The sequence below is a fragment of the Linepithema humile genome, chromosome 4 (assembly GCF_040581485.1).
Source record: "Linepithema humile isolate Giens D197 chromosome 4, Lhum_UNIL_v1.0, whole genome shotgun sequence".
NCBI lineage: Eukaryota > Metazoa > Arthropoda > Insecta > Hymenoptera > Formicidae > Linepithema > Linepithema humile.
In genome coordinates, this window is record NC_090131.1 from 12,674,377 (window position 1) to 12,746,465 (window position 72,089).

The 72,089-nt window shown below is 38.6% G+C and overlaps 3 protein-coding genes across 6 annotated transcripts; all 3 read right to left on the reverse strand.

Annotated features, from left to right (window-relative positions):
- Positions 1–26,343: 26,343 nt before the first annotated feature.
- Positions 26,344–30,992, reverse strand: LOC136999706 (uncharacterized). The gene is made up of 2 exons (XM_067354262.1): positions 27,726–30,992; positions 26,344–26,805 (listed from the first exon to the last, which is right to left on the reverse strand). Exons 1-2 carry the CDS (start codon positions 27,896–27,898, stop codon positions 26,346–26,348), a joined length of 633 nt encoding a protein of 210 aa, XP_067210363.1. The 5' UTR covers positions 27,899–30,992; the 3' UTR covers positions 26,344–26,345.
- Positions 30,993–37,330: 6,338 nt separating this feature from the next.
- On the reverse strand, positions 37,331–50,135 carry LOC136999703 (probable E3 ubiquitin-protein ligase DDB_G0283893). 4 transcript variants are annotated; one of them, XM_067354260.1, is made up of 8 exons: positions 49,984–50,135; positions 40,138–40,551; positions 39,648–39,742; positions 38,899–38,940; positions 38,669–38,813; positions 38,422–38,584; positions 38,139–38,342; positions 37,331–38,041 (listed from the first exon to the last, which is right to left on the reverse strand). In XM_067354260.1, the coding sequence occupies exons 2-7, from the start codon at positions 40,543–40,545 to the stop codon at positions 38,140–38,142; spliced, it is 1,056 nt and encodes a 351-aa protein (XP_067210361.1). In that variant the 5' UTR covers positions 40,546–40,551; positions 49,984–50,135; the 3' UTR covers positions 37,331–38,041; position 38,139. The 4 variants fall into 4 exon arrangements, with proteins under 4 accessions (XP_067210361.1, XP_067210360.1, XP_067210359.1 ...); XM_067354259.1 differs by having other exon boundaries at positions 49,980–50,135; XM_067354258.1 differs by lacking the exon at positions 49,984–50,135 and having other exon boundaries at positions 40,138–40,781.
- Positions 47,435–49,941, reverse strand: LOC136999702 (uncharacterized). Its single transcript, XM_067354256.1, has 2 exons — positions 47,845–49,941; positions 47,435–47,490 (listed from the first exon to the last, which is right to left on the reverse strand). Exons 1-2 carry the CDS (start codon positions 49,179–49,181, stop codon positions 47,481–47,483), a joined length of 1,347 nt encoding a protein of 448 aa, XP_067210357.1. The 5' UTR covers positions 49,182–49,941; the 3' UTR covers positions 47,435–47,480.
- Positions 50,136–72,089: the final 21,954 nt, after the last annotated feature.

A 72,089-nucleotide genomic window follows, 5' to 3' on the forward strand; every position in this document is an offset into this window, starting at 1 on the left:
GAGAAGGAAACACGGGAAATGGGAACGGCCCCTCGAAATCGGGCGTACCGCAGGGGTCCGACCAGACCTTACGCCCGTCGACCTCACAGAAAAATGCGTAAAAAGTGACCCTTCGGAAATTCGGCCCGTAACTGTAAATCTTAACAAACAGAGTCGCGTACCTACTGTCCAAATAAAAATTAACGAAATGATTTTGCCCATAACTTTTATGCTAGACACAGGTTCCGGTCCTAACATAATTAAGGAAAATTTTGTGCCTCAAAATTTAAATATTAATTATAATAACGTTTTACAGTTAAATGGTATAAATAATTACCCCGTTTATACACTCGGAGAAATCGCTCTTACTCTTTTCGGCGAGTCAGTAAAATTCCACATAGTAGCCGATGACTTTCCGATTACGCAATCAGGAATATTAGGAAACGATTTCTTTAAACAAACAGCTTCAACTATCGATTACGCACACGAACGACTAAACGTTTTTGGAAACTGCGTGACATTTTCTTCTCCAGAAACTATCGTAGCATCACCCAGATCAGAATCCTTGTTTTACGTGAGAATAAAAAATCCAGAAATAAAAGTAGGTTATTTACCAAAAATCAAATTAGCGCACGGAATATATTTGGGAGATACTATCGTGGAAAACGTGTCGGGAAAAGCTTATTTGAATGTCATAAGCACTTTGGACGAAGAAGTTGAAATTCGAGTGCCTACCCTTCGACTCAGGCCCCTGAGTGAACTGCTCGACGACCATAAAATTGATCTTAACCAGGATAGTTTAAGGAAAACGCAAGAGACGACGATACAACCTGAAAGCGACGAAACTCTTAAGATGCAAAATGAATTTAACAACGATGAACTCGACGATAGAGACATTAATAACGTTAACATTATTAATAATAATGAAAAATTCGAAGATGGTAGTAAAAATAAAACTAAGATCAAAGTAAACAAAAATGATGACGTGTCAAATAATAAAATTAAAAGGGAAATTAAAAATAAAGATAAAATTGAAGATAAAGATAAAATTAAAAATAACGTTGAAAATAAGAATGATCCTGAAAGTAGAGAGGGAAGTTGTCAAGTCCCTCCAAAATTATTGAACAATTCTAAAAACGGGGAGGAAAGCCGTCAAACCTCGTTAAAAGAAATGAGTGACTCTACATCCTTTGAAGGGAAAAGTTTCTGTACTTTTCCGAATCATCAAATCATTCCCGGAGGGGGAAGTTACCAAACCTCTCCAGACCCCGTCGGTTGCGAGGAGGGAAGTTACCAAACCTCGCTACGCAATTCGACACAATCTTCTTTTAAAAATATAAAAGGGAGAAGTTTTCTATCCTCCCTAAAAAATATAAAATTTCCAAAGGTTGGATCACTCTCGAAAATTAATGGAAAAGAAAATCAGGATACATATGTACGGTGGCATGGCACCGTTAGGGGGAGATTTTTATCTCCCCTCCATGCACGGGCGGCCAGGCTCGTTAGCCCAGTGGGGCGGCTGGCCAGGGGGGTGCTCCCCCCGTGGTTGAGGCCTGTCTTGGCCGGGGCTGCTGCTCCGGCGGGACGGGTCTCTGGTGGGGTCACTTCGGTGGCCCTGTCTAAAGGGAAGGGATGTGGGTGCCGGTTCCCTCTGTGTCTCGGGCGGATGTCCTTTTTAGGACATGCCGTCTGGCATGGAGGGAAAGCGGAGTCCCACAAGGGAAGAGCCCTCCCTCTTTGGCCAAACGACGCGTGGACGTGGTCCTCGCGTACGCGGCCGTGAAGGAGGGTGCGGGCCGGCGATGTCCTGGAACTCCACCGGGCTCGTCGGGCCGTGGCCGTTCCCCGAGCCGCTCGGACGTTTCCGAGGCAGGGTCGGAGACGGCGGTGAAGCCGAGTCGGTCTCTAGGGGCGTAGCCCGAGGAGTCCAACTCGGAACGCACCAAGCCCGGTGCGGCGGTGGATGGAAACCACATAAAAAAAACCCGGGTAGGCTGGGCTCGTTAGCCGTGGAGTAGGCAACCGGCCTAAGGGTGGAGGGCCCTGAGAAAACCCTCTCGAGGAAGACAACCTCGTTAAAAAATTACATTCTATGGTAACGAAATGTTTCGCAAGGGATTTTTGTTACGGTCCCAGGGTGATCGGACACCCAGGGATTCGGCGGGGGGGGCTATCGTCCCAGGTGCCCCCTCGTCGACGGCGTCCGCAGTAGCGGCGCCGGAATCCGGCGATGGGCTTCCGGTGGAGTTGACTCCGAGCTCCACCGGTGAACGTGCTATCGGTGAGGTAGCGCAGGGGCTGGCTGACTCTTCGGAGTCAACCTTCCAGTGCTTCCGCAAGGAAGACTGGCTAGGTGTCGCCCGCGCCGCGGACGAGTTCATGAGGCTGATGCCTCGATGTCCTCCAACTTTGGAGGTCGATGGGGACGAGGAAGTGAGCTGGCAGCTCAGCTTCGTCCCCAAGTACTGGGGGGTTGCCCTCCAGTACCTGATGGAGGCGCTAGAGAAGGGGGGTCCCTTCCCGGGCGAGCTGATTAACAGCCTCGAGAAATCTCTCGAGACTGAGCGAGCCCGGGCTAGGGAGCCCCTCTTCGCAAAAATGGTGGGCAAGTACCAACTGTCCAACCTTCTTGAGGAGAAGGTCCGGGGAGGAGCCAACCGCAAACCTGCGGAGCCCTCCTCTCCGGCACCAGACGCCCCCTCGACCTCGTCGACGGCTGCCGCCGACGAGCCAATCGAGATCGAAGAGGAGGAAGAGGTAGGGGAGGCAGCAGCCCCCCCCGCACCAAATCCAGGAGAGTTCCCGCTGGAGCGCAGTCGAGGCAGGCCCCGTCTCGATGGACAGGGCCCTTACAAGCCTCCGTCCATCTCCATTGAGGAGATGGCGCAGCGCCAAGAGGATGGCATCCCCCAGCCTTGGGAGAGACTGGGGGATGTCAGGAAGAAGAGAGAGAGGTCCCCGAGGGCCTCAAGAAAAATCTACGTCCTCACTGATAGTGAGGACGATGACAATGAGGCGCCCCTGCGGCTGCCCCGCCCACCGAGATTCACGGCGCCGCAGCGGCAAGATGTCGACTTGTTCCTGCGGGACATTCTCGACAGGTCTCCGATGGCAGCGGCCTCGGAGGCCGCCGCGCTGGCGGACGAGATCGAGGCGATCCGCTCCAAGTCCACCTCTATCAGGGGGGACTGGAGCGGTCGCCTCAAGAAAGACAGCTATCTCCTCAAGGAGATAGTTCTGGCTTTTGGCCAACGGTTGGCGGACTCTGGGGGCGGGGAACTATCCCGCCTCCAGAGAGAGTTGGAGACTCTCCGGGAGGAGGTAATAGTCCTCCGGAGAGAGAAGGAGGAGATGCGGCGGGAGATGAGAACATCTAGGTGGTCTCCCTCTCCCCCCAGCGTACACCCCCCCGTCCCGGACCCCTCTGGCACTCAGCCAGAGGCAACTGGGGCGGAGGTGGACAGGGTGCATTTGGCACTCCCCCCCCAGTCAGGCGACTGGGGGATGGAAATAGAGGAACCTTCGGGCGGGGGGGACTTGTCGCCCCCTCGTCCCCCCAGGGCCCCCTCTCCTCCTCCTCCTCTTCCTCCGGGGATTACCCCGGCAATGAGGGAGATGCTGGAGGGAGTCGCCACCATATTTAAAGATGGCATGGCGAGAATGTCGGCGGTCCTCTCGTCACTAAACGAGAGAGTCGCCGACCTCGAGGCGGCGCGCGCGCCGTCGAAGCAGCGCCCCTCCCAACCCCCTCCTCAACCGCGGCCCCCGACTTCGGGCGCCGTCTCGAGGAGTGCGAAAAGGAGGGAGTCACGCAAAAGGCGGGCCGCCAGATTGGCGGACCCACCTCTGGGGACCCCGGCTGACGGGGGACCGGACTCGGGGGCGGGGGTGTCAGTTCCCCCCGTCTCGGCCTTGGCTCCCTCATACGCCGAAGCGACGAGGAGCAAGAGGGGGGGCAAGTCCAAGCCAGCCCCTCCACCGCCGACTGATGGGAAGGCCAAGGCCCCCACAGAGGCGGTGAAGAAAAGGGAGGCCCTGCAGAGGGCCAAGAGGCGGCTGCCCAAGACGGCGGCCGTTATGATCTCGGTTCCTCCGACGGCCTCCCTTTCGGAGGTAATGAGTAAAGCCAAGTCCTCCATTAAACTGGAGGACTTGGACATCAAGGGTGTCCGCGCGCGGACGACACTCGCGGGGAATTTCCTCATCGCCATCCCTGGCGTGGGTGCAGAGGCCAAGGCCGACGCCCTCGCCGGGGAGATGAGGAAACATGTCGGGGACGAGGCGAAGATATCTCGTCCCTGTACTTATTCCGAACTTCGCCTCCGCAGTGTCGAGATGTTCGCCACGGCGGAGGACATCGCAGCCGCCATTGCCACGCATGGCGGCTGCCAGAAGGAAGATGTGCGGGTAGGCCCACTGCGCCCCCCGCGAGGAGGTAATAGGGTGGTCTGGGTGAGGTGCCCCTCCAGGGCCGCGATGAAGATCGCGGCGCTACAGGGGCTACAAATAATCTGGGCCACCGCTAAGGCTGACCTGCTCCCAGTCAGACCAACCCGGTGTTACCGGTGCCTGGCTAGGGGGCACACGCAGCAGCAATGCCCGTCCAAAGTGGACAGGACACGCTGCTGCTTCAACTGCGGTGGGGAGGGCCACGGTGCGGGCACCTGCAAAGCCCCGCCGAGGTGCCCCGTATGCGCCGACCGCGGTAAAGAGTCCGGGCACCGGGCGGGGGCACAAGAGTGCCCTCGAGTACCCCCGGTCGCCTCGACGGCCAAAGGGGCCGCGGGCTCCTCGGCGCCATTCCGGGCCCCGGCAAGCCGGGCCCCCCGGACGGCCCGGGAGTCCTCGGCAAGAATCCGAGGGGTGCCCCGACCAAGTAGGCCGGGGTCGCCTGCGGAAACGGCCTCGGTGATGTCGGATCTCTCGACACACACCGAGGCCGGGGAGAAGCGCCCTCGACCGGCGGAGGGGTCGGACTCCGATCAGGCCCAACAACTGCCGGCCAAAAAGAGAGCCGGAAGGAGCGAGACTGGGGCGGGCCGCAAGCCAGGGCCCAGGTCCCGCACCACGTCCCGTAGTCGGGACAGATCCCCCCTGACGCTGTCTCAGCGTCGGGAAGAGGAGGATCTCTCCGACTAGGGGGCCCAGGGCCCCTGAGAAAGATAAGAAGGGAGAGGAGGAGGAGGACTCTCCCCCTCCAAGATTAGACGAGAGACCTGTAGAAGATCTCTTTTAGGAGATGTTCCCTCGAGGGACTCGCCTGGTGGTCGGGGTGAAGTATACCGATGGTTTTCCGCCCCGGCCATCACAAGGCTGGTAAGCCTTTTGTCAGGGGGGTGGGTTTTAGTTGGTAGGCACCGGTTTCCAAAGCTAAATAGCAAAGAAACCGGTGAATCCAACACTACCCCGGCGCCGGGACAGTCAGACTGCCCCATTGCACGCGCTGGGGTGTCTTTCGAAGATTTCCCACCCCCTGGGGGGCCTTTAAAGACCCCCCCAATCAAAAAAAAAAAAAAAAAGGATACATATGTAACAATTGAAGAGCTACTGGATAAAATCCAACATTTTAATAAAAAAATGACGATTAATGACAGTATTAAGAGTAAAAATAAACCATCTTCGAAAATTTTGGCGTTATCAAAAATTAAGACTCAGGAAATGATAGATAAATTTATGCGAAAGAGGAAATCTAAACATAAACATGAAAATGTGAAAAAATTAGTAAAAGATTGCATGGAGAAGTTAACTCCGCGTGAAAATCTAAGTCAAGACGCTGTTAACACTCCAGTCCGTAGCAAGTGTCTAGTAGTAGCAGAAAAATCTGGAAAGGATCGTCTTACAGAAATCGTCGACCTACTACGTTTGGAACACTTAAACGCACGAGAAAAAGAAGGCATAATAAGGCTTATTACACAGAGTCAAGACCGATTTCACATACCTGGAGAAAATTTAACTGCCACTCAAATATTACAACATCAAATTTCAACAACGGATGATCGACCGATAAACACGAGGCAATATAGATTTCCGCAATCTCATAAGGAAGAGATAAATAAACAAGTAGAAGAACTGCTGACAGGAGGTATAGTTAAACCTTCGCAATCACCGTATAATACACCCATATGGATAGTACCCAAAAAGGAAGACTCGAAAGGAAATAAACGCTGGAGAATGGTTTTAGATTTTCGAGCTTTAAACGATAAAACAATCGGAGATGCTTATCCATTACCGAATATTGTCGATATTCTTGATCAATTAGGAGGAGCGTAATACTTCTCCGTATGTGATTTAGCTTCCGGATTTCATCAAATAAAAATGGATCCTGCAGATGGCCATAAAACTGCTTTCACCACTCCTTTTGGACATTATGAATTCGATAGAATGCCTTTTGGATTAAAAAATGCACCTGCTACTTTTCAACGTTTAATGGATCTAGTATTATCAGGACTACAAGGCCAGGAATTATTTGTTTATATGGACGACATCGTTATTTACGCCGCCTCATTGGAAGAACACGAAAGGAAATACAATTTATTAATTGAAAGGCTTCGAAAGGCCAATTTAAAATTACAACCGGACAAATGTGAATTCTTAAAAACAGAAGTAACTTATCTAGGGCATATAATTAGTAAAAATGGAGTTAAACCTGATCCTAAGAAGTTAGAAGCAGTAAAATTATTTCCTAGGCCCAAAACACCAAAAAACATTAAACAATTTTTAGGACTCGCTGGATATTATAGACGATTTATACCGAATTTTTCAAAACTGGCAAAACCATTAACTAATTTGTTAAAAAACGATACACGATTTGAATGGACGATTACTCAAGAAGAATCTTTCGAAATATTGAAACAATTATTATGTAAAGAGCCCGTATTGCAATATCCTGATTTTTCAAAACCATTTATTTTAACAACGGATGCTTCTGGGATAGCAGTAGGAGGAATATTATCGCAAGGAGAAATAAATAAGGATCGTCCAGTGGCCTATGCATCTCGTACTTTAACAGATAACGAACTGAAATACGATACATATGAAAAGGAAGCATTAGCAATAGTTTATTGCGTTAAACATTTTCGACCATACTTATACGGACGAAAATTCACACTGGTAACCGATCACAAGCCTTTAATGTGGTTTAAGAATGCTCAAGATGCGAACATGAGAATATTACGATGGAGACTAAAATTAGCGGAATACGATTATGAAGTGGAATATAAAGCAGGTAAAATGAATATAAACGCAGATGCATTATCACGAAATCCTATAAACCTTGAAGAAGTCGATTGTAAACCAGTTAGAAAGGGCAGACAGAAACAAAAAATCTCTAAAGATGCTAAAACAACCTTAAAAACGCAAAGAGAATTTGACGAAGAAGAAGATAATTATAAATTGTATCTCTCCGATTCTTCAGAGGAAGATGATAATTACGAACTACGCCTCTCTGACACTGAAGAAAATGATAATTACAAATCGCATCTTTCTGATAGCGAGGAAGAAAATTACGAATTACATTTTTCCGACACCGAAGAAAACGAAAATGCAATTAAAAATAATACAGACTCGATACCATTTACCCAAGAAGAATTAGATGAACCAAATCAACAAATAATAGAGAGAGCATTAATTCACAGTCCACCTACACATGACAAAATACTAACAAGAAGTCGGACAGCACGACGTCGAATTACCGATCAAGATGATTTAATAAAAGAGCAAATAGACGATAACATTATATTGTTAGACGATAGAAATGATCCGCCTGATAAAGAAAACAGTGATGAAGACGAGGAACAAGAAAATATAGACAATAACCAAGAGATCAATATCAAAAATTATAGTAAACCCACTATTAATAATCAGCAAATAATAAAAAATAATATAATTGAATCTCGCGATCTATTATTCTTACGTAAAGACAACATAGCATATTTTGTTGATACAAACGGTAAACCTTTAGATTCCGGTTCGCAAAAGTTATTCGAACGAAACAAACTTCCAAATTTAAATAATCTTATGTTAAATCAACCTAAAACCATTAAAGTAAAAAATTATTATCATATAATATTGCCGATAAGCGAAGAACAACGAGAAGGCCCAACATTAACTTTATCTCGAATCATAACCGCTTTAAATAACTTAAAAGAAACTGTTGAAAATTTAAAAATTGAAACACTTAGTATTGCTAAAACGGATTTTATTAACAATGTACCGTGGAACAATGTCAAAAATCAGCTACAATTAATATTCCTTGACGCACCAATTAAATTAATTATTTGCAATGGATTAGTTAAATATCCACCTAGAGATCTACGACCAATAATAATAGGAGAAACGCACTGTTTACCCACTGGGGGACATCGCGGAGTAACTAAAACGTATAATAGAATCAAACATAATTATTACTGGGAAAATTTAAAAATAGATGTACAGCGTTTTATCCAACAATGTTTACATTGCCAATTAAAGAAACTAGTTCGCGTAAAAACCAAACAACCTATGATAATTACCGATACACCCGGATCATCTTTCGATAAGGTCGCCATGGATATCGTAGGACCTTTGCCTAAAACCGAACGTGGCAATGAATATATCTTAACTCTACAAGACCAACTCACTAAATTTAGCATGGGAATACCGTTATCCGACCAAACTGCCGAAACGGTAGCCGAAGCTTTCGTCGATCGATTTATTTGTGTATTCGGTTCTCCGAAAGCAATTTTAACAGACCAGGGTAGAAATTTTATCAGTGACTTAATGAAAAAGGTAGCTAAAATATTTAAAATTCGTAAATTCCGTACAACCGCATTCCATCCTCAATCAAACGGCTCATTAGAAAGATCACATCACGCATTAGGAGAATATTTAAAGCAATATGCAAGAGAACAAAAACAGTGGGATAGATGGATAAGTCTCGCGATGTATAATTATAACACTAGTGTACATGAAGCAACTAAACACACGCCTTACGAATTAATCTTCGGTAAAATAGCACGAATTCCGTCAAATGAACCTTTAGCATCTGGCGATAAATTAGCAACTTACAACGAATATCTTGTAAATTTAGTTAGTCAACTCCACGCAATTCAGAAAAATGCCCGAGAAAACGTTGTCGAAGCAAAAATTAAATCGAAAAGACACTATGATAAAAAGATAAACCCACAAACATTCAAACTTGGTGATCAAGTCTTTTTATTAAAAGGCCCTAAACCTGGCAAATTTGGAGATCAATACACAGGACCCCATGAGGTCTTAGAAATATTGAATAGAAATAACGTAAGAATTAAAATAAAAAAGAACAGTCGCGTTGTACACCCTAATCGCCTACGAATCTCACACATCAAACCAACTCCTAATAATTAAGTAATTTTATTATTATTAATTAAAATAAGTAACTATAAAAAAAATATATATAAATATATTTTACACAAAAAAAAAAAAAATTTTTTTTTATAAATAAATAAATGATAAATTGATTAGCAAATAAGGAAATAAGTAATAACAACAAGCTTGACAATTAAAGGTGCGCTATATTAATATACCTTAGACGTGCTAAATTTCAGATGAATCTCCGAGGATTTTTAATAATCGCCGTGCTAAATTTTTGGTTACGCGGCACTAAAGGCATAATAGGATATGACTGCGGATCTGCATCGACGAACATTACGACTCTATCATTACTGGGGATAGAGGAATGTGATATACCACAGCCAGAAGTAGCAGCTCAGAAGATTTATATACAATTGCTACAAATTAACGAATTTACCTCCGCGAGAGTTATACAATGCAAAATAGAAATAGACAGATTAATCAGGAGATGCGGAATGTTCTCTCACTCCATGGACGTGTACAACGGAAAGCACGCGTATATAGAAGAAGTATCAAAAGACGCCTGCCAACGAATGCACATGTATGGTACTTACGAAATCGGAAACACTCGAATAACAGGATTGAAATCCAATCAAACTGCAACACGACCGGTAACACTGGCCGGACACGTGAACAATGATGGCACCTGTTCCGGAACAACATATAGCGATCCATTCGGCACATGGGAAAAAGCCGTGGTACTCGCAACCATAAAAATTACACTACAGGATTATATAGCTGACGTGAAGATAAACACGAACCGAGTCCAATTGAGGTCTGGAGTGACCTGTGCGTTGAGCGCAACACATTGCACCGACATCGAGGGTGGGGACACCTACTGTGCATCCATGCCCACGGATACCTGCAGGTTCGGCACTTATGGAGTATTATATGAAGGATATGCACACAGAATAATAGACGTCGTCAACAAACAACAGCAAATTGTTTATTCCATGACTACAGAAGACACAGTTTTTGCATTGGCAAGCAGAGACTCCTATTCTACTTGTGGATACACTCTTTTCCACACGGAACATCCAAAATTAGTAATTTTCGAAACTTCACCAGGCGTAGCAATTTTTAAAAAAGAATCACGCATAGCTAATTTGGACATTTTCACCTATATGAATTCTAAATTTGTATATGTAGAGAAACATGTGCGGACTCAATTTAGTGAACTATATAAGAATATTTTACTGCAACAATGTCAGCTCGAACAGAAAATATTACACAATTCATTAGCCATAGCCACTCAATCACCGGATGTTTTCGCTTATCACTTTATGAAGGGACCAGGATACATGGCCTTACTGGCTGGCGAAGTAATACACATAGTAAAATGTGTGCCTGTCGAAGTAAGAGTAGCACACACCGAAGAATGCTATGATCAATTGCCTGTGACGCGAGAAAACAGAACACAATTTTTAACACCGCAAACCCATATACTATTACGACAAGGAACGCAGATTACGTGCAATTTGTTCGCACCACCTATGTATCTTCTGGGAGATGCATGGTATAGACTCACTCCTAAACCAATACATACAGTACCGCCGATGACCATGAAACCGATGACAACACCTAGCTGGAAATATATTAGCCCCGGATCACTTGCTATACCAGCGGCATATATACTGAAGGAGATTTAAGCGATCTCAGGGATCATATTATGTTTCCTGCTGAGAGACCAGCAATGTTAAACACCTTGGCCAGAGGAATGATGGGCCACTCTACGATTATGCACGATGGAGGATCTTTTGCAAACTTCCTAGATGAAGCATCAGTTGAAAAAATAGCTATGTCAGCATGGCAGAAATTTTGGGATCGATTCCTAATTTTCGGCAATATAAGCGCTGGATTTTTAGGAATTTACTTGGCAGTAAGAGCAGTAAAATTAATATTGGATACCATTGTGCATGGCTATGCTCTACACACAGTATACGGATGGTCCATATACCTGCTTGGAGCCATTTGGGACTCGTTAACTCAGCTCCTATTACACTTAAAACTGAAAAAACCACGCAATGGAAATAGAGAAACTATGCAACCGTCCGCAGAACGAAACCCGATAGAAGACTCTTCACAGAGGGGAACCTACCCCCTATTACCTGCAAAGGATGCATCCACTTATACATTCGCACTAAAGGACTGACCGCTTGATTTCTCTTCCCCGAAAAAAAAAAGGGAAAAAAAAGGGGAAAAAAAAAAGAGGGGAACGGAAAGAAGGAAAAGAAGAAAAAAAAAAACATAAACAACAGCTTTCCTACCAACCTTACATAAGCGCCAACTCTGACAATTCTTATTTTTCTTATTTACGCATTTTATTGTTTTATCTCATTTTAATCTGTTTTGCTCCTTCTTATGGGGTCTCGCGGTTGCGACCCGAAATTCGCACCTAACCCCAACACCACCTTTTTGTTTATAGAAACATGGAGATCGAACACCTCGATACTCAAACACTGAGCCGCTCGCCGTTTGCTGTTAAAATAATCAGGGTGTTTTCGCCCACGCTGATTTGGATTCACCTGGAAAATAGTAAAGAATCTTTCCAAAAAATGATGGAAGACTTCAACCAGCGGATGAACAAACGCCGATTTTTCCATTCGAATACAAAACTAGGCGACATTGTTGCCCTCGAAACGAATGGAGGATGGCAACGCGGCATCGTTACAAAAATGAACGGAGATGGGACAGCGCAGGTAGGACTCCGAGATTGGGGCGTGTATGTCCGCCATGCAATCGCTGAACTCTACCATCTCGAGGAGAGGTTTAGAGAACATTTCTGGCAAGCCGTGCCATGTAGCTTAGCCTACACAGCCCCTGCCACCACAGGACCCACATGGTCCCGCAGAGCCATAAATGTTACCAGAAGCATCGCCGAACAGCAAACCAGAATTATGCAGATAATCAAACCAATTCGTGACGAAGGTGCACTCATCAAATTAGATATTAAGAACGAAACTAACAACGTCTACCACAACCTCAGAGACTTATTAATAGAATTAGGAGTCGCGCAAAAAATAGCGAATATAGCCACACACACCGTACCATCCGCGTTGAGTTAAACACCACACCCTTATTATCACGCATAAGGATATATACATAATTAATTCTATAATCACAGATAATAACTGATAAGAATAACAAAAATATATACATATATATATTGTGTTTGTTATTAGGCAAAAGAAAAGTTTTTAAAAAAAAAAAAAAAAAAAAAAAAAAAAAAAAAATTTTTATATAACTATCTTTTATAAAAAGTTATCTCTAATTATCTCTTATAAGAGAGAAAATACATAAATATATATACATATATATATTCAATAGTATAAATAATAACCATAATATTATACACACACACCTATATATATATATATATACATACATATATATATGAATACGTATATATATACACGTTTAAAATAATGTTAAGAAAAATCTATATATACATATATCTCTATATATCAAACATATATATATAGTACAAAGAAAAAAAAAAAAAAAAAAAAAAAAAAAAAAAATTTTTTTTTTACTATCTACTTCAATAAATAATCAAACATATATAATCTTATATACATATATACATATATATAGATACATACACTTCTAAAGCATATATATATATATCTAAGTAAATAAGCAAAATAATTAACTTAGACGTAGGATTAACTTCTAGTATATATTTTATTTAATACATACATAAATAAATAATGTCGTATACTTAAAGGATTTTCACATATCCATAATTCTCTCATAAGTAAATCTTAGATAAAGTGGAATCCTTTTCATTAACAATTTGCTATAGGGAGAATTACTCGATGACCAGTCACAGTATAGAATGTCAAAGTACCAACTTTTACAAATACAAAAAAGGAGAGAGAAAGAAGAAAAAAGATCTATACATATAGTATATTGAAGAGTAATGTGCCACTAATCCACTTGACGCCACACTGAAAGATCACCCTGGAGCCTGCCCGCTGCTCACGGAACTTAATGTACGACCGCCCTGAGTGGGAAAATACATTAATTGTGGTAGACTACCACAATTCCCGTCACCAGTGTTGTCACAATCTGTGACTAAGGTGACTAAGGACAAACTTGAATACGCACCTATCACATTACCCTACCTGATCCATGAGATCAACCTATGTGAAGGTTGCGGAAACTTTATTAATAACATTGAAGATAAGAAGACTGTACAAAAAGGTTCCTGTATAAAGATGAAAGCCGAGCTGGACCAAGGGATGGAGAAGATAAGTGGCTACCCAGAAAAACAATAAAAGGGTACATGTGGTTGGACTGACCTACGGATCTTTGCACGTGACATTCTGGGACACGATTATCACGTAAATAAAACTCCATCTTTTCTTTTCTTTACTCATTTTACCATGTTCTATCGAACATTTGAAAGGATTCCACGGAAGAAGGCTTCATCAAATCCTTTATAGTAGATTTTTATTATTAGAAATAGAGTCAAAAGAAAAAATATATGCAGTATGTAAGCGACAGCAAAAAGAACGAAAGGAATAAGGAAGGGGTTTTGGAGGTCGCCTTTCCTTTCCCTTCTCTTTAACAAACAAGCAGTGTAAGAACGATTCGGCATCTCAAATGGGAATGTTAACCGCGAAGAGAAAAGAATCTATCTTTAATTTAATTGCAAATGTTGCATACCCCCAACATTTGTCTAAGGTGGGGGGTGTTACGTCCTGATCAGACTACACGATTCTTTTCTTTTCATTAAATACCAGACCTAGTAAACGCGGAACCAACAAAACTCTTAAGAAATATTATAACGCCAGAGCTGTTTTTCTCATGAGACACCAGGAGCTCGAATCTTCTCACGGAGAAAAATAGCATGGATATTTCAAAATACCTTGGCCGCTCAGCGTGCCTATCGTCGCCAGAAAAACCGTAAAAGTCAAAACTTCGCGGTAGCTGGAGTCCTTAACCGACTCCAGACGGTTAGAGTAAGAGATAAAAAGAAAAAACTGGCACCAACTAGTCATACTCTTGGATTCCACCTACGGGAACTCTAGCTAGTAGATAGGGTTTTACCGAGTAACGATCGGGGAATGACCGCAGTCGCATGCCGAGAAGGCGCGACACCTGATACGGCGCACGTGTTTAGTAGGTCTGGGAAACCGAGATGCATTAGTCGCACTCTCCACGCGACACCAAGGGCACGCGACAGTCGTAAACTGTCAAATTTATTAGATCAGTGACCCAAGGCTTTGCGAACTTATATACCGATTCTTAACCACCCAATCCGAAAGCCGAGAATCGGGGCAAGCACTTCTATAGACCACCCATCATTCCATCGTATGGTCTAAAGACTACGCCCACCCAGATCTTAAGACACTGAGATGCACCCCACCTATACTAATTAACACCAACCGGGTTACGCCACCTCAAAAACCTACCCCCATCATATATGGACCCGAAACGACGCTATTCCTTATTCGTTAGGGCCTCTTTCTTCCTATCTCATTTCAAGTAACCTAGTCATCTAAACCCAATCCTATTAGCTAAAAATGACGCCATCCTCCCCCACATTAAAAATTTTCTCGCAAGACTAATTCCTATTCGATCCCCGCTCCAAAAACCTAAGATTTTCCAAAGGGATCTACCCCAAAGAAAAAGTATAAAAACCCGTGTTCTGGTGGCTCCGGACACAATCACACACAGTTTTTCAAGCAGTTTTGCGCAGTTATTCCGTTTAGCTCAAACAGTTTTTCGAGTAGTTCGGGGGCGCGAATCAAAGAGTAAAGTCAGTTGATACCTTGTCGCGATCGTCTCGTGGTGCATCTCAAGTAGAAGGCCCATCACCCTGACGACACCATCCCGCAGTAGGGTGCCCACTCGTTTACAAAAGGGTCCGACGCCTATACAACACCTTCCCTCAACGGGGCGCCTGCTCAGAACCACCGAATATATTCAACGCGATCCGAAACTACTCTGCAACGAGTAAGTCAGTTCATTTCTCTTTATTTTATTATTTCTTCTGTCCTCCCTCCGGAAAAATAAAACACTCACACACACACACACACACACACACACACACACACACACACACACACTTGTGAAAAATACACTAATAGAAATATAAAACACGTGTGAATAAGAGTTGAGTTTTGTATCGTAATTATAAATTTAATCGAATTAAAATGTTGTCTTTAGTAAATTAAACTTTGTTCTTTTTTTTATTTAACCACACCCTCCTCGTTCGTCACCCCCTCACACCTTCCCTCTCAAATTGCGCACAAAGGTTCCGTCCCGGGTAATAGGGATTCAATTCCTTGACCCAAAAAGGGAACCACGAGCGGTTGACTTGTTGACGGAGTAAAAACGACTCTTCCAGTCGCTGACCCGTCGCAAGTCCTAAACGTGCCGCTCGGCTCGTGCGGTCAGGTCCGTTTACGTCGATCGCCGAGCCCAACGAAAAAAATTCTACATCTATCAGGACGTAACACTATAGACAGTTAATTTAAATTTTATTATTTTTTTCCTTCTTATTTTTCCTCTCATTCTAAAAATATCATTAGAAATAAGTTTATACTATAGACAGTTAATTTAAATTTTATAATTTTTTTTCCTCCTTATTTTACCTTTCTCCCATATTTAAGTTAGAAATAAGTTTTTACTATAGACAGAATACAGATTCAGATTTAAAAAACATAATAAAAAAGAATAGTTAAGAAATTATATACCGAAAACATTTGTTTAAATGAATTGTAAAGAGTGTTAGATGTGATCGCTGTAACTTGACGCGCGATAAGTCGGTACAATCGACGCGTTCTCTTATATCACTACAGCGGGATGATGATGATAAAAAAACTTACATTTTAAATATAAAATTTTTTTATTTTAATATTCGCATACAAGCATTTCCGACATTTCGTCGGCATCGACACAACACATCAACTGTATGATACCTAAGTACTCGGCTTGCGTCTTACACTTTGGTAACAATTTTTCGAAGCGATCTCGACCATACGTCTGATACAATTGCCGAATATACTTCTCTGGAAGCGGTAGATCGCTCAATAGGTATCTGCTTGCAACGTTCTGGTTTATGACCTTCTGATGAGTTCAACGAGACTCCTCGGCTGTCGCATCGTGGAGATTCTGAAACATTTTACAATACACCTAAATATCTACTCGCTGAATATTTCTCACTTTCTATTTTTAGAGATATTTTTCTTACCTAATTCGCACAGAGTGCAATCTTTAATATATGGCGCGGGTCCGTCGATGTGGTCGCGCTGCCACGGCTGATTGTGATGTTTCTTGCACCGACGGTATCCCTGCACTTCTGGGTCCACTCTTACGTGTTCCAGAAGTTTCTCCCACACTTGGTCCACGAACCGAGCAAACTTGTTTAATAAAATCACCTTCGGCACAAATTCTAACTCCGCAGCTGTTAAATTGAGAATATCACGTTCATCTGAGAGTGCGATGAACATTTCGACTGTTATACCACTCGTTCTTCGTGAGCCTTATATAACTTTATTGTATAAACAATCCTTAACACCCCCTCCACTTGTCTATTCTAAAAATAGCGCTGTATAAAATAGCGCTGCCTAATATTTGTATATACATTCCTTATCACCCCCTCCACTTGTCTGTTCTAAAAATAGCGCTGCCTAAAATAGCGCTGCCCTTTGATGTGAAGAAAAAACCTGCACGAACCTGCGAATGACTTTGAAAACTCGTAATTTTTCCGCGGGCCTTATATACCCTTATTGTATAAACATTGCTATGACGTAATCTATAAACCTGCACGAACCTGCAAATGCCTGCAAAGATTCTAAAAATAGCGATGACGTCATTATAATAGTTCTTAGAACTATAAATCACTTTTATATAAACATTTTAACATAAACATTATTATATAAACAGTCCTTATCTTAAATCTGGCGCTCTAAGAGCGGCCTAAAAATAGCTAGCTTGTGTAAGAATCTCTTATGATAATGTAGATAACGGCGGATCAATTAGTGTCTATTTTATGTATGAAGGCGCTAGCCTATGTTGTATATGCGCAAAGCGCTCCGGCGTCGCCGGGAGGGAACAGATTTTCAGAATGTTCGAGAAAGAACGAGAACGTTCTTTCGAAAAGGATATATAAGAGGGCCCGAACAGGCAACGAGGCTTTTTGGCTCTGAACAGTTAAGAGATAAAGTCAGTATATTTTTAAGTGTGTGTATCCAACGACGAGAGGGACTTCGTCAAAGGGACATCATTTTCATATCGCAAAGAGGGACTTTTGCAGAATTTTCATTAACAAGCAAAGAGGGACTTTTGCAAGTTAAAATTATTAGCCAAGAGGGACTTTGGCTTAATTTCAAATTGGTTACGTGTCGCCGGAAAGCACGGTTAAGATAAGTGAATTATTTGGACAATCATTTCGTTATATCACATTTTTATTTAATCTATTATTCGTTGTTAATAAATTACTGTTACGTTAATAAGTTCTATCTCTATCCTGACATAAACGGACCTTACACTTGTATCTGAAAGGCCATTATTTGCGGATTTCTAGAGAGTGCATCTGCATTTGTATTTAGTTTTCCTTCTTTGTATACGACTTTATAATTATATTCTTCTAATTTTAATCGCCAGCGCATTAGTCGGGATGATGGATCTTTAACATTAAAGAGCCAAGTTAACTTGTGATCCGTGATAATTTTGAATGGTTTACCGTACAAGTAAGGTCGAAAATGTTTCACTGCCCAGACAATAGCTAAAAGTTCTTTTTCCGTTGTGTCGTAATTTCTTTCTGCTTTATTTAATGTTCGTGAAGCGTAACCAATGGGAAGATTGCTGCCTATTTCACCTTGTAATAAGATTGCACCGATTCCTTCATCGCTTGCATCAGTAGTTAATAAAAATTTTTTATCAAAATCTGGATATTGTAAAATAGGTTCTCTCGATAATAACTATTTTAGTTTTTCATAATTAATTTGTTGCCTCATTTCCCATTTAAATAGTACATTTTTTCTGAGGAGCGAAGTAAATGGTTTTGTAATTTTGTTGAAATTTTTAATAAACCTACGATAGTACCCTACAAGTCCTAAAAATTGTTTTATTTGTTTATAATTTTTAGGAACGGAATATTGCTCGATTGCTTTTATCTTTTCTGGGTTAGGTTTAACTCCCTTATTTGATATGATATGGCCTAAATATGTTAATTCGCGCTTGAAAAATTCACACTTGTCTGGCTGTAAGCTAAGACCAGCTTCTTTGATTCGTTCGAAAATTTGGTGTAATTTTTGTTTATGTTCTTCTAAAGTTTGTGCGTATATAACGATATCGTCTAAATAAACAAAGCAAACATTTCCGTGTAGTCCGGTTAAAACGTTATCCATCAAGCGTTGAAACGTCGCGGGAGCGTTCTTTAAACCGAATGGCATTTTTTTATACTCGAAATGACCGTTAGGCGTGTTAAAGGCTGTTTTTACGGTGTCTTGCGGATCTATGGGAATTTGATGAAAGCCTGAGGCTAAATCGAAACACGAAAAATACCTAGCTTTGCCTAATTGATCTAAGATATCTGATATGTTAGGTAAAGGGTATGCATCTCCGACTGTTTTTTCATTTAGTTTACGGAAGTCTATTACTAACCGCCATCGTTTGTTGCCATCAGCGTCGGGTTTTTTCGGCACTACCCATAACGGTGAGTTATACGGTGAAACAGACGGTTGAATAATATCCTGATCTAATAATTTATTTACCTGATTTTTAATTTCGTTTTTATGGATCGGTGAATATCTATATTGTTTTACGTTTATAGGGATGTTATTTGTCGTATTTATAGAGTGTGTAATTCTATTAGTACCTTTTAATTGATCTCCCGGTAAATAGAATATACCATTAAAATTTTCGATTATAGGTTGTATTGACTGTTTTTCTTCTTCATTTAAATGATCTAATCTTAAATTCTGTTTTAATAATTTTAATCTTTTTGTTACATTATTTGAGATTACCGAGTCTATCTTATATGTAGGGCTGTCCCTCGGGCTCGTGGTAATATCTACTGGCTCTACATCGATCTCAGGTAACTCTAGTTCTACTTCTTTTTCAGTCGTGTTTGTCACGTATGTATACGTTTCTCCCGCGTGATTCACTTTTACTATGCTATTCATTAGAAAAACACCACGTTCTAACTCTTTGTGATCTATGAATGCATTATCAATGTTATAATGTTTCGTTTGTAACATCACAGGGCAAATACTTCTACTCGGTAACGTTATTCGATTACTAAATTCTAATGGGTATCTTTGATTATTGCTAATTGTTACCGTTCGCGTTTTGAAGTCAATTTTCGCGTTTTCTTGACGCAGATATGTAGAACCTATAATTCCTTGTTTCTTCAAAGGGAATTTACTGGGCACTACATGAAATTGAACTCCCGTATTTGAATGTAAGTATGCAGTTCCGAGAGTTTGTTGCTTTTCTTCGGTTATGCCTTGGATCTCTACTTTTTCATCGACATACACAAGTGTATCGCGCTCTAATGCGTTAGCTTTAATGATGTTAATATCAGCGCCTGTATCTAACAAGAATCTGTCTCCTGAATTTCTAAGTTCTTCGAATGGGATTGATATAAGATTCCTTGAGGTTGTTCTGATTGTATATGTTCTTGCTCTTGTTCTAGTGATTGAATCGGATGTGCGCGACTCGATATTTGGCCTTGACGTTGCGCGCTATTCGCTTGGCCATGGTAGTTTAAATGTGAATTATTAGTTAAATTATTAGGTAGGTTGTTAGATAAATTGTTATTACGTTGATAATTCGATTAATTATATTGATTGGGTTGGTTAAACCGGTTGGATTGATAGTTAGTGTTAGAAAAATTTTGGTTACTGTTAAATCTGCTTCCATTCAGGTTGTTATTCCGCGAAAAATTTTGCTCGCGTCTGACGTTATTATATTGGTTATTTTGCCAAGAATTTTGATTTTCACGAGAGGCATTTTGTGAATCGTAACGTTTTTTCCTACATTCGTTTTCAGTGTGTCCTATTTTCCTACAGTAATTACAAGTTATTCGCGATGTATCGTTGAATCTATTTTGTCTAAATCTTTTTGAATGATAATTAGATGTTGTAATGTACCTAGTTGCACTTTCTATTGCGTCTTCTAACGTGTTAAATTTTTGTGATAAAAGAAGTTGTGCCGTTTGATTGTGTAATCCGCCTAAGAAATGAGTAATTAATTTATTCATTGCAAAGATTCTTAGTCCTGCTCTTGCTGTTGGATCAGGGTAATTAGAAATTGCAAGAATTATTTCAGAATTTAATTTTCTGGTTCTAGTAGCATAATCTTCAATAGATTCATTTCTTTTTTGCTGAAGTTTATTAATTTCCACTTCCCAATGGTCAAAACTTTTGGAATTTCCGAATTCCTTTTCTAATGCTTTGCATAAATCATCAAGATTATTTATTGTATAGATTGTTCTCACTAACGCGGCATCTCCCGTTAATTTAACTTGTAAGACCGATCTAAAGAAAAATAACCTATCGTTTGGCTCGACTAAATCATTAACTCCTTTACAATCTGCTGTAAATTGCGTCACTGGAATATTTTTTCCATTAAAAACAGGTATGAGCGATAAACTATTACGGACAGGAAAATAGCTACTGTTACTCGTCGAGGATCTTCGACTTTCTAGATTTGTGCCAAAATGATCTACGCCTTGCGCTGACTCTACCGTTTCTGTTCGATCGTTCATATTGATTGTTTCTAAATTTGAGATTACGTGATTATGTTTAGAATTATTATCGCTAATATAACTAATCGACGAACTACTTTCCGAACTGTCTGTATTATAATGCGCTTTAGTGTCTCTAAAGTTTACAAAATTCATAGACTTACAGAAGTACGATGCGCAGCATATCTATGACGAGATGGTTTCACGCCGCTGGTAGATATAGATGAATTGATGATGATGACGTTGATGAGATGATGATGAGGGTTGACCTTTTTTCGTGCTGGCCGTCCACGGAGTCGTTGTTGCTGTCCTTTTCCTTCGTTAGCTGCTGTGCTCGTCCAGGAGCGTCCTGATGCTTTTTTCCTCGGGGTAGGTTGTAAACTACACGTCGTGGTTTTATCGGCTAACAGACAGGATCTCATCAGGTTGATCGAAATGTGCTCCCGTTAATTTCGTCAGGATAGCACCAAGTTATGGTTGACCTCGGTTCTTCTACTTGATAGTCTTGCTTGGCTACAAAGTTTTCTCAAATTCCGGGTCTCTAACTTTCTTTTACTTGATATTAATTAACAGCAATCAGCTCAATTATAGCAAAAATTTCCGCACTTTTACACACAAACAATCCCACCACTGCCACCAATTGTTACAAGCGTATAGCTACGTAATAGATTATTTAAAATAAGTCGGGACACGTTTGTGGAAAAAGTCTTTATTCGGTGTTGCTGGTTTAAGCTTTGATCGAGAACTGAACTGGCGAGAATAATCTTCGTTTAAGGTGCTGTAGGAAAATCGTAGCGGCGGAATGTTTATTGGAAGAAGGCGGTTTTGTCAAAGGGAAAATATGCGTTAAGCATAGGGACAGTGTTAATGTTTATTGCAGTTATCGAAAGGTCATGTGTTTAGGATCAATAAGGAGTAAAGATAAAAAAGGTTCAAAGATTCGAATAAAAAGAGTAATCTAAGAAACTATAAGTTGCGGCACGTAACAGACCACGCGACTACGCGACCACGCGACCACGCGACCACGCGACCACGCGACCACGCGACCACGCGACATTAGAAGATGGGAAGAATAAGTAAGTATCCTTATTTTAATTTTATAATAACCGGTTAATATATTATTACAGTTTACATATCGTATTACGATGCGTTAACTGTAATAATGTATTAACTGGTTTCATTATTAATATATATAAAAAAAATTTTTATTTGCAGGCAAAAGTGAAGGCGCCGTACCGTCCCCCTCCCCCACGGTAGTAAGGACGGGAATGTCGACGAGAGCGGCGACGGTACCGTCGTCGTCCAGCTCGAGAGCGGCGCCGGCACCATCGTCGTTCAGCTCGAGAGCGGCGACGGCACCGTCGTCGTCCAATTCGAGAGCGGCGACGGCACCGTTGTCGTCCAGCTCGAGAGCGGCGACGGTACCATCGTCCTTCAGAAGAAGGAAAATTGAATTGTCGCCGCCGCCGCCGCCGCCGCCGCCATCGCCGCCGCCGCCGCCGCCGCCGCCATCGCCGCCGCCATCTCCGCTGCCACCGCCGCCACCACCGCCGCGACCAGCATCATTGCCGAATCGATTCAGACCGCAAAAAAACGTAAGTAATAACTAAATAAAATATATTAGGTTAGAAATCGCGTGTGCATGTATGGTGCGTGTAATGTGCATGGATGTTTGATAATTGTAATGACGATGTAGCGAACGAATAAGAGAGAGAGAGAGAGAGAGAGAGAGAGAGAGAGAGAGAGAGAGAGAGAGAGAGAGAGAGAGAGAGAGAGAGAGAGAGAGAGAGAGAGAGAGAGAGAGAGAGAGAGAGAGAGAGAGAGAGAGAGAGAGAGAGAGAGAGAGAGAGAGAGAGAGAGAGAGAGAGAGAGAGAGAGAGAGAGAGAGAGAGAGAGAGAGAGAGAGAGAGAGAGAGAGAGAGAGAGAGAGAGAGAGAGAGAGAGAGAGAGAGAGAGAGAGAGAGAGAGAGAGAGAGAGAGAGAGAGAGAGAGAGAGAGAGAAAGAGAGAGAGAGAGAGAGAGAGAGAGAGAGAGAGAGAGAGAGAGAGAGAGAGAGAAAAGAATCTAAGTATGAATGTATTGTGTATGCGTATGTGTGGTGCGTGTATATATTCGCATATTATTGTATAGCGCCTCTCTGATATTATCCTGGAACTAATCTTCTGTTATTTTTTTATCTGTTATACCGATATTGGACGCACACGTATGTAAAAATAGTCGGACAAGAATATTTTTTACATTAGACTTTTCAGCCCAATTTTAATGGTTCCATAACATTCTATTCTGCAGTCCGCAATTCGGGCTGCTCTTATTCAGCGTCTTAAAACTGTTAAACTTTTATAAAAAACGAAAATAGATAGCTCTATACAATATGTTATCCTAAGAACAGAATAGAAATTAATGAATAGAAACAAATTTTGTTATTAATTCTTTTTTTTTTCAAATAAAGTCGAGCAGCCTGAATTCCGTTTTTGTGTACACTTTATTCCTGCAAAAGAATTTACAATTCTATGCAACCAATAAAAAGATATTCTTGTTCGAAAAAATATAATGTCCGGCCGGTAGCATCCCCTTAATGTAATGCAAAAATTTATACACGTTAACATATTTGATACTTTAAAAGAACACATAAGCGATTAATGTTTTTCTAGTAATCATCAGAGTTGGGAAAGTTACTTTATAAAAGTAACTCGTTACCGTTACCGTTCTTTTTTCTAAAAAGTAACTCGTTATCGTTACTCGTTACCAATTTTAAAAAGTAATTCGTTTACCATTACCGTTACTCAATAAGTAACGAATCGTTGCAATTTCCGTTACTTTTTTTATATATAATACACATTTTATGCACAACTTTCTAATACAAGATTACATTAAACACTACAAATTTACAGTAAACATTAAAAATTTTTAAACATTATTTTTTATTAAAGTAATAAAAATGATATAATTTTAATGATATCGCTATTAATATTGTTACGTCCTAACCTGGAGGGAAAGGAGTAGAGTCAGGCATACGGGCGGACGCAACCATAAAAGTATTTTATGGTGTTTGCTCGCTGGTCGGTATGAGGAGAGGCAACCGCGCGAGCCGAACGATTTTCTTTGGCTGAGAACAGGTCAACGATCATAATGATCAATATTACCCTGTTAGAGGCCTCAACCAATCGTTCGTGGTTCCGTTTTCTGGTCAAGAGACTTAACTCCTTTTACCAAGAATGGAACCTCGTGTGATTTTCAAAGGGAAGGGGGGGGGGGTAGAAGAGGAAGGTAAGAGGTCTTACAACTAATTTAATTATGAATGTTTTGACTTACTACTTGGATGTCCTGGAAATATATCTGGATCTTCTTGGGTCGTTTAGTGGTCCGTATTCACGTCGATGTATAATAAATATTACTCGGAGGTTGGTTTAATATGTTGGAGAAGCAATTGCCGCGCGCGGTACTTCACTCCCCCGCGACAAGTTTTGGATTTCGGGATAAGAAAGAAATTTTGTGTTAGTCCAGAAATTCCAGGCGTAAAGCGTGCGGTGGGCCGCACCACGGAGATACAGAAATCGATACCACGTGCGGTGGTCCGTACCGAAAATATCAATACTGAGTGCTGATCTGAAGAAACAATTAGGAATAAGGCGGGGGTAGGTTGAATGTGTGAGAAATGGTTTTAGTCGAAATATTGTTTAACAAACACGTTTACTATAATTATTGATATACAAGCACTTTGAGATACAATCGGTTTTTCTAATATTTTAAGGTATGAACTAAGATTCGATTGAGCTGGATTCAGAGATGTTGAGAGAACTATATTAACTGCTTAACTGCTGCCTTCACGGGTGGGTGTCTTCCCTTTTATACTCGAAATTTTGGGTTTTGGAAGGGAGACATTCCTTCCGAGGGGTTGTTAATAAAAATAAGATAAAAAAGGTTGTTTGAAGATTAATAGATGGTCAAAAAATAATAATTAACTAAAATATCAATTCATCAAAATGATCATTTTCAATTTCATCATTCATTCATCTGACATATATCCGAATGGACATATCAAAGTTTTATTCTATCTTTAAGGACTTCAATTTTCTAATGGGACACCATAACATTTTATCAGACTTTTTAATTTTTGGACTTTCTTATGTTCAACTGTTTTGTGATCGAAGATTGACCGATCACTCGTCGGCTTCTCATTTTTTGCAATCCGTTAAACATAAGGAAAGGATAGCAAGGGGAAAAATGTCTTCCGAGCATTGCTGTGCATGTCGCATACTAGAACACATTGATTTATAATTTGTTCGAATATGAAGACACATTTACTTCTACATTTTATTATAACATGGACATTCAAGTAAGATCTCCTAACCTGCATTTCTTATACGACGACTTTGCGTTGCGGTATTAATTTATTACTATTTATTTTAATTTACATTTTATATTTTATTTTACAACGAGCGTTCAAAATTTTCCAACCGATATGCGTTAGCCTTGCGGAACATACTTGTTTTTATTATTTCATGTTTCCTCTGTAACGTTTGTTTACTTGCTATGATATTATCACTGAAGATGGCCGAAATAAATGTGCCGAAACGTTTGATGAATTGATATTTTAGTTAATTATTATTTTTTGAGCATTTAACACCCGGCTCTGGGTCAATATAGCCAATTTATTTTTTAATAATTTTTTATTATTAAGGCCCAAGATTGACTTTTCTTTTATAATTTAATAGATGGATTGCTCGAATGACATGTATATCGTTCCGTCGGCTTTTCTGTCGACAAAAATTCAAAGTCTACTATCGCGGTCGCGTGTCTTATCTCGATAAATTTTCGATTGAAGGCCTAAAAGATTATTATGGTACATTCAGGATCTTAAATCATTAAAATAATATTCTCGGAACGTTTCTTTGAATTTTCCCGACTGGTCGTGAGAAACTTGTGCAAAGGAAAGGTCCGTACAGGACGTAACAATATAAAGTGTAATAATTTTAATAATATATAATAAAAGTAATAATTTTGATGATATTTTAAATAAGAAAAATTTTGAATAAGTTGTAAACAAGCTTTCTTAAAAATTTTTAGATGCTGTAAATATAAATTAAAAAGTTTTCTTATTGTTAATTTTTCTAAATTCGTAGATATAGTTAAAATAGTCTTTTTTACATCTTTATAACCTTGTGCAATTTTAAAATCCTGACACGGTACACTGGTTTACGAGTCAAATTTTAACGTCGCTGTCTCGAAGACTTTCAACCTGTAAAAGTTTGTTAAAAATTACAGGGTTCAAAATAAATATTGCAAAATTTTATCGAAATTCTTTATTTATTTTTAAAAGAATTTGTTGCTCAATAATATCGTCATACAAATGTCCGCGTTGTGGTGTTAACACGGAGCCGTCAACGCTAAACATACGTTCTACTGATGCACTGCTAGGAAGTGCTGTATTATATTTAACGAAAAGTTTTTTAATTTTTGGATAATCGTTTAACATTTCTACCTTACAACTTTTAGATTTTAGAAACCGTTGCAACTCTTCTTCTTCAGATTCACCCTCTGTCATTCTTTGTTGCTCAAAAATAAAAAAATCTTTGTGATCATCGGATTTTCCAGTTTTTGGAGAATTTTCGGTTGATCGAATTCCTAATAAATCTTCCAAGTAGCTTTCAGCAAGTTTTTTCTTCTTTCCAGTTAACCAATTTAACTTGAATTTGGGGTGTAGACAACTTGCGATTATTAATTCTTTTTTTTCAAATGTTGTAAAGAATCTGAAATTAAATATAACTATATATACTATATATAAATATAAATATACCAAATCAAGCGACATTGTTTTTTTTCTACTAAAATTAATACTTTTAAACCAATATTTTAAAATAAAAAAATATTTTGTTAATTAAATCTTTATTTAAAATAAAACATATCAACATTATTACAAATTAACATATGTATTAGATCAGTGCTCGGAATTAGTTGAACATTTCAGCAGATTTCCGCGGTATACGCCTCCTTTCCTTTCCTTACCGCGCGCGCCGCAGCCGCTAGGGCCAGCGCCGCCGAGCGTTAGGAGCGGCACTATCTGATTATAAGTAGGTCCTTCTCCCTATTTATTTAAATTTTAAAAAATTTATTAAAATTTATAAAAATAAATTTTAATTTTTAAATTTATTAAGTGGAAATATTTCAATAGATTTCTACGTCACCCATGAGATACTAATGCTGACGCGGTTTTTTAAAAGTGGTTTCTATCTACATTATTGCATCAATTGTTCATTTTCATAAAAGGCCAAAAAAATCTAATTAAGAAAATCTCTTTTATATATGTTTTTTGAATAAAGAATTTGTTATTTTTATCTTTAGTGGAATAGGCCTACTGGAAAAATCACTTTTAAAAAAACGCGTCAGCATTAGTACCTCATGGGTGACGTGGAAATCTATTAAAATATTTCCACTTAATAAATTTAAAAATAAAAAATTTATTTTTAATAAATTTTTATAAATTTTTTAAAATTTTAATAAATAGGGAGAAGAACCCACTCATAATCAGATAGCGCCGCTCCTAACGCTCGGCGGCGCTGGCCCTAGCGGCTGCGGCGCGCGCGGTAAGGAGAGGAAAGGAGGTGTATACCGCGGAAATCGGCTGAAATGTTCAACAAATTCCGAGCACTGTATTAGATTAATGAATCACCTCTTATTTAAACCTTGCTGAATAGCTAAAACCAATGAATGACAATTTATAAGGTTAGATTTACTGAGATTTTCCAATTTTTGTTGCAATGTACTTAGAACTGGCAATAAGTATCCCATATACATTCCTGTATCGCTTTGTAAAACGTCCAATGCACGTGCTAAAGGTTCCATTATCTAATCCAAATCAAGAAAATTATAGATGATTAAATTAATTAGAAAATAAAGAATTAGATAATATATAGAAATACAAGGTGGGCCACTTTAATGTCCCTACTTAAATATCTTTTTCATTACGCTTTTTACAAAACTAAAATAGATCAAACAAAATTTTCCTAGATAGAAACATTTCGAAGAAACCATAATATTTGTGTGGTTCACTGTGTATAAGTTTTATTAAATTCTATGCTGCAGTTTACCTGACAATATTCTTCCAGAAATTTGATTTCATGATCGGTCAATCTTTGCAAATCGCAATAATCCAAACATTTATTTATTTTTTCAGTATCATTTTTTAAGGGGGTTATCGTGGTACAATGCGCCTCAAAAATACAGTGCCGCGAGCTGCGCGCGCCTGGTTCCCATTGCGTACTTCTCACTCTTCTTCCAAAGCTTAGTTTTTGTAACTGACTGTCTGTGCAAGAGCGCTAGTGTTTCGTCTGTGTATACACACACTATCAATTGCGTAAGAAAATAGTGATCCGGCAACAACGCACTTTTAGTTGTTCACTTTTAGTTTTTCAAAGAAAGATTTATGTATTAAGATGATTTATTTTTAATTAAATTGTTTATATACGTATATATTATATATATATAAATAAAAAAAATATAAAATAATATAAAGATCTTAAAAAAATAATTAAAATATTTAAAAAAAAAAATATGTATATATATATATATGTATGTATTTTAATATATTTTAATCATTTTTAAGATTTTTATATTATTTTATAATATATTTTTTTATTTTTTTTTTCTGATCTACTCTATACTTATGCCTATATTAAATAAATAAATGTCTTCATGCGTGATTATTTAAAATTCCTACATGTTTTCTGCCGCGGAAATCTCACGTGTCGTCGGCCAGCAGTCGCAACGTTGCCACGTCTTGATAGCATGTAACGTCTAATTTTCTGTGTTTTGAACTTTTAAACGCAATATTTTGGAAACCGTGAAGCTAAGCTTCCTGAAATTCAACTATAGTATAGTGACTACAATCCTTAATAACATATTAGTTTTTAAAAATTTTCCTAAATTTTGTTTCGACGCTATTGTTTAAAATATGCCTTTCACAACGATCCCTCCATAAGATTCAATATTAAAACTCACAACTTTGAGAATTTATATCTCGATTTCGGTGAAGCTGAGTCCTCTGAAATTTTGACATGTTGTACATAATAATGTTATTTATACATGGTAATTTTTTCAAAATATTCTTAAATTGTTGAAAAATTGCGATAACCCCCTTAAAAGCATTACCAGCTGAAACACGGAATCAAAAGTAGAATTCCACCTATTGAAGTAAAAAATAAATAGATTTATAGAAATAATAGTTTTTATTATTCAAAAAAAAATCGATATTTACACACAAATATAAGTAAAAATATAGTAAAAAATTTTTTACCTTGTAATAAAAGGGGTCTTTAAATAAACACTACAATATTCTTTAATTTTATCCGCTACTTGTGTTGATTGATTTTGTTTACTCCATAATTTTGATAATTTGGCAAATATTATTCTATACTTTTTTTTGTATAAAGCATCGTTGTCTAAAGGTTTTTCAGTATTTTTCACCGCAATGAGATTTAACGTGTGACTAACACATCTATGATGTGGTGGAAGAATGATCAAATCTGCTGCATTTGTATCTTCTGTATCGACCGAAATTAATAAATTATTTAGATTGTAAAATTCTATGGCATCAGAATCCTCATCATCATTTTCAGCTCTTTCGAAAACTCTAAACAATTAATAAATTTTGTTTATAAATTAAAACATTTTAATATAAAAAATATATTTGCAATATAGAAAAAACTTTATAAAGTATCATAAAACTTCTAGTAGAATACAATAATATAAATATATAGCTCTTTTTCTTATTAAAATAATATTCTTGAAAACAACAAGCTGATAGAGCAGGAGCTAGTTATAATTGCTCAAATTTTCCTTTGATATTATAACATCTCTGTTTACGGCACTTAAGAAATGATATTTACGACAAAGAGTGATGGCAAAAAGACCTGTTTTTTAGCCCATTTTTTGGACCTCGAATTTTAAACTTTTTTTTATGCCAAATAGTACTGTATGATGGAACATTAATCCCAGAGAAATTTTAAGGTGAGCATAAGCGCGGTTCCGGAAATATAAAGGGTTGAAAGTGATGATTTCTCATAATCCATGAAAGTACACGAAACTCTTTAAGTATCCATACCAAGGAATAAAATATATATAACAAAGTGAAACATACCATTTCTTATGGATTTTTATGCCGGATTGAAATATGACCTTAGTTTTCGTCTAGCATGAAAATTCCCCGTAATAGATGGAGTTGAAGTGACACGTGACACCGCCTTTCACGGATCAAGATGCTTTTCTACTGAGAGTCCTCTTGCCTCTTACAGATTGGGGTGCTTTTATAAGGTGAGTCCCCTTGCCTCTCACAGATTGGGGTGCTTTTTTAAGGTGAGTCCCCTTGCCTCTCACAGATTGGGGTGCTTTTTTAAGGTGAGTCCCCTTGCCTCTCACAGATTGGGGTGCTTTTTTAAAATGAGTCCCCTTGCCTCTCACAGATTGGGGTGCTTTTTTAAGGTGAGTCCCCTTGCCTCTCACTATGCAGGGTTGTTTTGTGAATCGTGATAGATACATTGCATATTTCAGGATTGGGTATTTGTATCCCATGGTATTGAGCAAATCCAAGGAACCATACAATTGTCATTACATGACTGCAACAACCTGCAGTCCGAGCACCACTTTGACAAGTACAATAGTACTCACGAATAGAATCCCGTCCAGTTTTTGCTTTATCTATCAAAACAAAAATGTAGTGATACTGACCACCACGGTAACGAGATTTCATATGCGCCTTAATCAATGTAGGTTCTTCAACTGAGATACCATACTTCTCATAGTTCAAAGCTACTGACGGGTGCTTCGGTCTTGGATTAAACTTCTGCACCAAAAATATTCCTTCTTTCTGATGCTCTGCATAGTATGAAATTGCATTGCGTATTTGATAAGGTCCGAGACTCAAGTAGTACAGATCATCCATCGAAAGTTCAGGAAATCCAATGAGTCGATTATTTTCTTCATTATCGAGTAATGTATACTCGACTCCAAAGAATGGTGCTCTCAGTTGAGGAAGATTGAATTCTTGGACGATGATTTGCAAACGATTAGGGACGTTAAGTCGAGATTTCAGAGTCTGTACTATGCCTTCATGGATAATATCACTCAGAATTGGTTTGTGGAAAAAAATTCAAGAGGGCAAAAGCGATATAGAGAGAATCGAGATCGTGTTTGAGAGTTCTATTATGTGCTGGCAAAGAGAAAATCTTGAATTTCTTCTTGAGGCGACCGAAGACTTGCTCTATTACCCAGCGACATTTGGTTACACATCTTGAAGCATTTGCTTCTGCGGTATTGAGTTGGCCAAGTCCTGGACAATAAGCTTTCAAATTCTTCTCTTCAGTTAGGAAATTCAGCACATCACGAAAACCTCTATCAACTAATATTGTATCACCCTCATGAATAGTATGCAAGTCGTTCGCGTATCTCTGGAAACAATCCCGTAATATTGTTGCATCATTATGCGTTGCGTCAAATGGTCCAAAAACGTATAGAATGAAACCATCTGAAGAGCAACCTACCATAGGTTTGACCAGCGGCATTTTTTTCTGCTCACTCCACATATGTTTTTGTCCTGCATAATTCGCAGATATTTGTGCTAGGCGATAGGTGGCATCGAATACTATGCAAGCTTTATCGTCGAAAATGTCGAATAGTACTTTTGACATTGGTGTCGTATGAGCAAGGAATACTGAGCGATCATTTTGATTGATGAATTGTGGAACGAAGTTTTAAGGAAATCTTTTGCTGAATTCATATGATTTTCAATAGTCCTCCGACAAACACCGAATAAGAATGAAAGTTGTTCATCACAAAGAGAAGTTCGCATTTTACAAAGTAAAACAGCAGCATGCTTAGGTTGACATGTTACAGAAAAACTGCATACAGTTTGAAATTGTTCTTTATCGAGAGCAAACCAATTTTTGAAGGTCGTATTATCAATGAAGTCGATATTATCCACATCGAATATCTTTTCATTTTTCCCTTTCAGCTCTTGATAGTAAATAAACATAAGATCACTGACTGTTTTTTGTTCTTCAGCACTTACTTCTTTTGTAATTTGCTTCACAAGTGGCCAAAATGTAGAATTATCGACATGATTGCTACACATACGAGCATTATATTTGGTCAAGAATTTATAATCCATGAGTAGTTTACAACGGATAATTCGGGGAATTGCGATCAACTTCGAGGGGTTTTCGTAGCCAAAAGTGCATTGCGAATGAGAATTAATACCTTGACGATAAATCGAGAGATCAGGTATATCTGGATCATCATCCATCTGGGATCTTAAGATGATTTTTGACTGATTACTAAATTCGAAACAGTTTTTACATATTTTGCTCTGTAATGGAATGTGATTCAATTCTTCTAATTTCCGTTTCTTTGGATTATTTTTCCGCAAAATATTAACCATCATCAACGAATTTGATGTGTCTTCGATAGGAAAAAAACTTATCATTTTTCGATTATTTTGGTCATTACAGCTTAAACATTTAGTGAAAAGCATTGTCTTATTAAAGAATCAACGATCGTCAAGATATGAAAAAATATACCTGAAGAGACAAGAGAATGTAGAAAAAATTAAAATGAAACAAGAGAAAACCATGCGAGAAACCATGGATATATATAAAAATAGACCGAGCGCTTATATGACACAAGTTAAAGTATCGTACAAACAAAAAAATGGAAAACAAACAAGCAAGAATAGAATAGAATACATTAGAATAGTATGTAGATAGATTCTTCGAATATACTTCATGTGATAGTACAGTATTTTAACTGCAAGAGAACTTGTCAATGCATCATGTAGCGAGACTCTATCTTTCAGGGTGCTTTATAAAGCACGCCTCCCCCCCCCCCCTCTCCTCCATAAATGAAATAGCGGTGAATAGTAGATCGTTCATTCTCTAAACAATGAATCCATTCGATAGAATATATCCTCAATATTACATGAACTTCAGCCACGTATTTTTCCTTATCCGATATACCCTGACTGGAAATCATCACTTTCACCCCCTTGTATCTCCGGAATCGTGCCTATGCTCATCTTGAAATTTTACTGAGATTAATGTTTCATCTAATAGTACTATTTGGCATGAAAAAAAGTTCGAAATTCGAGGTCCAAAAAATGGGCTAAATTTGCCATCACTCTTTAAACAAATCTCTAATACGTTACCGATGAATCTAACTTGCGAATTTTTCACTAGTCAAGAGAGACGAATGTCGAGACTATTATACAAGAATATTAGGGTTCAAGATCGAAAGATCGAGTGGCTTGTTGCTTTACAGAGCAAGGAAAAGAAGTCTAAAATTAAGTCTGTCAATTATTCCTTTCATAAGATAAAAACGGATGATCCTCATGGTGAAGCATGGGTGTTGTCAAAATCGGATAATTGCAATAAAAAAAATGTTACCATAAACATTACACCAGAGAGATTCGAGTTCAGTAATAAATTTGAAAAAATACACGAAAACTGGTTTCTCAATATTTCAAGCGTTACTATCCCAAAAGAAGTAATTCTGTTATTGCAATTGGGTGATAAATTTAATTTACCTATAACTAACGAAAAACTGATTTCTTTTGAATTTATCAAGAACATAGAAAGGAGCATAGAAAAGTTTGATAAAGAGACAATGTTCTGTGAGGAATAAAGCCGCTTCGATTATTAATAACTTCACTGTCTCTCGTAATAACAATGACTTTCTAGTGGGATCTTGGCTCAAAAGAACAAAAAAATTTATCAACGAAAACCCGGATATGATCTTTACAAAAGCTGATAAGGAAAACGTCACAGTTGCATTAAATAAAAATGACTATGTTAACAAAATGGAAGATATTCTTTCGGACACTAACACTTATCAGATAATTGAGAGGGATCCAACCAGAAAGTTAACGGAAAGCGTACGTTCTCTACTTTCAAGATGGAAAGGTAGAGGCTATATTGAAAAACATACATATTTCCATTTATTAAAAACGGACGGGATTTTACCCAGAGCTTATGGTTTACCAAAGATTCACAAAACGGGTTATCCACTCAGATTAATAGTTTCTTCCATTAACAGTTCTCTATACAATTTAGCTAAATACATACACGAATTACTTTACAATAGTATAAACAAACCAGACAGCCATATAAAAAACAGTTTCAGTTTGGTTAAAAAATTAAACGGAAAACTTATTAATCCAGATATTTGCATCGCCTCTTTAGATGTGGTATCTTTATTTACTAACGTACCTATTGAAAATACAGGTAATAGCATTGAGAAACGGTGGAATCAGATAAGGGGTCATACTTCCATACCACTTAATGAATTGGTTATGGGTATCAGTCTAGTCTTAAATTCTACGTTCTTTAGTTTTAACAATAAAATTTACAAACAGATCTTTGGTACACCAATGAGCTCTCCCTTATCTCCCATCATAGCGGACATTATTTTACAAGACCTGGAATGTTTAGCCATGGAACGTTTACCATGCACACCTTCGTTTTATTATAAATATGTTGACGACATCCTTATTGCAGTACCATATAATTTACTAAATAAAACCACTACGACCTTCAATTCCATACATCCAAGGTTGCAATTTACACTGGAGGTTAGCAATAATAATCGGATAAATTTTCTCAATGTGTTAATTATAAATGACAACTCGAAGATTATATTGGACATTTTTCACAAACAGACATACTCGGGAAAATATTTAAATTTCCACTCACACCATCCTTTATCTCATAAAAAAGTCAGTATGTCATTTTTGGCATGGTCGATAGGGTCCTATGGCTCTCACGTTTCTCTCATCCACGTTTTCAACAAAAAAATTTTGAAAACATAATAACAATTCTGTTAAACAATAGTTATCCACTAGATTTTATTTTCTCAAATATTAGAAACAGAATTAATTTTCACATACACAAAAATTTTAACAAAAATGATGATAAGAACGATAATAATAATAAAAAAAGGAAAATTTTTACGATCCCGTATGTAAAAAATGTATCTGAACAATTTTTTCAATTTTCAAAAATAAATGACTATGTTGGCCTTTTCATGCAACAACAAATTAAACAAAATCATAAAAACTGGAAAGGACCCTTTAGACAGGATGAACCAGTGTAATATTGTTTGTAAGATTTCTTGTCAAGACTGTGACGCCACGTACGTAGGACAGACCAAAAGACAATTACGGACTAGAATAAAAGAACACAGAACGGATATCAATAAAAAATCAGGTTCCCCCTAAGTAATTTCTTGCCACAGAAAGGATTTCAATCATGACTTCAAATGGGACAAAGTTGACATACTAGACAGAGAACCGTGTTATAGTAAAAGATTAACTTCCAAAATGCTTCATATAAAAAGACAGAGTACAGGACTGAATAAACAGGAGGACACGGAATTATTACCTGACACATATCTTCCAATCCTTAAGAAATTCCCCACCCTTTAAAATTTTTCCTTAATCTATCCCCTCTCCTCCTTCTTTCCTACATTTTGCCAGTCAAGCCTGGCTCACTGCCGTCGACGCATGTCTTATTTTATTTACTTGCTACTTATTTCTAACGGATCTTCTAAGGTATATATCTTTTTCAAAACTAACTTATTTTTCTGTTTAGTTTTGTTTTTTCTTTTAATTTTTAACCTTATTTTTAATCTAATTTATTTTTATTTATTATAATATTTTTTTTACATTTTCTTAACTGAGTAAATTTTCTTTCCTAAAAAAATTTTTTAGTAATCTCTGATCTATTTCTTTTTCTGTTTGCAAATTAGATGATCCATGGCTTCACATAAGTTTAATATGTACTATCCATGTCAAAAAAAGGTATTTATACATAATTAATGAATTGAATTCGTGAATTTCGTGTTTGGAGAACGTTCTTAACTCATCGTTTTCATATTAACAGGATGCGTTACCTAAATTATTCTGACTATCTTGTCAACGTTTTCCGACTAACGACGATTTTTTAATTTGTTACACTGAAGATGGCCACGTCCTTTAGGCCGAAACGTATGTAATGTTATAATAAAAGGAAAATTTGAGCAATTATAACTAGCTCCTGCTCTATCAGCTTGTTGTTTTCAAGAATATTATTCTAGTAGAATATTATAAAACTTTGGATTACCGAAATGCTTTAACGAAATTCGATCCGTTATCGGTTGTCGTGCAGCATGTCTTATTTTGAATATGATATTGTAGAAGTACAGAATTAATTGCTTTAGCTAAAATGTCATACGTATGTTTCCCTTTTATTCTGTAGCAAGTTAATGCAGCTGACTCTCTGTTTAAAGTTTCAGGATTAATCCAGTGAACCGTCATTCCTAAAAAAACTTCTAAAAAAAAAAAACCAAAAAATTTAGATCTAAATTAACAAAATATTAAAGGATAAAAAATAGATTTAATATATAAAAAAACAAAAATGTCATTAAAAAGTTGAATAACCTTTTCGCTTTGCTCCACAAATCCGCCGTAATTGAAACTATTTCAATTTGAGCCAATTTATTTTCAAGAGCAGTTTTCATTTCAAGGTATGTTTGATTAAGTTTTGCTCTTACAGTTTTTCTACATATTATGCGGACAGATGAAGGCATTCCAATTCTAACCAAATTGATAAATGCTGGACTATCCACAATTGACAGAGGCTGAATATCTTCAATAATAAAACGTAGTATAGCAGCGTCTAACATTTTTTGATTAACTGCAACACTTCCAGAACCCCATCTTTCCAAAACCTGTTGCCTTTTTTTAACTGGATTTTCTAGGCTATCTTGATTACCTCTCTTATTATTATTAGTTATTGCCAGTTCTGCTTTAGTCTTTTCAATATCTTTTAATGTGTATGGATGTTTTGCCTATTAATTCAATATATATTTGTATAAGTATTAGCATTAAATAATAAAAAATCAGTCTTGATATAAATACCCAGTAAACAATTTGTCAGCAAATTGTCGCCAAATTGGTATCAAATTTATTCAAACCTTGTTGCCAAATTCCATGACATCTGTGTCCGCATTAAGCTGGTGTTTTGTCACCAAAACTTGGGGACATAACCTGACTGCAAATTGAAGCCAAAAATTGAACAAAGTCTGCATAACATTATCTAACAGCAAATTAATACCAAAAACTGAACAAGGTCTGCGTATGCAATTTGACCGCAAATTGAAGCCAAAAACCGTGCAAAATCTGTCGTTTCTTAATTATTAAAATGGTCAGGTCGTTGATTTGCGGTTTTCAAATAATATTAAAATAAAAATTACTTTTTATTTTTATAAAATGTTATTTATTTATAATTTTATTATAAATAAAGAAGTTTTACATGTTTTACAAGTTTTTATATGCTATAAAAAGCTAGCTAGAATTATTACAAGAAGCTGTGGGCGGCATAATGGATGTACGCACATTTATGGTATAGTTTGATACCGCCTATCGATTGCGAGACCTTGCTATGCGACCTCTCAGTTCTTACTATCGGTATCGCGATGACCATCCCGTGTACAAGTGTAAATATCTCCATGTGTCACTCATGTACTTTTTTTTTATTTTATTAGACATAAAACGAGATACCAGGAATAGAGCACTAAATATCTTTATTTAGATTCAAACATTGAAGAAAATACGCGAAACGATACTTCAGAAGCTGCAGATTTGTCAAAATTGAACGCAAATTAAATCAAATAACTCTAAATAGGAAGAAAAACTTCTTTTTTGACGCTGAGAATTTTTAATCTTAATTTTAAAACAATATTACGATGTATTGTATTTATTGCAAATATTAGTTGCAATATGTAGAAATGTAATAATTTTAGCTAACTTTTAGAAAGCTAACTCTCTATTACATAAAAACAACGGAGAAAAAAAATATTAGAAATTACAAACAAATATGAGAGGAAAAACCTTCCGTAATGATTGCCGTATTTATAATAATCCTTGTTGGTGAAGATGTGACGTCGGAGTTGCAGTTGGTTCTGCTGAAATTGCAATTAGTGTTAATTAAATTATTTTTGACGAAACATTGAAGAGCAAATGTCCCTTGCAAAACATGAAAATCTTTGTATCCTAATATACCTTAACACATTTCGTTTAGCCGTTCCTCTGTTTCCTCAAGTTCATCATTCCAAAAATTCTGCTCCCGAGGTCTATTGACAGTTTGCTTCCGACCACGTTCTTTGTGTCGTTGTCTCTCTTTTGCTGTTCGAAGAGCTTCTCTTATGTGTCTTTGAAAATCAGTGCGCGTTGGTTTAGAAAAATGTTCGTTATTGCACACAGCCTCTGCAAAAAAATGCAAACACTATAATCATTTATTTTTGATACAAGAATATTAAGACGTACGTTGAAAAATTGAAAATACCGTATATTGCCATAGTAAGGCGAGCATTGTATAAGGACCGATGGTTTTGATTGCGACCCCACCAGGTAAAAGAAGAAGTAATTGAATCTTTTATTCCTTCCTTAAAACATAAATTAATTGCTTCTTTTGGATGGAATCCGCCAATGTGCCCAAAATAAGTCACCTAAGCAAAATGTAAAATGTTAAAAATAATTGTAATATAAATTATAAATATTTTATTATAATATATATTTTTATTTTTACTTACGACGTCGCAGTAAATTTTATCGTCAGCCCTTTCGAAAGCATCCATTTCTGAGCAGGAAGAAATAGGAAGAACAGATGGCTTCCGCGGTATACCTTTTTGTTCTTGTATACGCTTGGAAATATGTTCCAAAAGTGTATTCATCTTTCTACAACACAATTATAATGTAACAAATATTAGTATTATGGAGGTTTTTACGTACTAATAAAATCTATCATAGATGTCATACTTACTTAAGCTGTGTTTCAACACTGTCAAAACGATCCTGTATTTTTCTGTAAACATTAACAGGTAGATAATACTTATAAAAAGATGTAACAAATAAATCTTTTATTATAAATATCAAAATAACAAAATAATTTCTTTTAATAGTAGCATCTATGTTACACACACACACACACACACACGCACGCACACCCTCATACACACACACGTGTATATATATATATATATATATATATATTTATTATTATATGTATACAGGGTGTCTGGCAATAATCGCCCCACCGGTCATATACAGGTAGAGGAGGTCAAATCGAGTAGAAAAGTCCTTTACCATTTTTTGATTTTTGTAATAAGTACTAAGTAATTAACGAAAAAAGATTGGTGAATCCGTGCAAGTAAAGCGCGCGCAGCGAGAAGGACATCCCACTGCTATGCGATCACTAGGCGCACGATGAAGCGTTGGGAGGAGCGCTCTACAAATGACAATGGCAACATACGAGCGGCGCGTAACGCTAGATCCTTGTGTCCTAGTGATCGCGTAGCAGTGGGACGTCCTTCTCACCGCGCGCGCTTTACTCGCGCGGATTCGCCGATCTTTTTTCGTTAATTACTCAGTACTTATTATGAAAATTAAAAAATGGTAAAGGACTTTTCTACTCGATTTGACCTCCTCTACCTGTATATGACCGGTGGGGCGATTATTGCCAGACACCCTGTATATATATATATATACTAATTATTCAAATTCTTCACTCACCGATATGAGTCTATCGGTTTTAATCCCTGAGACGTTGTTGACTCGACTCTTGACTCGATTTTAGCACGATTCTGAGAATTCTTCAAAGAAGTATTCTGTAACACATGTTAATGCGTAGGGTAAGGATTTCTGGAGACCTATTATGTATTTTTTAAAAGGAGTAAAAATGTGAAAAATGAGCAAATTTATTAAATTACGATCAATCTTATTGGTCATAACCTAGTAAATTTTCTCATTTTTCGCATTTTTATTTTTTTAAAAGATACGTAATAGGCCCCATGTCCACAGGACGCGGAAACGCTTGCCACGCGGCAAAAGGCGACGCGGTAGCCAATCAATTTTTTTCTCGTACAAAAATGTAGTAAGTTGATTGGCTGCCGTGTCGCCTTTTGCCGCGCGGCAAGCGTTTTCGCGTCCTGTGGGCAAAAACCCTAAGTTTTATTTTGTGCCCTTGTGTAGTTATATGGAAAAGAATGTGTTTTCGTGTTACCTGTGATGCAGAAAATGGAACGTGTAATGAATAAGTCTTTCTTGGAACGTTTGGATGCAAATTAATGTTTTTGTGTGTGTCAATATCTCTGAATGTATGTGTATGTGATGACACATCTTTATTCTTTTTATTCTCCTCATTCTCCTCTTCATTTTCTTCCTCTTCATCTTCTATATTCTCTTCATCTTCGTACTCTTCATCCTCTTTATCTTCTTCGTATTCTTCATCCCTTTCATCTTCTTCATTCTCTTGAAAAATATTTCTTAAGCTGTTGATATCATCATCTATCCCTCCAGTGCTGTTGTTTGTTCGGGGTTTCCGTTTCAAAGTGGGAGCTTGGTCCGAAGATGTGGTGACGTAGCGTAACGGCTTCTTAATTGGCCGTGTTGGCCGCTGCAGCTTACCCATCTGAGCCTGAAAAAAAATATATGTTATTATATGTTATTATTATTATTAAAGTAAGTGAATTAATAATTACAATAAAAGATGTTATACAGAATATTTCTAACAATTGTTCCAAATAAAGTTAAAAAAAATTTGTTGAAAAAATGTTGCATTATCGTACTTTACTATCCTATAATACGATTTTTTATAGAAATACATTAGTGCACTTGCAACATGCAATTGTACTTTTTTTTATTAATAAAATTATAAAATTTTTATTGCATATTTCTATATATTATAATTCAAAAAATTATTTTAAAAAAAATTCTATTATAGTGCTTTGAAAAGATCTTGACTAAATAAGTTGTATAGAACCGTATGGGCATAGGTCCAGATACAGCTGCGAAGCGAGCGTCTGAGCCGTCGCACAAGCGTATTAAAATTTGAGAAAAATCCTCAAGAGGGGAACGATGGTCTCATTATAAAAAGCGAGAGATTATCGAAAACTGCAGTCATTTTTGTAAGACTTACAGTCAATCAGATCTCTATTAGCGTCAATTTGAGTCTTACAGATTCACATAGTTATTCAAACAGATAGTGGAAATCACGTAGTTGTAATAAGTGTTAAAGTAAAGTAAGATCAAAATCAATCACATCGTTCTACTTATTTACCACGACCAACATATTTCTCAAACTATTCGTCTGAAATCCAACATTTATGGTCCTTCGAGCCGGATCCGCGCATACAAGAGTCGGTGAAACAATTTCTGGTTCGGTCCGGGTGGGTTCGAGAACTAAATCAGCATTTTAATCAATTCGAAACTGAGTCGTGCATGCAATCGGTCAGTACATTCAATTAGCTGTATCGGTTAACGGCAACGTTGTTTGTGTTTATCGTTACAAAGACAATTTAAAGATTCAAGTTCAACGGCTATAGGCAGGCTATTAGCGTGAAAAAAGGTACAATAATTAGCAAGCAGAATGAGTGTTGAACAATTGAGAAGGCAAAGAGGAGCAATTAAGGCAAAGCTAACAGCGACAAAAAATTTCGTGAATAGAGTAAGCGAAGATTTGAATACTACCACGAAGGAAGAAATTGAGTCACGTATTCAAGCCTTGGAAGAGGCATGCGTTAAATTTCAGGCCATCTCGCAACAATTACTGAATGTGGTATCCGACGAAGAATACGAACATCGAGATGCGTCGGAAGAGACAGAGTTCGACGATCGATACTTTGCGATAAGAGCATCGTTATTGCAATGCCTCGAAAAATTAAAACCACCATCCCCAGTAACAATTAATAATGACGAAGGTCAAATGGGCAATGTTACGCTGGCTCAAGTTTTGGAGCAGCAAGTGATGCTCATGCAACGTCTATCTGAGCGTTCAAACGACTGCAACGGCAACGATATGTTGCAGCGGATAATAGAGCAGCAGGGTCAGATGCTCGACCGGTTGAGCTCACAATCCGGAATGCCGCGAGAATCGCAAGTAAAGCTGCCGATTATCAAACTACCGACATTCAACGGAAACATCGAGGAATGGAAAAGGTATGCCGACACATTTAAAACACTAATCCACGACAGCGATTTGTCGAATGTGCAAAAGCATCAATATCTGGTAGGCTCATTAAGCGGTCCAGCTGCACGGGTGATCGAGTCGATCGAGATATCGGATCAGAATTACGCGATCGCGTGGGAATTGGTGAAAAAACGTTACGAAGACGAAAAGGCTATTCGCAAGCGACACGTTCAATGTCTGTTCGAGCTACCGCGAGTGCATCGAGAGTCAGCGGGAGCGATTCGGGAACTTGTGGATCACGTTCAAAGACATTTACGAGTCTTAAATTCGATGAAGAGTCCCACGGAATCTTGGGGAGAATTGATTATTTATTTGATCGAGAAAAATTTGGATAGCGTCACGAGGAGACGTTGGGAGGAACACGCCGAAAATCTAGAAAATTTATCGACAAACGCAATATTAGAATTTCTGCAACGCCGATGTCAAGTTTTGGAACGCGTATCTCTGAGTGAAAATTCGGGAGATAGCACGAATAAGATAAAATTCAATTACGAAAGACATGACGGTAAACAGAAACAGTCGTTTTCTTCGAAATCGCAAATGAAAACATTGTTATCGACTAACGTTCAAGGAGGACGATGTTACTTGTGCCAAGGCCAGCATCTTATTTATTGCTGCGACCAATTTTTGAATTCATCGGTTGAAGATAGAATTCAGACAATTATGCGCCTAAAGCTGTGCATCAATTGTCTTCGCAATGATCATTTCGTGGCGAATTGCAAGTCAGGCTCATGTCGAGAATGCGGAGGACGACACAATACCTTGTGTCATCAATCAAGGGAAGCAGCCAACTCAATAAAAAATTTGAGGAAAGGGCCAATCAATGCTCCTGTGGAAACAGCAAGGAATGCGAATTCATCGACGGAGTCAATGCGAGAGGCAGCGGCATCTTCTGCCCAAGCATCGAGCGGACTGTCGGTGCATCATGCGCGAAGAGAAACGAGGCGGAAGCACGTCCTGATGTCAACAGCAATAGCAAACGCTAAGGGAAGTAATAATTACAATTGTCAATTAAGAGTTCTATTGGATAGCGCGAGCGAAACTAATTTCATAACTTTGGCCGCATGTAAAAAACTTGGCTTAAAATTAAACAATGTTCACGAATCCATTAACGGTTTGGGCGATATGAATTGTACAATTAAACACGGTTGTCAAGTACAGTTAAAATCGCGAGTCTCAGAATACAAGCTAAATCTCGATTGTTTAGTCGTTCCGAGAATAACGCGAGAATTACCATCGGTGTCTATTTTAGTTTCTAAATTGTCAATGCCGGAAAATATCAAGTTGGCCGATCCGTTATTCGGCAATCCGAGCAACATAGATGCGCTCATAGGCGGAGAATTCTTTTTTCAATTGTTAGAAACCGGAAAAATTGAGCTCGGCGACGAATTACCTGTATTGCAAAATAGCAAACTCGGTTGGATATTAGCAGGCTCAATACCAGATCATCTAGTTGCAAATCAATTAAAAAATCAATCATCATTAAATGTTCATACGTGTTTATTCTTGAAACAAAGCTCAATTAACGAAATAATGTTAAAATTTTGGGAATTAGAAGAATATCCGGTAGAAAAACGCGTTATGATGTCTATAGAAGAGCAAGCGTGTGAGGACTATTTCGTAAACACGATGAGTCGAGACTCGTCTGGTCGTTTCGTCGTGAGGTTGCCCTTCCGAGAAAGCAGAGCGGAGCTCGGCGAATCGAAAGAAATAGCAATAAGACGATTGAAATATTTAGAACGCAAATTTCAAGTAAATCAAGAATTTTACGATTTTTATTCAAAATTTATGCAAAAATACATTCAACTAAATCATATGTCTAAAATAACCAAGAAAGCGAGCACTAGAACACCGATATATTTACCGCATCACGGTGTGTTACGCGAATCGAGCGTTACAACGAAACTACGCGTAGTATTCGATGGCTCTGCGAAAACCGCGTCTGGCATTTCATTAAACGACACATTAATGACCGGAGCAAATTTACAAGACAACATAAATATAATTTTGCGATTTAGATTACATGCGATTGCAATTGCTGCCGATTTGAAAAAAATGTATCGACAGGTTTTGATTGACGACCAAGATAGAGACTGTCAAAGAATTGTATGGCAATTTTCTACAAGCGAACCTATAGAAGAAGTTAGACTAAATACAGTAACATACGGACTAGCGTGTGCTCCGTTTTTGGCAATACGTTGCGTAAAACATTTGGCGAGTCATGCTGGCTATCAATTTAGTCAAGCATCACAAGTATTGTTAGATGATTTGTACGTCGACGATATTTTAACCGGAGTTGAGCGCAAGGACGATGCGATCAATTTAATTTCGCAATTACAAACATTATTGACTAGTGGCGGATTTGAGCCTCATAAGTGGCGCTCAAATTGCAAGGAAATTTTAAAGGAGTTAGAATTAGTCGAGCAAGTCGAGGAATTTACAACTGTAAAAATCAATACGAATAGTACAGATAACGTAAAAACATTGGGATTGAATTGGCATCCCGAGCGAGATACATTTGAATTCTCAATTCAATCCATAACTAGCGCTAGCAAAACAAAGCGAGAAGTGCTATCAGCAATCTCAAGATTGTTCGATCCGTTGGGTCTAATTAGTCCCAATTTAATTAGAGCCAAGCTGATAATGCAAGGAACATGGGCAGCAGATCTGAAGTGGGATGACCCATTGACAAGCGAGCTTCAGCAGGCATGGAGCGCGTACGCAGAGGAATTAAAAACCGTAAACACTATCGAAATTCCTCGGAGAGTTATTTCAGGTACAGCGACTCGATTCTATTTACACGCCTTTTGCGACGCATCATTAAGAGCGTATGGAGCGTGCGTTTATTTGCAAACCGCGGACAAGGATAACAATTTCTGCTCTGCATTACTTTGTTCAAAATCACGAGTGGCACCAATAAAAAATAAAACAATTACTTTACCTAAACTCGAGCTTTGCGGTGCTATTGTGCTAGTAAGATTGTTGAAAAATGTTAAAGAAGCACTTAAAATCGAATTCGACGGAATATACGCATGGAGCGATTCTACCATTGCATTAGCATGGATATCGGGTGATCCATCGCGCCAAAAAACATTTGTATCGAACAGAACTGCGGAAATCCAGTCAATTATTCCGTCAAATTGTTGGTATCATGTGAGGAGCGAGGACAATCCTGCCGACTTGATTTCGCGCGGAGCTAGTCTTGAAAATTTGCAAAGATGTAAAATTTGGTGGGAAGGCCCCAAGTGGCTGGCGAAAATTAACGACCGTTTATCGATTAAAACGCGATTGACTAATTTCTCACAAGAAGAGATAAACACAATAAAATCCGAGCAAAAAACAGAGTTACGAGTATTTTCGAACGTCAAAAATTTAAATCAAACAATTTTAAATTTATTAAACAATTATTCGTCATTATCAAGGCTCGAACGTATTTTAGCATGGACTTTTCGATTTATATTTAATTGTAAATTAATTCAAGAGAAACGTAACTACAATAATCTTTCGATTGACGAAATTCATAAGGTGAATCAATTATTAATTAGTAAAACTCAAGAGATTCATTTCTCAGACGAAATAGCGGATCTCAAGGCAAAAAGACAAATCAGATCGACCAGTAAATTGTTGTCGCTCAGTCCATTTATAGACAAATTAGGACTCCTCAGAGTGGGCGGCAGAATTCAGAACTCGTTAGCAAGGTTCGACAAAAAACATCCGATTCTGTTGCCTTACGAAGGCAAGCTTACTCGATTGTTGTTTGAGCGAGAGCATCGCAGACTGCTGCACGCCGGCCCTCAGGCAACATTGTATGCAATCCGCGAGCGATATTAGCCGATTAAGGGAAAGAACTTGGCGAGAAAGACTGTACATGACTGCATGACTTGCTTCCGCAACAATCCAAAACCATTGTCACAAGCAATGGGACAGTTGCCGGCGGATCGAGTCATCCCGAAGCGTCCATTTGTTATAACGGGAATAGATTTTGCCGGACCAGTCGTAACATTAGTTAATCGAGGACGCGGCAGAAAAACCAATAAATCATACATATCATTGTTCGTTTGCTTTTCAACGAAAGCAATACATCTAGAAGCAGTCAGCGATCTAAGCTCGAACTCATTTATCGCGGCGCTTAGACGTTTCGTAGGACGTCGAGGCTGTCCACAGCGTATTTTCTGCGACAATGCAACTAATTTTGTCGGGGCACGAAACGAACTCTGCGAAATGCGACAGTTTATTAAAGAAGGTGCCAAGGTCGTAAACGATGAATTCTGTATTCCTAACAATATCGATTGGAAATTCATTCCACCAGCGTCACCTCATATGGGGGGTCTGTGGGAGGCAGGTGTAAAATCTTGCAAATTTCATTTAAAACGCGTAATAGGTCAAAATCTTTTGACATTCGAGGAACTTGCCACAGTTTTGATACAGATTGAAGCGTGTTTAAACTCACGTCCAATATGCCAATTGCCATTTACTCCCGCAGACTTACAACCATTGACACCTGGTCATTTTCTCATTGGCGAATCATTGACAACCATTCCGGAAACGGATTTAAGCGACGTGCCGATCAATAGACTTGACCGCTGGCAATTAGTGCAAAGAATGACGCAGGATTTTTGGCGTCGTTGGAACAGGGAATACTTGACATCATTACAAAGTAAAACTAAATGGAGGATCGAGAAATCTAATTTAGCAATCGATGATATTGTTCTAATTCAAGATAATAATGTACCGCCTGTAAAATGGAAACTAGGTAAAGTCATCGAAACTCATATGGGTACAGATAACAAAGTGCGCGTCGTTACACTGAAAACCGCGAATGGAACTTGTAAAAGAGCAATTAACAAACTATGTAAACTCCCGACGACTGATTATCATGAATGTACGACTATGTAAAAATTAATTGATATTAATTGGTGGGCGGGATGTATAGAACCGTATGGGTCCGCATAGGTCCAGATACAGCTGCGAAGCGAGCGCCTGAGCCGTCGCGCAAGCGTATTAAAATTTGAGAAAAATCCTCAAGAGGGGAACGATGGTCTCATTATAAAAAGCGAGAGATTATCGAAAACTGCAGTCATTTTTGTAAGACTTACAGTCAATCAGATCTCTATTAGCGTCAATTTGAGTCTTACAGATTCACATAGTTATTCAGACAGATAGTGGAAATCACGTAGTTGTAATAAGTGTTAAAGTAAAGTAAGATCAAAATCAATCACATCGTTCTACTTATTTACCACGACCAACATATTTCTCAAACTATTCGTCTGAAATCCAACATAAGTAAAAATTTAATAACGTTACAATGTTGAACTTCTGTACAAATAATTTACCTTTGTGACGTGTTATACTTTTCATTTTCATGTCCAATGATACTGTTACCTGTTTCTTTGGATAAAATATTAGTAACAAGAATCGCAAAGAATTATTTGGAAGACATGGCAAAGAGAACTATTTAAGAAATTATTGAAAAGTGTAAACATATTTCTAACAATCAATAAAAAGAAAAAATCTAGCAGAAAGATTATCTAGCACTAAGGATATAATAGCACAAAAGATATAATAGCACAATGTGATATTACAACATGTCATGCGATATAAAGTATTGACCAAAGTATTGTTAAAAGAAATAGTGAAAAAGACGGCAACAAAAAAGTAGAAGAAAAAATATTATAAAATACCAAGCAAGCAAAAGAAATTATAATATATTCTGAAAATCTTAGAAATTTATATATACTTTACATTTTCTCACTATGTACAATAGTGGCTACTATGTATTGAGATGTTTCCGATTCGTTTTCTTCATCGCTACTGCTATCATCTACTGTAGAATTCCAAAAAGGCATCCTATAACATTTTGCATTAACTTCGTCTAAATGAATATGGGAAACCTCGCTATTCAATGTAGAACATTTATATATGTGGAGAGCAGAGGATAAAATGCCAACATCATAAAAATATTCAATGCGTTGAAATCTTTTTACTACCAGAAGATACGAATTATTGTCCATAACAATGTCACAGATGATGCAAATTGTTCCATCCTTTAAAAGGCAACAATTATTACGCATATCTACACCTAATGATAACCTATTGAACGTAATTTTGCGATATTGAGGACAATCACCAGCTGAATTATGATGTATGGAAACATTAATAGAAGATTCTGTCTCATAATTAACATTTGTTCCGTGAGCTTCGATCTCTGCCATTCGATGACAGAATTGCTGAAGAGGTTGGCCCGGTTTTCTAAAATGTTTTCTAAAAATGGACATATTGCTTTCATAAGGGAAAGCAGAAAAAGAATCCAAGTTGCCGAGTTGTTTCACATCGTTGGTCAGATGAAGAAGGCCATGAACATTGTAACTATTGAAGATAGAACCATAGAGATTTTCACACCTGAAAACAAATTTCTGTAACGCAAGCTCTGCAAATTTTAAATGTAAATTTGAAGGAGAATTTGAAACTAAAATTCTTATAGATGCATGTAACAATAAAAAATGTTTATATATTTGCGCCTCAAGTATACCATATGTTACAACTGGACCTGTATAAAGAAGAAATTGGCGAAATTCTGTTGCTTTATACTTGGAATACATATTAAGTGGTCTAAGATGTCTCACAAAATCCGAAGGACAATATTTTTTAAAAGTGTTTAATCTTGCAGATATTAATGAAATAGATGCACTTGATAATTTTGACAATCGAGAATATTTACCAGATATCCATGCAGACAAAAGTTTTTTCATCATTCCCAAACAAACAAGGTGCATGTATTCAAATGGGATTTGCGAAACCATACCTAATGGAAGATTTGATAATGGACTGCTTCCCTCTTTGTGATGCTCTTCGTCAGAACATCTAATATATTCATCATCTGTACGAAGACGATGATTGACACCATTGAAAACATACCGACCTCTAATTCGTGTGCCAGAAACTTTGCATTTCGAACATGGATGCCTAGAGACATGACTGTAGTGGTTTAAAATAAAGGCGCGAGCTGGTGCATCAGCTATAAAACATCTAAGGCGTAATGGTATTATTTTACCGTAAAAATTTATACCTCCGATTAACATTATTCTTCTAATATCTGTAATAAATTTGTCAAAAAATGTATTTGGATCTGATGGTTTATGTGTACCTTTATAAATCCCTATTACAATTGGCCTTGAATGTTGAATATTTATAATTCTAATTTGAATTGGCCAAATATGAATAATGCTCGACCTATCTAAAGCACACCCATCTGTATTGAAATCTATTTCCAAATGATTAACAACGATTGCAGATGAAACACATGTAAGGTATTGAATAATACTAATTTCCAGATCAAAATGAATATATTCACCTGGTTCTACGTTATATATAATGACACTACTTCGTGGCGTATTCAAAAGTGTCCTTACATCTTTTGGCAAAGTGGAAAAACAGGGATGTGTTCAAAGAAGTGCTAATATATTATTACCTTGAACATGCGTTAAAGCATGATTAACAAAACAAGATGCTAAACGATTACGAAAAGATAATTCCGTTAAAGGAATATTGGAGAATGATGAAGCTGTTTTATTGGTACAAATGCAAATAGAAGAAGAAGAGGAAGAAACATTAGATTCATCATTTTCTATAGTTCTATCACCGTAGCTATCATTACCGATATTAATACTAGTAGAACTATCGCAATTTACAGTTGATGGATCTGAAGTCTCTTGTATACTACGAATGCCTACAACATCTTTAATATCAGTACGCTCATGAAAATCTTGCAAGTACAAATTGTGTCTGACTTCAGACATAACCCTACTTCTTTGCCTTACGGATAATGTACGCAATGATTTTCGCGAAGTAGATAGTTTTAATTTAGGTTTCATATTTACGTGCTTTCTTCAGTAAATTGCAGCAGCAGATCCGATGCTCTCGTCCAAAAAACTATAAAAAAAATTTTATTTTTTGCTCTCAAAATTTCCTGGTCGCTCGTCGTCAAGCTCGTCGTAACGGTTGAACAGAAAAAGATCGAAATAACGCGCAAGCGCGAGCAAGAAGGCGGTTAGGGTGCGTTTTCACTAAGCGCGTTACGAGTTAACCAATCACAATATCCCATTTTAGAACATCATTTTTGATGCGATAATGCGTCAATAAATTTATAGTAAAAACGAAAGATTTTTGTATAACGCATTAAAAAATCAATAAATTAAAATCTTATTTTTATCTGCAAAATAAGTTTAATAGAAAGATTCTGATTGGTTGATTGCTTTATGTATTCTGCAGAAATCTGTGCTTCGACTTTAAGGGCCTATCCAGACAAACTTGCATAAATGCAAATACTCCAGAGGTTAAACGATTTAAAAAATGTATATAAAATTTATATAAATTTATTTACAAAAAAGAAATTTGTAGACACTAAACAACAAAGAAATAATAATTTATTCATAATTTGGTTAGCAAAAAAATACAATAACTAAATAACTTAGCAAATAACATTTATTTTAGTGATGAATTTATTTATTTTTAAATTTATTAGAGCTACGTAATAAATTTTGTCCGGTTTTTGATGCAAATTTGCTGTCAAGTTTAGTCACCAAGTTTTGTTCGGTATTTGGCATCAAATTATGTATGCAGGTTTTGCTGCATATCTGCTAGCTATTTGTTAACATTATTTGATAAAACAAATTTTGTCGCAAATTTGTACTGTTTCTGCCGACAAAACTTGTAGCAAGTGTTTGGCATTATTTGTCCAAACAGATTTGGCTATCTGGGTACACATACAATAAATTTCATGCTGAGTACAGGAAAATAGTGTGATAATAGTATAAATTTTATTAAAAAATATATGTAATGGATATGTTTTAATTGATGAAAAAACACTTTTAAAAACAGAAGAAAATAAGAAACGTATTTAAGAAAAAAATTAATTATCATAAAAATTCTAAAAGATAGAACTAAAACTTGCAAAAGTTTTATTGTTGCATTCATATTTATAAATATTAAAAGAAGAAAATTCTAAGAGAAAGATATGTGTCTTTGTAATTCAGACAATTAAAAGTTATCTTAACAAAAGCACAAATGTAATTAAAACAAATATTTGACTAAACCATAAACCACAATTCATGCAGTGTCATACTTTTTTCTATACCTATTATTTTGGGTTGCATGTTTACAAATGTTTCGTGGTATTGTTTGGATTCTTTGCAAGTCTAGAAATTTATTATAAAAAAATTATACAAAAAATATTTTTATGTCTTTTTAGTGTTTATATTATTTATTTTTTTTATATATTTAATTTTGTTATATATTATATATATAATAATATTGTAATTAAAAATACAATATAAATATATAGCTTTTTTTCTTATTAAAATAATATTCTTGAAAACAACAAGCTGATAGAGTCGGAGCTAGTTATAATTGCTCAAATTTCCTTTTATTATAACATTACATACGTTTCGGCCTAAAGGACGTGGCCATCTTCAGTATAACAAATTAAAAAATCGTCGTTAGTCGTAAAACGTTGACAAGATAGTCAGAATAATTTAGGTAACGCATCCTGTTAATATGAAAACGATGAGTTAAGAACGTTCTCCAAAACACGAAATTCACGAATTCAATTCATTAATAAAGTCTAAATACCTTTTTTTTGACATGGATAGTACATTTTTTCCATAAAATTATGAGAAGCCATGGATCATCTATCTTGCAAACAGAAAGAGAAATAGATCAGGGATTACTAAAAAAATTTTTTTAGGAAAGAAAGATTGACTTAGTTAATAAAATGTAAAAAAATATAATAATAAAATAAATTAGATTAAAATAAGGTTAAAAAAATTAAAAGAAGAAACAAAACTAAACAGAAAAATAAATTAGTTTCATACCTTAGGAGATCCGATAGAAATAAGTATCAAAGTAAAGAAAATAACATGCGTCGACGGCAGTGAGCCAGGCTTGACTGGCAAATTGTAGGAAAGAAGGAGGAGAGGGGATAGATTAAGGAAAAATTTTAAAGGGTGGGGAATTTCTTAAGGATTGGAAGATATGTGTCAGGTAATAATTCCGTGTCCTCCTGTTTATTCAGTCCTATACTCTTTTTATATGAAGCATTTCGGAAGTTAATCTTTTACTATAACACGGTTCTCTGTCTAGTATGTCAACTTTGTCCCATTTGAAGTCATGATTGAAATCCTTTCTGTGGCAAGAAATTACTTAGGGGGAACCTGATTTTTTATTGATATCCGTTCTGTGTTCTTTTATTCTAGTCCGTAATTGTCTTTTGGTCTGTCCTACGTACGTGGCGGCACAGTCTTGACAAGAAATCTTATAAACAATATCACACTGGTTCATCCTGTCTAAAGGGTCCTTTCCAGTTTTTATGATTTTGTTTAATTTGTTGTTGCATGAAAAGGCCAACATACATTCATTTATTTTTGAAAATTGAAAAAATTGTTCAGATACATTTTTTACATACGGGATCGTAAAATTTTTTTTTTTTTTTTATTATTATCGTTGTTCTTATCGTTATTTTTGTTAAAATTTTTGTGTATGTGAAAATTAATGAATTGAATTCGTGAATTTCGTGTTTGGAGAACGTTCTTAACTCATCGTTTTCATATTAACAGGATGCGTTACTTAAATTATTCTGACTATCTTGTCAACGTTTTACGACTAACGACGATTTTTTAATTTGTTACATTGAAGATGGCCACGTCCTTTAGGCCAAAACGTATGTAATGTTATAATTAAAGGAAATTTGAGCAATTATAACTAGCTCCGGCTCTATCAGCTTGTTGTTTTCTAGAATATTATTGTAATTAATATTTCTTGTTGTTATCATATAATTAATATTGTTAATATTGTGCTTTATTTTATACATTATTCTATAATTTATTTTGATGTTTTAGATTACAATTCCAATTTCAACACAAAAGAAATAAAGATATTGTATAATAGCATAAATGTAATAGTAAATATTTCAAATATGAAGATAATATTTTAACTTCTAAAAAGACATACACATATATATTTTTCCACAAAAATAAATTTTTTATTAAATAAATAAATAATACTTACATTTAAGTGTTTCTTGAAATTTGCCGCAGAGCTTTTATTTGCATGAATAATCTTTCCACCAATGCAAAATTTACACGCAAAAGCGTAATTTTTTTCGTTGCTGAGATTCGGTCAAAAATCGAAAACTTTGGAATATGCTGGCCATGGCATTTCACATTCCACGTTTTCTTTTGAAGATTGAGATGTATTCGCTTCTTCCATTGTTAATTTCCACTTTTCATTTATTTCTTCATAATGCCGGCGAACCGAAATTACGCGAGCACATGCTTGTACGGCACGAGGTTCTGCGACTAACCCAAATAAGGTGTGGGAAATCGAGACGAGAAAGAAATATATCAAAATGACTTGCATCAAGAATAAAACAACAATATTGTCCTACAATATCGTCCGATATCACATCGAATCCAATTAACCATTAATTTATTCGCGAAAACTGTAACGCTGCTCACTGTTCACTGCTGTCTGCTATCGTTGTTTTCTCTGACTGTGTTCCGAAATCGATATGCCAATACTAAAAATCTATAATATACGTGACGTAAATTAAAAATTTCCAGTACGGACAACTGGCAGTGAATTTCGGAACGCAGCCTACGTTCTCTCTCGCTTTCTCTCTCTCTTTCTCTCTTGCCTCGCTTTGTGTACATGTACCAGGTGTACAAGTATGAAATGCGGATTTGAGACAACAGATAGTGCACCAATGCAGTGTGTAGTATAAAAATTTGAAGTATATGCCATTTAGTTGTGCCATCAACAAAAGTCAACGCGCACAAGTGATAAATTGAAAAAGTGTTTGCATATTATTGTTTTGCTGTGTTCAATATGTCGAAATTTGTGCCAAATAAAGAGCATTCGCGGACAGTGTTAATTTTTTGTTTTCATTTGAAGAAAACTGCTGCTGAATCATACCGATTACTTCGAGAAGCTTATGGTGAACATGCTCCATCGCAAGATACGTGTGAACGATGGTTTCGGCGTTTCAAAAGTGGTGATTTCGATGTTGCAGACAAGGAACACGGAAAACCACTAAAAAGATACGAAGATGTAGAGTTGCAAGCATTGTTGGACGAAGACAATTCACAAACACAAAAACAACTCGCAGAGCAATTGAGCGTTAGTCAACAAGCTGTTTCCAATCGCCTACAAGAGATGGGAAAGATTCAGAAGGTCGGCAGATGGATACCACATGAGTTGAACGAGAGACAGATGGAGAGGCGCAAAAACACATGTGAAATTTTGCTCGAACGATACAAAAGAAAGTCGTTTTTGCATCGTATTGTTACTGGGGATGAAAAGTGGATATATTTTGAAAATCCCAAGCGCAAAAAATCATGGGTACACCCAGGCGCACCATCCACATCAACCGCAAGACCGAATCGTTTTGGCAGGAAGACGATGCTCTGTGTTTGGTGGGACCAGAAGGGTGTGGTCTATTATGAGCTGTTAAAGCCTGGTGAAACGGTTAATACCAAACGCTACCAACAACAATTGATCGATTTGAACCGTCCGCTACTCGAAAAACGACCAGAATATCGAAAAAGGTAACACAAGATCATTTTTCTCCATGACAATGCTCCATCACATACGGCAAAACCGGTTCGCGACACATTGGAAGCACTCAGCTGGGAAGTGCTAGCCCATGCGGCTTACTCACCAGACTTGGCTCCTTCCGATTACCACTTGTTTGCATCGATGGGTCACGCACTTGCTGAGCAGCGCTTTGGTTCGTACGAAGATGTGAAAAAATGGCTCAATGAATGGTTCGCGGCAAAAGGGAAAGATTTTTACTGGCGTGGTATCCACAAATTACCCAAAAGATGGGAAAAATGTATAACTAGCAATAGAGCATACTTTGAATAAATTACTTTTTATCATTCTTCCGAATTTAACGTGTTTTTTTTTTAAAAAGAATCCGCAATTCATACTTGTACACCTGGTATATACGGGTCTCACACCCAATGAAATAAAATTATACCGAGTAAATTTGAAAAATGTAACGATAAAAGTAACTGTTAAATTCGTTACTCGTTACCGAAAAATGTAACAAAGTTACTTTTTTCGTTACAAAAAAAATTTGTAACGCCATTACCGTTACAGTTACCGAAAAAAAGTAATTGTAACGGTAACGGCATTACAAGTAACGCGTTACTTCCCAACCCTGGTAATCATGTAAATCATTTAATACACGTTATTATACAATTATATTGTAAAATTAGATTAAGCCATTATATAAAAAATGTTCACATTAGCGATAGACATAAGTTTAATAAATTAATTTTGTTTAAAGGACGATAAAAAAAAATTATAATATTTTTTGTTTATCTTTTTTATTGAATAAATACAAATTATTACATATTTCCTTTTCATATTGTGACGTGACATTTTTGACGTCCGTCACAAGGGCGAGAAAGCCCGATTGAGGAGGGAAATTTGAGGTCGGAGACCCCACCGCGGGGGGCGACGACCTCTCCCTCTTAATTCTCTTTTGGAGATTTTAGATTTTGCGTTGTAGCGAATTAAGCGAGTCGTGGTGAGTGGCCAAACTCCCATATTGTGAATTACCGTGGAGCAGCCTTCGTGGGGCCTGCGAGGGACTCAGCAGGCAGGACGACGGAGGCCCGGACGGCGTGCAGACGGATCCAGGATAAGGGCAAGTAAAAACACCCTTGCAAATATCATTCGATTCCAGACACAGTCGCTACCGCAGTTACGATTTCAGATACGGAGCATATCGAGACCGGTGAACGCACCGAGAGAGATGACGCCCGAGAGGGAAGCGCGCTCTCACACGCCGAAGACTCGGGGTGGAGTACCCGAACAAGGAGCTGTTGTAACGAGCCAGGAAAGAAGAATCCGGTCGGAACCTGGCCAGTTCCCGATCGATTCAAAGAAGGTTCGGATCCTTAAAAGAGAAGGCCACGAAGGGCGTTAACGGCAGCTGCCAAAAGAGAGAGACCGGGGTCACCTCGGAAAAGCGTCACCGAGGGCCGAAATATCGAGGAGCGACGCGAGGATCGAGATCGCTAGATATATCGAAGGATCAAGTAGCGCTAATCGATAGCGCGGATCTACATGCGCAGGATGATGCGCGGAATGTCACCGCTGTCCGGCGAGCCTCGCTGTCGTCACTGTTCGGCGAGTCGGCAACCTAGGCGGAACCTCGAGGACCACAACGGGCGTACCAGCGATTTGTAAGGCCACCACTTCGACTTCGCGGTAAGAGCGGTATCAGCAGGCGGCCCGAGCCTCGCGGAATTAAGAACCCGCATATTTTGCGTAAAAAATATAGCACATCTCGAGATGTCTCGCGGTATCGTGCGAGGTTAGATTTCAGCCGGGCCCCGCTGACTACCGCTTCTGTAGATTAAGATTTCGCCATGCCTTCTTTCCCCTCGGGGCTGCCGAGCCGACAGTCGTTTTATATGGAATAATGTCTTTTTGTGAGTAACAATTTCGCGTCGATTTATGTATTGCTGTACCGAGCGTTAAAATCTTGAAGTTAGCCTATCGCGTATTTCTCGCCTCGGCCTTCTGTCGAGCGTTTACTATCCGAACCGTGAGAATAATATGGAGACAGAACTCGTATTGTAGGCTAACCGTTAAAGAGAAAGGTTAAAGTCGAGTTAATCGTAACAACTGTATTTAATGAGAGTGATCGAGCTTGCACGTCGAATATTATACCGTGTGAGACGAGAGTACGCGGATTTCCGCGAGTCGAACAGCCAAATCCTAAAGCCTCTCACAGCGATAAAAGAATGTCTCCCCTTCGCGGGACTGTTAAGGCGCCTATCAACCGGCGTCAACCTTATTTAACCTAATTAAAAGGATTAAATGTTACTTGTTATCAAATAAATGTGTTCTTAATAATCAACTTCTTTCAGACTCCTCTCTCCCAAATCAGTCTTGAGCTTCTCTAAAGAACCTCGCCCCTCTGCCAGTTGTAGAGTGGGCTAGTCGCGCTTATCGCCGTTGCTTTCAAATAAATAAAATATTGTTTGACGTAATTTGTTCGTGCGGCGCGTTAATCCGCGCCTGGCGCCCAATCATAAGAATTGTCGAAATTGTTAACATCCAGTAAATAAAGCAACGAGGTTTGATACGCTTACCGGCGGGTCTACTTCTGCCCGACGGAAAAGTCGTCGCAATATATGCAATAGTAAACAATTATAAATAATAATACAAATAATAAACTTACGAATAATAATACATATCCTTTTTGTAGCTCCATTCAACTCTGTGTGAGTTAAAATTATTAACAAGTAATATTATAAAGAATTTAAATATATATTATTTTCAAAACTCCACATTTATATATATTAGTTAAGTATCACCAAATATCACTGAATTAAAGATAACCTTTATGCAAGACCGAATATTTCCGAGTCGCGCTCACGGAATTAACCGAATTCAATGTACTGCTGACCCCCCTTATCGCTATTATCACCTACCCCTCGTAAAATGCTCCGTCCATATATTCTTACGTCCATGCCGCAGCGCTTCTGCCGAGTTACGAGCCTGTGGCTACACCGCCAGGTTGCGCAGGCGGTGAAAAGCTTTCTCGCGATCAAGCATCGATCGAAGCTGTATAAAAGAGCTTCGTCGCAGATTTTTCTTCACTCACTCGCTTCAAGGCGAGCTCTCTACAGGGCCCTTGACTTGAGTCTTCGGCTGGCGTCACATAGAACCCGTAATCCATAATCCGCACCGGAAGTCCGCAAAAGTTACTAGGGATTGCGTCTGTCTGTATTTTAAATATTTCATGTATGAATGTTCCTTCACTTACGGCGTTTGACGCGTAAATTTTAGGTTTTGTTGTTAGTGTTCACGATGACTCTTCTGTATATTCTGTAGTAAATAATATTTTATATTAAATGCTATTTGATATATTGTGACGTGACATTTTGCAGTCCGTCACAAGGGCGAATAAGCCCGACCAAGGAGGGAAATTTGAGATCGTAAACCCCACCGCGGGGGGACGACGATCTCTCCCTTTTTTTTTAAGTTCTTTAAAGATTTTGCGGATCGGAGTGAGTAGCCAGAAAAAAATATTTGTACTTGATGAGGAGCAGCCTTCGTGGGACCGGCGAGGGACTCAGCAGGCAGGACGACGGAGGCCCGGACATCGCGTGGACGGATCCATAAGGTCACGTAAGAATATTCCATCATGTTCAATAAGATCCACAGAATATGTCGCTACCGAGAATAACGTTTCAGACTCGAAACGGATCAGAGCCAGTGGACGCACCGAGAGGATTGACGCCCGAAGGAAAAGAGAGCTCTCGCACTCCCGAAAGCCCGGGGTGGAGTACCACAGTAAATGGAGCTGCCGTAACAAGCCGGGAGAGAAGAATCAGGTCGGAACCTGGCCAGTTCACGGCCGATTCAAAAGACGGTCCGGATCCGAAATGGAAAAGGCCGCGAAGGACGTTCGAGACAGCTGCCACAAATAAGACCGGGGTCGCCACGGAAAAGCGCCACAGAGGGCCGAACTATCGAGGAGCGTCAAGAAGGATCGAGTAACAACTCATCGATACCGCAGGATCTACGTGCGCAATACGATGCGCGGATTGTCACCAATGTCCGGCGGGCCTCACTGTCGTCACTGTTCGGCGAGTCGGCAACCTGAGAGGAACCTTGAGGACCACAACGGGCGTACCGACGATTTGTAAGGCCACCACTTCGACTTCGCGGTAAGAGCGGTATCAGTAGGCGGCCCGAACCTCGCGGAAATAAGAACCCGCATATTTTGCGTAAAGGGTATAGCGTATACCGAGATGTCTCGCGGTATCGTGCAAGGTTAGATTTAGGCCGGGCCCCGCTGACTACCGCTTCTGTAGACTAAGATTCCACCATGCTTTTTCCCCTCGGGGCTGCCGAGCCAACAGTCGCTTTGCGTAGAATAATGTCTTTTTGTACGTAATCATTTCGCGTGTATTCATGTATTTACGTACCGAGCGTAAGAATATTTTTGGAGTTAGCCTGTCGCGTATCTTTCGCTTCGGCCTTCTGTCGAGCGCTTACAATCAGAACCGTAAGAATAAAATTGAGAAAGAATTGCGCTGTGTGCTAACTGTTATTGAGAAAGAATTGCGTTGTATGCTAACTATTATTAAGAGAATTAAAGTACAGTGAGTCGAACGATCGTACCTAATCAGAATTGTAAGACTGGTACGCCGAATATACTATACCGCGTGAGACGGAAGTACGCGGATTTCCGCAAGCCGAACATCCAAATCATAACGCCTCTCACAGAGATAATTAATGTCTCCGCTCCGCGGGATTGCTAAGACGTCGATCACCCGGCGTCAATATCACTGAAATAATTACTATAATTAAATGTTATTTGTTACCCAATTAATGTGTTCTTAATAACCATCTTATTTCAGACTCCTCTCTCCAAATCGGTCGCGTCTCTCAAGAACCTCGCCCCTCTGCCATTTGTAGAGTGGGCTAGTCGCGCTTATTGCCGTTGCTCTTTAAGGAAAATATTAACTCTAACGTAATTCGTTCGTGCGGCGCGTCAATCCGCGCCTGGCGCCCAACTATAAGTATTGCAGTAATTAATAAATCAATTAAATAGAGCAACGAGGTTTGACACGCTTACCGGCGGGTGAACTTCTTCCCGACGAAAAAGTCGTCGCAATATGCAAGCTGTTATAAATATAAATTATTAATAAATGTATCTTATTTTACAGCAAATGAAATGTGGCTATTGCGGGTGGATAATGTCGGACGACATGAACGAATTAATAAAACATAAATGTTTTGTAACATTTGATGAGGAAGTATGCTAAATAGCGTAAAGTGACTTCCAATCGAGTACGAGGAGGTATTGGTTCCCTGATACACTCTTGTGTTGTAATACCTGGTCCAACCAATACTAATAGTCTTTGAAATGTTTCTGGTGACATTCTAAAGTAATTGAAATACTTGTCTGAATCATTCAATTGCATTTCTAGTACCAAGTTGTCGCTTGCTCCTTGTAATCGTCTTCTTTTCAGCTGAAATATCGGTCGCACCCAGCACTTGCGCTTCTGTTTTTTGGCACTTTCCAGTCTCTTCAATTTTAAATAAATTGTAAACATGTAAATCACTCTATTGTACGTTAGTTTTCTTTGATGAAATGGAGAAGCCACTGAATTTTTCAACATTGTAATCATAACTAATAACATGAACCGAAGATTCATTATGCTTCTAATTTCAAAATTGTCAAACAAATAACTTTATAAAAATAACAATTATTAAGATTATGACACGTTTATTTTTATTTAAAGTCGGAGTGCAATTGCATTGCGTGCTTATATGCCTCCTTGTAGAAATTGCGTCCGTAACGTTACATGTGTTTTTATCTCCTTGTGTCCCATGGAGCCGTAAATACACACGTAACGGTATTACTATTTTTTATTTAACAGATTATAATTGTTTATTTGTATTTTATTCATAAGAAAACTACAGAATATATTATAATTTTAACAAAAATTTTAATTAAATCGTCAAATTTAGTTAAATAAATAAAATTAGAAAAAGCATTACTAGTAATAACTAGTAACTTGTAGTAACTTTTACGGAAATTTCATGGAATTACGGCTCCATGGGACACAAGGAGATAAAAACACACGTAACGTTACGGACGAAATACCTAGTAACTTTTGCGGACTTCCGGTGCGGATTACGGATTACGGGTTCTATGTGACGCTGGCCTTATTCTGCTTTAGCAGAGCGTAACCAGAGGCAAATTTGTCTCGCCGTTTTTCTCACGTTGCCTCGCAAGGCACATACAAGAAAAACAGAGTCCCAGCTTCAGCCGCACACTTCAACCAAGCGGCCCGCCGACTTATCAGTACCGCCGTCACCTCCTCAGACTCTAGCGTGGAAATTAATTCCCCTAGAGTTCTGCGTCCTGTTGACTCAGCCACCAAGGGACTTGGTGGCCGAGTCAACGAGAGTGGTCGCCAGCAACCACTCTCGTTGCTGGCGACATCCGAATTCGGAGACCTCTCTCTCCTCGGTACACAGAACTGTAAGCAATGATGTGCAGCGCCGCCGATTGAGCGTCACTGTACCCCCTTTCCCGCGGTCCTCGCGACCACGCGCGAGTTATCTAATGCGCTGCGTCTAGCGACCTAGGCGTAGGAATATCCTTAATAAGGGCCAATCAGGATTAGCTGATGCAATAGGCGATCCTTGAGCGTGTCACAGCATGTGTGCCGGGCAATTGCCGTTTGAGCAGTTCGTGTGACAACACGTCCGTCGTGTTTTTCGGTAATCAGTATCACGATGTATGTACGTGAGTGTTAATGATATTAATAAATATCATCATTGAATTATTATGTTTGCACCTAATATACCGTCCTGCCTTTTGATCCTGACAGATCCTCGATAAGTAAATTTGAGTGGACATTTATGTAATTACCGGTATCGCCATTGCTATTGTGAGAATAGTGTCGGTCGTAGATGTACGTGCCGTACCCATCGGTGGTGCATCGTACGTATCGCGTAATTACCTAATGTAACGCTTACAGCGGGTACGTTAATATCTCAGAAGTGGGATAAGATTGATAATTGTTATTATTAAACCTCCCGTCTTCTTAGTTCGTTTATCGGAATATCCTGTCATTCCTATCCAGGATTATTTTCCGTTTGTCCTGCAAACACAATATTTGTGCGCGTTACACGTGATCGTGTGAACATCGCCATTTCGTGATACGTCGCGTTCGTAGCGCCGAGTCGCCATTTCGTGTGAGTAACTTATTCGCCTCTGTAGTAAACGCTTGTGATTAGTAATTGACGATGGATCGTCATTACTTGGACAGACTCTCGTTCGAAGAGCTTTGTGCTGAGGCTTTTCGCCTTCAGATATTACCGCGTGATAATTCGCGTTCGGGTCTCATTGACCAAATCATGTCATATTACGAACGACACGGGTCGTCTCAGGACAATGAACAATTAAACGAAAGTGCGGTTTCTACGGACAGTGTCTCGCCACCGCAAAATACCGATTCGCTTTATCCACCGCCGTCATTGGCTGGTCCGTTTCCGCGAAGTGACATTACGGTTAGTGCGGGTAGTGCCGCTTTAACGACGCAAAATCCTCGTGCCGAAACATCCGTTGCCGGGCCGAGTGACTCAGCCGCGCCGTCACAAAGTGAATTGTCGCGTTTGTGCGCGATGATGCAACAAATGCTAGTTGCGATTAGTGCAATTCCGCAAGCCTCATCAAGGCCCGTTAATACGCCGGTTTTTCCGCCGGTTGTTCCGCCGGTTGTTCCACCGGTTATTCCGCAAGCCTCACTAAGGCCCGTTAACCCGCCGGTTTCACCGTACGGTTTTGATCAAAACATTGATCCTACGAGTGGGCAAAATCGTTTCGTGAGTGCTATTCCGAACTTTAACACCTCTGGCCTGTCAAGAGGTGGTTCTATTCTTTCAACGGCATCAGCCGCTCAAGCAGTCAATTTGTTGGCGTCACAAATTCCCAGTTTCAGTGGATCGGAAGAAGAAAACGTGGAACTGTGGTTGAAGAAAGTAGAACGCATCGCGCGAATACATGGAGTATCTGATGACGTCACGTTGCTAGCCGCTTCTAGCAAGCTGACAAAATCCGCGCGTAAATGGTTCGATTTGGACGCTGGAACAATTAACGACTCATGGTCATCGCTCAAACAAGCAGTAACGAATAGATTTCGTCGTCGTGTCCCGTTCTTTGTGACCATGCAGAAAGTCGAAGCGCGTAAGTGGAACTTCGCGAAAGAGACATTTCAAGATTATGCTCTTCATAAAATAGAGCTTATGCAGAATCTCGATCTGCCTGACTGTAATGTGATTAACGCTTTGATTAGTGGAATTGGTAGTACATCATTAAAAGTAACTGCCATTTCATTAAGAGCTAAGTCAGTTGATGAATTTTTGCAAAACATGTACGACATCACGGTTATGTGTGACGTGAACAGAAAACAGTCACCGCCTTTCAAAAGGAAAGTAAAAGACTCAAATGACACTTCGGTAAAGAATAGTGACACTTCTGCAAGGAACAGTAACTCTTCAAAAGTGCACAAAGACATAATTTGCAATTATTGCAAAATTAAAGAACACATTCGTGCTGATTGCTACAAGCTCAAAAGAAAAGAGCAGCAGTCTTCTACATCACCGACTTCTGACGTTGTCGCAGCAGCCGAACCAGTCGTCAAACCAATACCCGTTGCAGTCTCCTGTGCAGAGGATCGACAGCCTTCAAAGGACGCTTCCTCTTCCTCAACGGTAGCTTGTGTGGTTCAACAAAAAAGGTTGGAGATATCTGATCCTCCTCTTGTAAAGATTATTTCGTTGAATAATATTGCGTGTGATTTATTAGCGTTCGTAGATTCTGGTAGTCCAGTCTCTTTTATAAGTCCTCGCTTGTATCAAAAATATTTTAACCGAAATACTTTGATCAACAATAATTCAGATACGTGGATTGGCCTAAATGGTCTTCCTATTGAAACAACTGGTTTTGTAAATTCTTTTGTTTGTTTTGAGAAATTACCAGATTTCAACGGACAAGTTCAGTTAAATGTTTTACATAATAATGTTTTTAATGCTGAATTAATTGTAGGTCGTGACTTTCTTAATAAACACGACATTAGCATCCTTATTTTGCCTTCTGCAAAAACCGCGGAAAATAACTTAAAGTTTTTCTGTCAAATAGCTTTCGCTAATTCTTTTATTAAGCAGCCGTTGAAAAACGACTTTGAATCTGCTGAATTAAAAACAGATTTTGATGATCAAATAAAAAATAGATTGTTAACTGTATTGACTGAGGTTGATAATTCTCAGGTCACGCCAATAAAAGACAATTACTCGGTTAAAGTAAACTTGAAAGATCATTCAACATATGCGTTTGCGCCAAGACGTTTCGCGTTTAATGAGCGTTTAGAGATGCGTAAACTAATCGATGATTTGTTAACCCGAGATATTGTTAAGTATAGTTTATCGCCGTATTGTGCGCGGGTTGTTCCGGTGCGAAAAAAGAACGGTTCTCTTCGTCTCTGCGTTGACCTGCGGCCTTTGAACGATCGGGTAGAGAAACAAAAATATCCGTTCCCTCAAATAGAGGATTGTCTCTCACGGTTATCGGATCGAACGGTTTTCTCCTTACTCAACCTTAAAGATGGTCTTATCTTCAAAAAAGGACCAGACAAACCTCGTTTTGTTGTCCCAGAATCTGTGATTAAAACGGTTGAAGGAATTTCTTCGAATTATTGGTTTCCTTCCCTACGTAAAAAAGTTCGTGATCATCTAGACAATTGTCTAGATTGTCTGATTTCAAATTCATCGGTTCATTCCCGTGAAGGAGAAATTCAACAAGTAGAATCTCCATCGTATCCAATGCAGATCATGCATTGTGATCATTTCGGTCCTCTTACCGAATCTGAAGGACATAAGCATATCTTGCTTTTAATCGATGCCTTCACTCGTTTCACTTGGCTGTTTTCAGTCAAATCAACAGGATCTATGGAAGTGATAAAAAATTTCACGAAAGTTTTTGATATTTTTGGAAATCCTTCCTCAATTGTCTCGGACAGAGGAACGGCTTTCACTTCTCGTGAATTCTCTGAGTTTACAGACTCTAAAAACATCTCACATTGCTTAGTAGCTGTTGCAGCTCCTTGGGCCAACGGTCTTGTAGAGCGAGTCAATCGATTCTTAAAATCATCGCTCAAAAAGGCTATCGATGATCCGACGTCATGGTCTTCCAAAATTGGAGCCATTCAATACGTCATTAATAACACCTATCACTCGTCACTAAAGTCAACCCCTTCTAAACTTCTTTTAGGGTATGATGCTCGGAATCATTCCGATGCACATCTTGTGCGTATTTTAAATCAGATCGCTAAAGTCGAGTTGGATTGTGACAAAGAAAGAGACGCTTGTCGTGAAATCGCTCATGAAGTCTCAAATAAGATCCGCAATTACAACAAAGTTTATTACGATAAACGTCATCGTAAACCCACTCAGTATAACGTCGGGGATTACGTTCTCATCCGCAATACAATAATTAAATCCGGAGAGGACAAAAAATTTAAAACAAATTATAAAGGGCCGTACCAGGTTACAAAAGTTTTAAATAATAACCGTTACGTGATACAGGACATCCCTGGTTTTAATATAACTCCTCGCCCTTATAACTCGATACTATCTCCCGATCGGATCAAGCCGTGGGTCAAACCAGTCATTTAGTTTGTAGTTTAAATTTGTATTTGAATTAAGATTGCGTTTCTTTAGACTTAAGTTTAGCGTTTATACTTTTGTATTTAGGTTAAGTATATCAGCGTTTCTGCTAAAGCAGATATTTCATATTTTATATTTGAGAATTCTCCTTTTGTTACTTACGTAATTTTGACTTCTGTTTTGAGTACACTATCGTGTCCTATCTTTATGCAGGTTTTGTTTTTCTATTTCTTATGATTTAAACTTTAAATGATTATTGATCAGTTCCAATTTCTTTTAAGTTCCTGCAATATGTTATTTTGTAAACCTTTTAGGGTCAGAACACATTCGGGTCGAATGTAAATGCAGGCTGGCCGAACTGTAAGCAATGATGTGCAGCGCCGCCGATTGAGCGTCACTGTACCCCCTTTCCCGCGGTCCTCGCGACCACGCGCGAGTTATCTAATGCGCTGCGTCTAGCGACCTAGGCGTAGGAATATCCTTAATAAGGGCAAATCAGGATTAGCTGATGCAATAGGCGATCCTTGAGCGTGTCACAGCATGTGTGCCGGGCAATTGCCGTTTGAGCAGTTCGTGTGACAACACGTCCGTCGTGTTTTTCGGTAATCAGTACCACGATGTATGTACGTGAGTGTTAATGATATTAATAAATATCATCATTGAATTATTGTGTTTGCACCTAATATACCGTCCTGCCTTTTGATCCTGACAGATCCTCGATAAGTAAATTCGAGTGGACATTTATGTAATTACCGGTATCGCCATTGCTATTGTGAGAATAGTGTCGGTCGTAGATGTACGTGCCGTACCCATCGGTGGTGCATCGTACGTATCGCGTAATTACCTAACGTAACGCTTACAGAACATTCTGTTACGCCGAGAGCCGAGACGGTTGCATCTTCAGGCACACCGAAAACTCGTTCCGTGGCCATCCAGACCTCGCCGCCTAGAGCGTGCTCAGAGAGTAGCTGCAAGACGGAAGACCACTTTCCAATCGGAGTTCCTCCAACACCAGGAAAGGGGCTGCAACGAGCCAATTCAATCAAACCGTCCTTTTTAGGACCCGTTCAATATACTAAGACGCGGTTGGTAATTTCTTACCGCGCCCGTCAATTTTTCTTTTAAACTTCTCGGTCTTACCCACATACCGAGAAAGCGCCTCTGGCGCAATCAACTAATTCAAACATAATACAGCACTTATATATACTCATTTCTCTGACGTTGAAAATAAATTATATTTTCTAACGAAATTGGTTTTCATAAAATCTTTAACCAAGTTGAACACATCCTTAGGGCATTATGCCCATAACTTGTTTTTTATCAAGTCACTTTCGTCACACGTGTCACTTTCAGTTTCAATGTTCGCTATTTTTGTTTCTAATTTTATCCTCGCCCGATATTTTTGCTTCCTCAACAGTAGACGAGAAGCCGCGAATATGCAATCACACATTTTTTATGTTTTAAATTGTTTTTTTTTTTTTTATTTCAAACCATAACTCTTTGATATGCTCTAAGGTGTTACTATTTTGAGGGTCCCCTGCGGGCGGGGCAGCCTCTCTCGGATTGAGGGGGATGCTGGTCGCTGTCCGTCTGTAGGTGGGACCATTGGGCCGTGGCCCGGAGGAATATTACGTGGAGGGGGGGGGGGGGGAGACGTGGGAATTCCCCCCACATACATTGGCTGCACCGGAGAACTGGCAGTCGGGGGGTTGCCGGATGTTATGCGTTGCGGTTCCCGGCCATCCCTTCATAACGGCAGCTGAAGGCACCGTAACGGGGGTGGAGTTTAGTAGGTAGGCGCCTGGGGGTTTCTCGATCTTCGTATACCCGAATCCCAGGCGAATCCCACACTACCCTCTGGCAGTGGGTCTCCTAAAAACTCACATTGCACATCAGAGAGTGTCTTTGGAAGATTCTCCACCCCTGGGGGGGGGGGGTGGGCTATCGCCTCCCCCACATAAAAAAAAGGTGTTACTATTTTGAGCCGTAAAATATTTAACAAACGTTAACATAACCTAAAAGTTCAGAATAAAAATACTAGTTTTTGCCTGATCGGATTCGGCCAGATCCAAGAAAAAATACAGATAGATATTTTTTAACCAAAACCTGGAAAAAATCGTGGAAAATTTATAGCGAAAAGCCAGGACCCGTCTGGATTTTTTAAGCTAATATTTCTCATGCGGGGCCCGTATATATTTAGGGAAGATCGAGGGAAATTGCTACCTGGGAACCTTTCTTATATTTACAAAATTGTCTTTAAGAATATAAACAGTTGATTATTCGACCATTCTCAATATACATAAAATTAAAAGTTTTAATCTTTAAGCAAGATTTAATGTAAATTTTTTTAAAAAGCTATGCTACTTGAGAAACTTGCAACATAGAAACAATAGATTGAGATTAGTGATTATTGGAGTAATGTTATATTATAATAAAGATTCTTAAGCTCTACGTAGAATAGAGAAAATATTAAAAATAAAGCTGGTTGAAGTTTGGAACGTTCCTGGAACAATTTTTTAAAAATGATTTGTCGCTCTTGTCCTTTTGCAGGGAAGAAGTTTTGAGACCCACAAACAAAGTACAAAAGAGACCGATCCGATACATGCGTCGGAAGACACCCTTATACCCGAAAAACCACCCCCAAAATCACTTAAACAATTCTAGCCAAGCTAAAAATGACTTGTCGCTCTTTTCCTTCTGCACAGAAAAAGTTCCGAGGCCCTCACACGACATGCAAAAAAGACCGATTCGATACATGCGTCGGAAGACACCCTTATACCCGAAAAACCACCCCCAAAATCACTTAAACAATTCTAGCCAAGCTAAAAATGACTTGTCGCTCTTTTCCTTCTGCACAGAGAAAGTTCCGAGGCCCTCACACGACATGCAAAAAAGACCGATTTGATACATGCGTCGGAAGACACCCTTATACCCAAAAAACCACCCCCAAAATCACTTAAACAATTCTAGCCAAGCTAAAAATGACTTGTCGCTCTTTTCCTTATGCATGGAGAAAGTTCCGAAGCCCTCACACGACATGCAAAAGAGACCGATTCGATACATGCGTCGGAAGACACCCTTATACTCAAAAAACCACCCCAGAGGGTCTAAAAAATCCTCGCCTAACAAAAAATAACTTGTCGCTCTTCTCCTTTAGCATAGAGAAAGTTCTGAGGCCCTCACATAACATATAAAACAGACCGATCCGATACATGCGTCGGACGACACCCTTATACCCGAAAAACCACCCCCAAAGTCACTTAAACAATTCTAGCCAAGCTAAAAATGACTTGTCGCTCTTTTCCTCTTGCACGGAGAAAGTTCCGAGGCCCTCACACGACATGCAAAAAAAACCGATTCGATACATGCGTCGGAAGACACCCTTATACCCGAAAAACCATCCCCAAAGTCACTTAAACAATTCTAGCCAAGCTAAAAATGACTTGTCGCTTTTTTCCTTCTGCACGGAGAAAGTTCCGAAGCCCTCACACAACATGCAAAAAAGACAGTTTCGATACATGCGTTGGAAGACACCTTTATACCCGAAAAACCACCCCCAAAATCACTTAAACCATTCTAACCAAGCTAAAAATGACTTGTCGCTCTTCTCCTTTTGCATAGAGGAAGTTCTAAGGCTCTCACATGACATGCAAAAGTGACTAAACCGATACATGCGTCGGAAAACATTTTTTTATCCGAAAAACCACCCCCAAAATCAATTAAACGATTCTCCTCAAGCTAAAAATGATTTGTCGCTCTTCTCCTTTTGCATAGGGGAAGTTCTGAAGCCCTCACACAACATGCAAAAGAGACCAAACCGATACATGCGTCGGAAGACACTCTTTTACCCGAAAAACCACCCCCAAAATCACTTAAACAATTCTAGCCATGTTAAAAATGATTTATCGCTCTTTTCCTTCTGCCCGGAAAAAGTTCCGAGGCCCTCACGCGACATGCAAAAGAGACCGATTTGATACATGCGTCGGAAACACCCTTACACTCAAAAAACCACTCCAGAGTCTAAAAAATTCTTGCTTAGCAAAAAATAACTTGTCGCTTAGAATGGTTTAAGTGATTTTGGGGGTGGTTTTTCGGGTATAAGGGTGTCTTCCGACGCATGTATCGGATCGGTCTGTTTTATATGTTATGTGAGGGCCTCAGAACTTTCTCTATGCTAAAGGAGAAGAGCGACAAGTTATTTTTTGTTAGGCGAGGATTTTTTAGACGCTCTGGGGTGGTTTTTTGAGTATAAGGGTGTCTTCCGACGCATGTATCGAAACGGTCTCTTTTGCATGTCGTGTGAGGGCTTCGGAACTTTCTCCATGCAGAAGGAAAAGAGCGACAAGTCATTTTTAGCTTGGCTAGAATGGTTTAAGTGATTTTGGGGGTGGTTTTTTGGGTATAAGGGTGTCTTCCGACGCATGTATCGGATCGGTCTGTTTTATATGTTATGTGAGGGCCTCAGAACTTTCTCTATGCTAAAGGAGAAGAGCGACAAGTTATTTTTTGTTAGGCGAGGATTTTTTAGACGCTCTGGGGTGGTTTTTTGAGTGTAAGGGTGTCTTTCGACGCATGTATCGAATCGGTCTTTTTTGCATGTCGTGTGAGGGTTTTGGAACTTTTTCCGTGCAGAAAGAAAAGAGCGACAAGTCATTTTTAGCTTGGCTAGAATTGTTTAAGTGATTTTGGGGGTTGTTTTTCGGGTATAAGGGTGTCTTCCGACGCATGTATCGGATCGGTCTCTTTTGTACTTTGTTTGTGGGTCTCAAAACTTTCTCCCTGCAAAAGGACAAGAGCGACAAATCATTTTTAAAAAATCGTTCCAGGAACGTTCCAAACTTCAACCAGCTTTAATTATTCCTAATTCTTAACACATAATTCTAGTCATAATCACTGTAGTCATCACTCTTATGCCGTTTTTTATATTATTTAATTAAATATTTTAGTTTTAATTAATAAATAATAATAATTTATATTTTTTATAATGATTTTAATAATAATTTAATTTTCTACTTACGATCCATATTTCGCAATATTTTCCAAATCGACTTTTCCGTCAAGTGTATTACTTATAAGGAACCGAAGGAACTAGTCTGATCACTGTTTGTACGCGGCTTATAGACACATTAGTCATTTACCACACATAAGAACAGAACTACGTATGTATATACCGCATAGCCGCTTCCAAGCGGCTTTTTGATTGTGTGAATGCCATTGCGATTATTCTTCATTAGAACTTCTAATTTAGAAGTTAGATTCAGTTGTAGCATTTTCGTGGAGGTGTGTTATAAGCTATAGATTATAACGTTATAGCGCGTTTATTTGTTAAAAATAATATTAAAAAGAATACATCATTGAATGATACAGTATTAAATGATAACGATGTAAATTCTAACATAACAAATTCAAGAAAATACCAACAATTTCGATAACAATGGTTAGATATTGAAGAATTTCGGCCATGGCTACGCGAAGTGCCACATGACGTAAATTCAATCTTTTGCTCATTTTGTAAAAAAACTATGGTTGGTGGCTTAGGGCCTACATGTATAATCACGCAGAATTCAAAGTACACAGAATATCTGAAAAAAAAATTTAGAAACGGATAAAAGCAACAACATGACGAATGAATCACTTTTGACGTTCAAACGTTTGCTCACTTTTGTCATTTTCACTATATTGCATAATACAGAGTCGACCCCCAGAAGTCATAAAAGGATAAGGTTAAGTTATAAATATTGTCTTTACGCTGTATTTTGCGCGAGTTATCAGTTAGGTTAGGTTAGAGGCAAAAGAATAGATAACAATTTGTATGTACTCGTATTACATACAAGAACTAAGTGTTATCTGTTCCAGCAGAGTGCATAATAAGAAATTCATATAAAAACTTTTATTTTAATTAATAAAATTAATAAAACTATTTTTTTCAGCTGTATTTAGCAATGGATATTTTTCTACGGTTTTATTAAGAAGCTGTATGTAAATTTAAAATTAAAATAAAATTAATGTGTCGTGACGTGACGCTTTTCGAGCGCCGTCACAAGGGCGATAGCCCGGCCGAGGAAGCAGAGTCCTGGAGTTGTTCCTCGCGTTGAGAGAGCAACCCGCGAGACTCCACCATTTTCATGCGTTGTTGTATATGTCATTCCCGTTTTGTGTTTTTATTATCGTTTAAGTTGTAAGGCGGGATCCCGTGCGGGCGGCGTTGCGTATTTTGTGCCTCAGGGCGAAAATTCAGCATCGCCATAGAGACCGGACGCCGGGGGATCATCAACGGGTGTCACGCGTTAGTGACACCGCCGCAAAAAAGGTCAGGTACCGCGATCCCGTCGCCTCCGCCATCCAAGCCCTATCGACTAACTCCGCTGTGGTTTTAGCCACAAACTCGCAAAGAAACGCAGCAGCGGACCTCGCCCCGGCTGCAGACGGCATCGAAGACTCCGAAGATGCTGCACCCGGAAGGACCGGAGTATGGCCCGGCCAGCCTAACCAGTCTCTTCCGGGAACATCGACTCATCAACACAATACCGACCGGATGATTTGAGGAAGCCACAGAAAGCGGGGGGAGGGGGCACCCTGGATGGGCTGTGGGCGGTTCTCAGGGGCCCCCCTTTTTGCAAAATCGGCAGGATGTGCAAAAAGGCAACGCGGAATTAGAAGGTCCAACGTGCAGGGCCGAGAAGAGGCACTGTTCGGTGTGCCGCAAGAGTGCAAGGACCAAC

Coding starts and splice junctions, on each gene's coding strand:
- LOC136999702 (XM_067354256.1), bottom strand. CDS start 49,181: ATGTTAATCGGAGGTATAAATTTTTACGGTAAAATAATACCATTACGC.
- LOC136999703 (XM_067354260.1), bottom strand. CDS start 40,545: ATGGGTAAGCTGCAGCGGCCAACACGGCCAATTAAGAAGCCGTTACGC. Junction 39,743..40,137: donor TTCCATTTTCTGCATCACAG/GTAACACGAAAA, acceptor CATGTGTTACAG/AATACTTCTTTGAAGAATTC. Junction 38,814..38,898: donor AGTGTTGAAACACAGCTTAA/GTAAGTATGACA, acceptor ATTGTGTTGTAG/AAAGATGAATACACTTTTGG.
- LOC136999706 (XM_067354262.1), bottom strand. CDS start 27,898: ATGGAACCTTTAGCACGTGCATTGGACGTTTTACAAAGCGATACAGGA. Junction 26,806..27,725: donor CAGCAAGGTTTAAATAAGAG/GTGATTCATTAA, acceptor ATTTAATTTCAG/ATTCTTTACAACATTTGAAA.